Source organism: Sabethes cyaneus, chromosome 1 (genome assembly GCF_943734655.1).
Source record: "Sabethes cyaneus chromosome 1, idSabCyanKW18_F2, whole genome shotgun sequence".
Classification (NCBI taxonomy): Eukaryota; Metazoa; Arthropoda; class Insecta; order Diptera; family Culicidae; genus Sabethes; species Sabethes cyaneus.
The window spans coordinates 11544130-11616218 of NC_071353.1; positions in this window are offsets into that span (position 1 = coordinate 11544130).

Genomic DNA, 72089 nt, shown 5'->3' on the forward strand with positions numbered 1-72089 from the left:
AACAGCTTGTAAGTCATGTAACAACACGGTAGGCGAGTCAGTGAAGCAGCAAAAAAAAAAGATTCATTCATCGACCAGTACAAATTGCCTTTTCTCATGTTTTTTCGAGAATTCCCTCCAACCGTCCACCGTGGGGCCATATTTTTTGCCACGCTCCGGTAAAACCAGAAGAAAGATAAAACCATATCATGATATTTAATTTTTCATGCTCCGTACAAATTTTCACCAATGCCGAAAGCTTTTTATTCGCTGTTCTGTATGAATTTTCAAAAGGAATTCACCTCACGAAAAGCTCTGCTCATTGCGTAGCCCTCGTAAAAACCAACCCAAAGCTGATATCGGCAAAACTGCCGCAAACAAGCGCTGCTGGTCGTAAAGTCTAATAAAATATTAACAAATTACTACGGTAGGATATTGTACACATCGACTGGATGATGGTACAACACAGTCGGTTCGGTCGGTCGGTCGGTCCGTTGTCGTAGCGGAAGTTACTTTCCGATGGAATTGTGTTTATTGTGCACGCGGGACACTTTATATGCCGTCCGTCGATGCTATCGCCGCCTCCTTCTCTTCTGCCGGCTGCTTTCGTTCGTGTTTCGCAGCCCACTGCGACGGGATGGCCGGCTCGGTTTCGGGAAAATTAATACGGAAAAGATGATTTCCGTCACAGTAACCGCTCCGCTCCGGACTGGGGTTTCGCCGGCTATTGCGGAAATGTTAGTTTCCAAATCTCCCCAAAACGACAATGTTTTGATTGATTCCGAACAAAACTTGTCACACTTGGCAAGTCCACACTCTTCTATGTACAAGCGATTAAATATTAAATTTTCCACCTCTTCCCCTCTTCGAATACTCAAAACGGAGGGGTGCCCTTGGAAACTCACACCGGAAAACGATTGACAGACTCAGTTTCCGTTTCAATTGTTCACTTTCTACACGCTCAAAAAACTGCCAGGTAGCGCAGTTTGCTTTCATGTGAAACTTTTCCCTACCTCGACTTTCTGCTGTGCTGCGCTGTTAGCACTGGCGTGCCCAGGCTGGGACACACTAAGGTGGGGGGGGTAACGTGCCCCACCTTCTTTTTGAGCAAACCTTGAAATCTATATCACGTGATATTTCATAAATTTGCCATGACACAACCTGTAAAAAAGAAGAACAGGGCTTTCAAATGGAGTAAAAATGTTTTAAGCGGCCATATTGTATGTGGTCGCCATATGAAATTTTATCAAAAAATCGCCGTTTTCACCATGAGCCCTCCAACCGATTTTCATTTTAAGTCCACCATTAGATAGAATATTTTTTCAGCTTTCCGATGGTGGTCTTGAAATTAAAATCGGTTGGGGGGCTCATGGTGAAAACGGCGACTTTTTAATTGAATTCAATATGGCGACCACATCCAAGATGGCCGCCAAAAAAAATTTTTACTCCATTTGAAAGCCCTGTTCTTCTTCTTTACAGAACCGGACCATTTGTTAGTTGTTTCATGGCAAATTTATGCAATATCACATGATGTAAATCTCAAGGTTTGCTCAAAATTCAACTTTTTTGAACCTGTTAGGCCCCTTGGCGAACGAGGGGTCCACTATTTCGAGGTATCAAAAGTGTAATTCTTATTTTTTAACCATTTTCAACCAATTAAGCGCAAAAGTTCCAATATTTGGACACCTCGTGTCAGTAGTGGCCCCGTTCCAGCGAGAATTGCTCCCATAAGTAAATTAATTGCGTACTAGTATTACGTAGTATTATTATTATTCCAATTTTAGGTTCAGTTATAAATTCCAAGTTTAGTTTATTTTTTGTTTTATGCTGGCGTTTTCTTACCTCTTTTTGACTGTTTTTCTAAATCTTTTCTGACTGTTTTTTAAATTATTTTACTGATTCTTTTTTATTATTCTTTTTCTGGCTACTTTTCTGATTATTTTTCTGATAATTTTGTTTGTTATTCTTTTTCTGACTTTTTCGAATTCTTTTTCTAGCAATTTTTCTGATTCTTTTCCTAGCTCTTTTTGTAATCTTTCTCTCTGACGTTTGTTCAGACTTGTCCTGAAGTTTTCCTGGTTCTTTTTCTGACTCTTTTTCCCACTATTGTTTTGACTCATTTATGACTTTTTTTGACTTTTTTACCGACTCTTTAACGGTTTTTTATTCTGATTGATTTTTTTTGACTATATTTTTAATTCTTATTGTTTTTTTTGTCTCCCAGTTGGCTTCGAGGAATGACGCGGGTCTAATAAACCAGTCGTCGTATGTTCGAATCTTAACTGGGAGAGGCTGTTAGAGTCAATAGGATCGTACCAACTAGCCCTGCAATTGACTTGCACTCTAACAGCTGGCTGGGAAGTCTGTCGTATAAAAACAGAAGGTCAAGTTTCGATAACGGAATGTAGCACCTAGGCTTTGCTTTGCTTTGTTTTTTTTTCTGACGCTTTTACTGCTTCGTCTGAGTATTTTTCAGATTCTCTTTGTGACTATATTTCTGACTCTTTTTAGGAATATTTTTCAGACCATTCTTCTGATTCTTTTCCTGACGCTTATTTGATTCTTTTTGACTGTATTTGTGATCCTTTTTATTCTTCTCTGTGACTCTTTTTCCGACTCCGGATTTTTTTGGCTCTTTTACAGACCGTTTTTGGACTATCTTACTGTTTTTTTATGAATTTTACTCTTTTTCTGGCGCTTCTGCTGCCTCTTTTTGATTCGTTTCGACTGTGAGGATTTTTCTAACTTATTTAGATTTCGTTTACTGTTTGTTCTTACGATTCTTTTTTTTATTCTTTTTCCGACTTATTTTTAGTCTCTGATTCGTTTTATGACTATTTTCTGACTCTTTTTAGGATTCGTTTCCTGACTGTTTTTCTAACTCTTTTGCTAGTTCTTTTTCTGACTTTTTTCTGCATTTCTTCTGACTACTGCTGGCTTTTTTCAGATTTTGACATTTTTCTGACTTTTTTTTCTAAATCTTTTTCTTTTTTTGCTGGCTTCTTCTTTGACCCTTTTTTCCATCTTTATCCTGTCAACTGCTTTAACTATTGTGACTGTAACAAAAAAGAGTAGGAAAGATTCACATTTTCTGACATTTTTTCTAATTTTTTATGACAATTTCTTACTTTTTGGACTCTTTTTCAGATTCATGCTCCGACTGTTCTAACTTTTTACTGACTCTTTTTTAATGTTTTCTGATTTTTTGGATTACCTACGAATGGCCGAAACACAAATGGCCGAATCACGAATGGTCGAAATACAAATGGCCGAAAATACAAATGACATGATATATCTAATGGCCGAATCACAAAAGGCCGAACGTCATATTCGTCCGAAAATATTCACGGCCTTCAATCTGCAAAACCTTCAAACGTTGGGTTCGTACTGGAAAACGGGCTTGAAGCCTAAAACCTTAATTGAGCAAATATCGTACTGTCCTTACTCGCTGTCGCTCGTTCGGACTTAACTAAGGGATAATCCCTACATATCAGTAAACTTAGGAAAATGCAGACACATTTTTTCACTTTTCCGAAATCTTTTCATGACTCTCTTTACTATTTTTTACTGACTTTTTGCTGACTTATCTTCTGACTCTCTTTTGAATCTTTCTCAGTCTCTTTTCCGGACTCTTTTACTGACTCTATTTTCGACTCTTGTCCCGAAACTTACCTGGTTCTTTTTCTGACCCTTTTTCCGACTATTGCTTTGACTTGTTTATGACACTTTTCTGATTCTTTTTCCGATTCTTTTACGAACTCTTATTCTGATTTTTTTTTTGACTATGCATATTAATAATTTATTAATTCCTGACGCATTAACTACTTTGTTTTTGAGTCTTTTTCTGATTCCGACTGTTTTACTATTATTTTGCTTTTTTCCTAGCTGTTTTTTCAACTATTTTACTGCCTTTTTTAATTTTTTTAATTTGACTTGTTTTTGACCTTTCCTCTAATTTTTTCAACTCATTTTTAATTGTTTAGTTGACTCTTTCCATTGTTTTTCTGACACCTTTTGCCATTTTCTTCTGACTCTGTTGTTCTTTTTCATTTTTTGTTGACTTTTTGCTGACTTATTTTTTGACTTTTTTGCGTCTTTCTCAGTTTCTGTTTTCCGGACTCTTTTACTGACTCTTTTCGGACTTTTTTCTTGCTCATTTCATGACTATTTTTCGGCCAATTCCTAGTTCCTTTTCTAGCGCAATCTTAACGCTTCATTCCTTATTCTTTTTCCTACTCTTTCCGGATCTTTTTCTGATTCTTGCTCTGACCATCATCTGCTGTTCTACTGACTCTTTTTCCGACTACTTGTGACTCTTTTTCTCCAACTGTTTCTGTGCTTTTCACTGATTTTCTTTCGGAATCGTTTTCCTGATTTCTTCTTCTTCCTCTCTCTTTTTCAAATTACGGTTTTGTGATTCTTTAAAAAATTAAAAACAAGAGTCCCATTTTTCCGATTCTTTTATTGACACTTTTACCGATTTCTGACTAACTTTTTTGACATTGTGTCTGATTCATTCTCCGACTGTTTTTCTGATTATTTTTCTGATTCTTTTTTGACTTTGAGATTCTTATTCTGATATTTTTCTGATTCTTTTCTTGCCTGTTTTTCTTTGACTCTTTTTTGACTTTATTTCTAACGTTTTTTTACTCTTTTTTGACCCGTTTTTGACTCTTGCTCTGATTCTTTGTCAACACCTGTTGCAACTCTTTTTGGTTCTCTTTTTTTCGACATATTTCTGACTCATTTTTCTGCTTTTGTTTCTGACTCTCTCATTGTTTCTTTTCCGAGCTCTTGTACTGACTCTTTTCCTGACTTTAGCGGGTTTTCCATGACCCTGTTTTGGTCTTCTGCTGACTTCTTTCTGACTTTTCTTTTGATTCTTATTTGAATCTCCCTCTGTCTGGTTTTCGTCACTTTTTTGGCCTTCCCTCTGAATATTTCTTTCTTTTTAATTCTTGTTTTATTTCTTTTCTGGTCCATCAACTGACTACTGTTTTTGACTGTTTTCAAACTGTTGAAGCCTTATTTAAGCTTAATTTACAGTCAATTCAATTCTAATTCCATACCCAATTTTGACACAGATTTTAAATCCAAGTTCAAGTACATTTTCAAGTCCAATTCGAAATACAATTTCAAGTGCAATTTTATGTCCAATTTCAATTCCTACTCTATGTTTGATTTCAAGTCAGATTTTAACTTTTATTTTAGGTCCAACTTCAAGTACAATTTTAAGTCCAATTTAAAACTTTTAACTGGTTAACTTTGGGCTAGTTCTAGGTTACTGGAAATCTTGGTGAGTGAGCTACAGCTTTCATTAATATTTTTTTGAAACGATGGTTCTGCAATTGATGGAGGGACGGTAGGGGAAAGCAATAAAAAATTTTTGGGAACAGAGTGGAAAGGAGGGGGGCTAATAGGCAGCTACGCTTAACTTAACGCTCCGTTGTGACTCCTACCTTTTGTTCAATGCTGGAACACTTGGTCAACTACAGCTTTCGCCAAATGGAAGACGTAGCTCAAGTAGACATACAGCATTCGCAGATTTAAAAGCTGCCTTTGGCCGCATAGACCTCCAAATTTTGCTCCGGAAGTCTGAATTGCTTAACAAAATGGCTGCTCTCAGTTTTAATTAGGTTCAACTGACTGATAGTACTGTTTATGCAATCAATTTGGAGTTCCGCAGGAAAGCAACCTGGGACCATTACTGTTCATGATATATTTTAATGACGTTTTAATAATAAGCCTTGTCTGTAGCCAAAACGAGAGGCGCGATATGTATTTTCGCCCACATTAAGCAAAGATTCAAACCAATCATACCAAATTGCATTCAAGATGAGCAAAAGTAATGTAGTTGCACCTCATAGAGTTACATAGCGTACCTCCAATTTGCTCTCAATTAGACGGGAGAAGACGCACGCGGGGTACAGCTAGTAAATATATAACAAGCCAATTTATATCCATTTCTAATTTTAATTTCAGCTTTATCTTAAGTGATGGTGGTGGAAAACTCCGAAAAATTATGTTCAGTCTCATGGAAATATTTTAAAACATATGTGTCTTGTTGCCCATCTTTAATGGTAAAATTATTATAACATTTTTGTTGTTCCTGTGTTATGGCCAAAAACCTCGTTTTTTCTAAGTATTTACCTAGAATCTGAGACGAGACGTGTCAACTCGTAAAACACTCAGCAGTGTGGTCAAAACAACATATTCATAACGATTGCTAAAACTGCTAGGCAACGTGGAAAAAGTATCGAAAGTTTGCTGAAAGAAGACAAATAAGTCAGTTGTCAGGTCCTGTACTGGCCTAGAACCAAATAACGTAGAGCAAACAGTTCCTTATAAAAAAAGAAAGAGGTAGAGACAGTCCGCCTCCTGCTGCTCCTGGAGAAAAAAACGAAAGAAAGCACTGGTAAAACGTGACAAAAATCTGGATAAATGAGATACAGCAAGAGGAAAAACGCGAGAGAGAGAGAGAAAAGGAAGAAAACAGATACGAAAAAGAAAAACGAAATAAAAATCTAGAAAAAAATAGGAAGGAAAACGGGACGTCAAAACAGAAACTGGTGGAAAAAAAGAACACGGGAAGGGAAAACGAGGCAAAAAGAGGAAACTGGACAGAAAAAAGGGAAAACGAAAGAGAAAAGAGGTAAAATACGCGAAAACAAGGCAAACCGATAAAGAAACGAAACAAAAAAGAAGAAAATACGGGAGCAAATTGAGACACTTGAATAAAAAAAGAGGAAAATGCAGAAAAAAACAATTAAAACGGATAAAACAGGGTAGGCAAACAGAACGTGGTCCCGGAAGAGGAAAAGCAGGACACATAAATAAGAAGAACGGAACACACGAAATCGAAAAAGGAAAAACCGGACAGAAAACAAAAAACAAGGCAGGTGTTAGAGGAGTTAGAATAGACCTGAAGGTGAGGAAAACGAAAGAAAAATGCCGAAAAAGGAAACAGAAAAAAGAAAAACAAAAGGAAAATTAGCACTGAAAAGAAGAGACGGGTAAGGAAAAAAGAGAAACAGGAAACAGCGGGCAAAAATGAAGGGAAAGAAACAAATAAAGGGAAAACGGGAAAGAAAAATAGTGAAAACAGGACATGAAAAGGAAGATTGGAAGACAAAACAAGGGAAACCAAAAGGGAAAAAAAGGAATAACAAAAGAAGAAAAAGAAATAGAGGCGCTAGAAGCAACGAGGAAAATAGGAAAGAACAAACCGAATATAAAACAAGAAAGAAGAGACAAAATAAGAATGAAATAGGCAAATGCGACAAAAAAGAGAAAAAACGGACCAATGAAAAGATTAAAACGAAGTAGAAAAAGTGAAAAACAAAAAAGGAAAACCGGTGAGCAAAGGAAAAGAGAAGACCAAACACAGATTAAACGTGACAGAAAATAAGAAGAAGGGGGTATTTAAAAAAAGGAAAAATGAAACAGACGAAGACGAAAAATGAGAAGGAAGGAGGGAAAAACGGGTTATAAAAAGACGAAAAACAACAGGAAAACCAAGACTGACGATTAGAAAAAATGTTACAATAAACGAACAGCATAAAATCACTCTATTTTCCAGGCCAAAAGATTCTTTTAGAAGGTCGGGTGTCCCCCCTGTTCATTGATGCCTGGGCATGCTAGTGGTTGTTAGCTTTACAAACACAACTCTCTATACTTCCTGCTCGACAGTTTTTTTTGTCACAACATTCCACTACCAACCTGTTCGACCGACCGACATTGGGCGGGCGACTTGTATCGAAACACACCGGAAAATATTGTTTCTTTGTCCCAGCTAAACGAATCCAGGTTGGCTGGCTGGCTGGCTGAAAACGACTCAATCTATCCGAGCCACCGCTGGTTCTACCGGCGATGGCAGAGAGGCAAATCGTTTCGCACTTTGTTTTTCCAACCAACCACCCCTCCCTGCCTGCCTGCCTATTCTCACTCTAACCCGACAAGCGCGACCCATCGATCCATCTGCTTCGTCAACCTCCGGCAAAAAAGTACAATAATATTTCATCGAGTACAAGCTTTTTTTTCTTTGTTTTTTTTTGCTTATGCTTCCTTGCTTCAAATCATAAATTTTCCCGGGCCTGCTTGGCTGCGAGCGACGCGACGAACAGTTCCTCACTCAGTTCGAGTGTTTTCTTTTGCCGGCTCAATCGAAGCAATCCAGCACCCTGCCCCTCTTTTGCTTCAATTCAAGCTGGAGGTCGTCACCCGCGCCATGTTCGTGGCATTATTTCGGGATGGAAACTTTAACAAGGGATTGCTGCTGCTTCGGTTTCGCACCACACTTCCGGTTCCAGTTCCAGAGACATGACGCGCGATGAACTAGGCGATTTTTTTGCTCTCAAACAAATCGTTGCTTATATGCTTTCCTGGCGACCGACCACCATCATGCCGGCAGACGGAAGCGATTATTTAACGCTTAGTGCTGCGGAAAAAAATTGAATCAAAGAAGGTGGAGAAGGATGCGCTTCCGCTGGTCGTTGATTGCAGAGGAACAACCGGTTACCATTAAGTAAAACCATAATCATGGAGGCTTCCGGCATTGCGCCGCACCGATCGGGAGCATCGGGAGGGTAACTTGAATGGAAAGTGTTTCAATTTGATTATAAATTTCAAAGGAAAATTAATGACTTCAATCATGAAAACTGATCGATGAGTATTTATTCGTCTTTCCTGTGGAGTCAGCATCCGGCAAGGAAAAAGGATGGCCTCACGGAAGGACGGAAGACCGTCGTCGTTGATGAGTATCTCTCTCTTCGGTATGCAGTCGCACCCGGGGTGGTCATCAATCAGAAATCAACCCCGTCCACTGCCCCCCCCCCATGGATAGAGGACAATGCGCGGAGATCCGACAGGAAAGGGTTCTGTGGTTCTCTATTTCGTGAATAGCACGTATTGTTATCCCCCGGGGGAGTGAGAAAATTTATGTCGGTAAAGCAGTTGTTGCTGTTGTTGTTTTTATTTTGCTATTGTTCACACGAATGGCACCCGGAACGAGTCAAGACAGATGAGCTGCCCGTTCGATTGCATGATGGATCGGACCGGATCGGATGGTGTGGGCCGGCCGGCCGCCCGAACTGGAAAGCGTCAACTAGAGGAGGTATCTGCTGGGAATCGAAGGCTAAAGACAGGTGTAGAAAATTTAATTATTCAAATTAATTGCGCCCATTTAGGAAATATCAATTTGCTATGGATATAATGGGGAAGAGTTCTAATTTGCAGTGATTATTAAAGTCCTACCAGAACAGACCGCTTTAAGCAAGGGTCGGTTGAGTTTTTAGGCAAATTCGGGCAATCTCATTCTAATTCATTTCTCTCCTCTTCACAAAATCGTGTTTGTTGTTTGTTTCATAGCAAATTACGGAAATAACACAATAAGTATATGAAAATTGTGAACCTTGATACAGATAATTGATACATTTCATTTAGTTAATGCTAATGCACATCTAATGTGATAAATGTAATTGATGGCATTTTTTCTCAGCTTTTCAATGATAGTTTTAAAATAAACAGAGGATGGAACTTATGGCAAAACGGCGCATTTTTGACAAAATCCAATATGGTGACCAAATCCAAGATGACTGTCAAAAAACTTTTTACTCTATTGGAAAGCACACTTCTTCTTTACAGAGACATGCAATTTGCTAGCTGTTTCATAGCAAATTTAGAAAATATCACATGATATAGATTCAAGGTTAGCTAAAAATTCAATTTCTTCAGCGGTTTCGTGGTACTAAAAGTGTAATTTTCATTTTTTAACCATTTTTAATCAATCAAGTACAAAAGTTTCAATATTTCGGGACCTGTTTTAACGGTAATTACTCACGTTTATGGACGTTAGACATAATGAACGTTATGCATAATGGATGCTAGGCATAATGAATGGTAGGCATAATGGATGGTAGGCATAATGAGTACCGGGGCCGCCCATTTAACATAAATTCATTTCGCATAATTTTGTTCAGCATAACGTCGTTTGCCATAAAAACATTGGCATAAACAGAAGGAACCATCTGGAAGAAAAACATTTAACATAACGTCCTTTAGGCATAATTTGTGCAAAATATATTATGACTCTTCAATGAAGAGTACCTTAAAATTGTTTGTTTTTTTTTATTATTGGAAACACGGTATTAAGTCAGACCGAACCAAGTGACAAAGCTCTGAGTTCGAGAAAAATGCGTTCAAAGGGTTCTTCTGTAGGGTTTATACCTATCAACCGTTCGAAATCTTCTCATAACTCTGGTTTTTGGCAACATTTATGTAGTCCGATTGGAGTAAAATATAGCTAAGAAATTTCTTGATCGTTAGCTGACATTAACTATTTTTTTTATTTTAATTTTTATGGTCGTATTGGATTTTATTTAACTGAATAAAAACTGGCTGTTTGCAACATTTATGTAGTCTGATTAGAGTAAAATGTTGCTTAGAAAATTCTTGATCGTTTGCTATCATTAACTCATTTTTTAAAATTTTACGGTTTGGTCCGGTATGATTTAACACCGATTATATGAGATCGCGACAAGCAATCGAGTTGAGCAGGAGTGTCGAACAGCAAAGTCGAGCAGTCAAATCGAGCAGTTACTTCAAGCGGTTCAGTCAAGCAGTCCGGTCGAGCAGTTGAGTCGAGTGGTCGAGTCGAGCAGTTAAGTCGAGTAGTTCAGTCGAGCAGTTGAATCGAGCAGTCTAGTCGAGCACTTGAGACGAGCAGTCGAGTCGTATGGTTTAGTCAAGTAGTCGAGTCGAGCGGTTAAATCGAATAGATGATTCGAGCAGTCCGGTCGAGCAGTTGAGTCGAGTGGTCGAGTCGAGCAGTTAAGTCGAGCAATCCAGTCGAGCAGTTAAGTCGAGTAGTCCAGTCGAGCAATCCAGTCGAGCAGTTAAGTCGAGTAGTCCAGTCGAGCAATCCAGTCGAGTAATTAAGTCGAGTAGTCCAGTCGAGCAGTTGAATCGAGCAGTCAAGTCGAGCACTTGAGACGAGCAGTCGAGTCGTATGGTTTAGTCAAGTAGTCGGGTCGAGCGGTTAAATCGAATAGATGATTCGAGCAGTCCGGTCGAGCAGTTGAGTTGAGTGGTCGAGTCGAGCAGTCAAGTCGAGTGGTCGAGTCGAGCAGTCAAGTCGAGCAATCCAGTCGAGCAGTTAAGTCGAGTAGTCCAGTCGAGCAATCCAGTCGAGCAGTTAAGTCGAGTAGTCCAGTCGAGCAGTTATTCGATCAGTCGAGTCGAGCAGTTGAGTCGAGTGGTTGAGTCGAGCAGTTGAGTCAAGCAGTTAAGTCAAGTAGTCCAGTCGTGCAGTTGAATCGAGTAGTCCAGTCGAGCAGTGGAATCAAGTAGTTGAGTCGAGCGTCGAATCGAACAGTTGAGTCGAGCAGTTCAATCGTGCAGTCAAGTCGAGCAGTCGTGTCGAGTAGTAAGTCATGCAAATGTGTCAAGCAGTCGAATCGAGTACACTCAAGTCGCTTTTTACGCGAAGGATACGTCCCGCGTAAACCAAACCGCGCAAATTCCAAAAATCGCGTAAAAGACCGCGTAAATTCCGGAATTCGCGTAAAATACCGCATAAATTCCGAAAATCGCGTAAAAAACCGCGTAAATTCCGAAATTAGCGTAAAAAACCGGTAAATTCCGAAATTCGCGTGAAAAAACCGCGTAAATTTCAAAATTCGCGTAAAAAACCAAAATTTCGCGTAAAAAAACCAAAATTTCGCGTAAAAAAAAAACTTTGTGAAGTTCAACACTACGCGAAAAAATAGACGTTTTGAGCACATCCGCGTAAATTCCGAAAATCGCATAAAAACCGCGTGAATTCCGAAAATCGCGTAAAAAACCGCATAAATTCCGAAATTCGCGTAAAAAACCGCGTAAATTTCGAAATTCACGTAAAAAAAACGCGTAAAAAGCGACTTTAGTGTAGTTAAGTCGAGTAGTCCACTCGAGCAGTTAAATCGAGCTGTTCAGTCAAGAAGTCAAGTCGATCTGTCCAATCAAGCAGTTGAGTCGAGCAGTCTTATCGAACAGTTCAGTCGGGCAGTTCAGTTAAGCAGTCCAGTCGAGCAATCAAATCGAGTAGTCTAAACGACCAGTCCAGTCGAGCAGTCTAGTCAAGCAGTTGAGCAATCGAGCAGTCCAGCAGTCGACCAGTGAGGTGACTGACAATACAACCCATTGCTACGAAAGCATGACGTCCTGTCAGGGACCTGTTTTTAGTTACCGATAAGCCTCTTATGACGTCCTGTCAGAGACCTGGTTTTCGGTACAGACATAAGCCTCTTATATAAATATAAAGATAGATTAGAATGGTAGTAGTTTGGAAAAAAAAATCGGACAGTTTCAGTGGTCTTCAGTGCCCTCCTCCTTTGGCGATATTTTAGCAGTAAATCAATTCCAATTGAGCTGAAATTTTGCCCGGATCTTTTTTCGTCGCTAAGAATATTTTGCTGGTTGTTCTGTTTGAAAATTCGAAGGTCACCGAACTACAGAAGCATATTCTAGGATAGAATGTACAATAGAGCAGCACAGGGCACGTAGGCAATATGGATCTTTAAATTCCCCCTATTTCGGAGACCCTATTGATTGACATTTGCTATTCCATATGAGTAGTGGTCCCGAAAACAGAGGCTCGTATCAAGAAGAACTCCCAAGCAGGGTCATTAAATGTACCGGTTGGTGACAAAAATTTGAAGACATTTGCCATTTTTTCCTGTGACCAGTCTTGCGAACGCTATCAGTAACAAGCACCGAACCGAAACCGTTCTACGTGTCGTACATCCTTGGGTATGGGGGAGAAAATGTCACCAGTCTTAGAGATAAGCAAACATACAGCTTTCCCACAAACAACACGGTTTTAAAAAAGAACGTTCCCAATAAGGATGACATCGATTAATTTCTCTCAGACGGTTCCCATTTTCCTTTTCCATTTCTATTGGTGATACTGATAAAAATATAAATCTAGCTTGAGAAAAGTAAAATAACACCAACATGTATAGTTTAACGCTATGTACCATATTTAAAATTGAAACCAACCTGTACTACACCTATTCTTAATAGGTACTAAAAGCGGTGATCAGCCGAAAAATCGTGTAAAAATGAAATAAATACTAAGTCAGAACCCCATCAACAATAATTAGACCTTAATACACCACTACAATTGTGTGCAATTAGTGGCGAACGCAAGTCGTTTCTATACGATCTCGACGCTTACAAGAGACAGGCACTGTCGATACAGATACAGCACAGAGCGATGGCATTGGTTAAGAGTCTGACATGACATTGCATGCTGGTAAATGTATAGAAAAAATGTAATCGTTTCGGTTCCTGCTGCCAAGTCTTTAATTACGTATTACTAAAAGTACTAGCGGTCCGAGATTACTTCCTTGTGAAACGCCAGAATTGTTACAAAGTTCATTAGATGAAAAATCACCTACTGAGAGACGTGGATTGACCATAAGAGGATACTAGTTAAAACTATAAAATGCTATAAAATTAATAAAGCTGTTTTAAAGCAAATCTATTGTGGTTGCTAATTTATTGTAGTAAACTTATACTTTTCGAGTAGTAATACAATATGGCGTACCACCGAAAATTGATCTTACTACGGATGCTTGTCAAACCACAATAAATCTCTCTCTGTTTTATACAGCTTTTCGAACGGTAGCACCCTGACCAATCAGGCTTATGACTGGTATTGAGAAGAAGATTAACTTAACTGGCAGACTCTTAAAAGAAGATGTGCCAACGCTCAAGCCACGTTCCTGGCTAGATATTGCTATTGGGAGATATTGACAGCCCCGCTCTCCTGAGTCAACTGAATCTGTGTGCTCCTGACCGGCCCTTCAAGACACGGTATCCTGCACCTGCAGGGACGGAATAGGAACTACGGACTGTACGACCCTATCCTATTTATGGTAATGCGGTTGGTTCGATTTCATCATCATCGCCTAATGATGACTCTCTCGTAGACGATAAATTTGTAATTGTACTATTGTAGGTATTTACTGTCGTATGTGTTTATATCATGAAGACCACCAAGTGTCCGATGATTTTTTTTGCAAATAAACAAATTAAGGTTCAACACCGAAATCATTTTTTTATGCGACGTCATATTGTCATATTCTGGTTTTTTTATTTTAGCTCACCTACAATAACTCATCAAAGCAAAGTATTTTCTGCAAAACACTGTGAAGTTATTATCAATCAGTTATTCTGCCACAGAAACCAACAAAAATGAGATTGACTAACTGAGTAAATATATTTGCTTTATATTTATATTTTATATTTTATACATATAATCATATAATCTTGTTAAAACGACCAAATTTTGATGGCGCGTTGATTTTACCCTCCTATCATAACAATATGCACGATAAAATTTAACGCGCATATGCTGCAAACCGACGCAGACTGCTGAGAATTTATTAACTGTTCTATGGGATATTTTATTGCGGCCGCTACAAACCAAATCGATCAGGATGATCTGACAGTAAAACTATTCTGCTCACGGATGTATTTTCATGTTATCCTGAAAGCTGGCGGAATGATACAACTTTTTTTTACCAGAGCAAGCTGTACGCTTTATAGCTTTGCAGCGAAAAGCTTTATTGAATTATTGCGGTAGCTGACAAGCAGCGGAAAGCATTATCGGTTTTTTTGCTCCGTTCTGCCAGAGTGTGATAAGACTACTTAACCTGATGCTTAAAGAGGTTATATAAAGTGTGTTTCCCTTGGTCGGAAGGCAATTTTTTAGCGGCTATCAAAAAGTTTAATAGTTTTATGAAAATGGTAGAGAAGTGCTAACGTACGAAACGTACTAGAGGAACGTGATAAAACTTATACACTGAAGTTACTTTTCACGCGGTTTGGTTTTAACTTTGTGTATGTGTGTGTATGTGTGTGTGTGTGTGTGTGTGTGTGTGTGTGTGTGTGTGTGTGTGTGTGTGTGTGTGTGTGTGTGTGTGTGTGTGTGTGTGTGTGTGTGTGTGTAAGTGAGAGTGTGTATAAGTGAGAGTGTGTGTAAGTGAGAGTGTGTGTAAGTGAGAGTGTGTATAAGTGAGAGTGTGTGTAAGTGAGAGTGTGTGTAAGTGAGAGTGTGTGTAAGTGAGAGTGTGTGCGTGTGTGAGTGGCGCTGTTTAGTCGTCTGTTTCTCAGAGATGGCTGAACCGATTCGTTCGCTATTACGCTTATTGGTAAGGTGTTGTCACCTTGTGGACCACTATTGAATTGTTTTGAGGTCCGAGATTTCGTTTAAAAGTTATAAGCAAAAATGTAAAAATTACGTGACATGATTTTCTCCGGAACCACTCAACCGATTTCAACAATTTTAGTATCAAATGATAGGTCTTGCTACTGTGTTTTTTAGGAGTGTTTTAGGAGAACTTTTGCCGAAAATCATTAAGCAGTTCGAAAGTTATGCTTTAAAATAGGCTTTTTCAAGGTGTCAATCGTCGAACGTTTCTCTGAGACGATCAAACCGATTTATGCGCTATTAGTCTCATTTTGACAGGTAATATAACCTCATAGAATACTATTGATTTGTTTTTTGATTGGATGCTTATTTTGAAAGTAATGAGTAATCGTGTACAACATAATAAAATTTACAATTATTTGTAACGATTTTAACCAGATAATTCATCAAATTTCAATTATTTTAGTAACAAACGAGAGGCCTTAACGCTCTGAACATATCTAATAAATGTGATTAGAATTGGCATTACCGGTCAAAAGTTATTTAATAAAATATTGATGAAATCATTTAAGAAGACTTTATTGATATAGATCAAATAGCATGCAGAGTGGGTCCAAAGCTCGAAAACGCGATCATTTGCTATAGCGTAAAATGCGTAATTTTCCAGAAGGTGTGTCTTTGGAGCAGTTTATTAAGAAAATATAGCGCAACTTTTTACACTATTACACAGTGGTCCAACCAGCAAAATACGTGATCGTGTGATGTTGCGCCGAAACGTGAAGTTTTTCGCATGTAGTGTCCTTAGGAACATTTCTTGATATAATAAGCCCCTTCTTGTGATAGAAATCTTTGGGTGATTAATTCCCTTAAAAGTGAGATACGGAATTTATTTTCTCGTATATTCGAAATACAGGTTTGGTACTTTCGGCAAAGTTATAGTAAATATCAATACAAACAACTTTGTCAAAGACACCATACTTGTATCTCTTCGTAGAAATTATCTATGAAGTGTTATTCGTAGACAAATCCTTTAAAACAGTTTTTAAACCCTGACTTATTCTGGTCAACTTTTACGTGTTCTTCTAAAAAGTTGTTTATCTTGCTAAAATCTACGTTTCTGTAGAACATTATTATATGTTATTTTCTAAAGTTTCGGAAATTTTGAGCCTTTTTTGTGGAAAATAGTACTTTTTTGAGCTTAAATATTTCCCAAGGTGGCAAATGGTGGCAGATCAAACAACTCCTACTTTAAAATAGTACAACAACAAAAAACCTGTAAAAGCAAGTGTCAATTAACTGTATCTGTTTGTATCCTCAAAAGTTGTAGCTGTTGTAAAAATCCATCTGTCATGTTTACAGAACAATTAAACTGTACTTCGGATGCAATAAACGCCATTTTGTTTACGTTGACAATCTTTTTCTAACAAGTTAAGTTACCAGAAATTTTTTCGCCTATTTTCGAGTCGAAAATGAATGTAGACTTAAAATTATTAGACGCAATTAATTAGAGAAAAGCTTCCAAATAACTAACTTATGCCTATGTTGCTGAATTATGTTCCGAAGGCGTGTCGAATTCTGTTACAAAGAACAAATGAGATGGTATAACAAAGGTTTCTTTCACCAGCAGGTGGATTAAATCGGTTTTTTTTACAAAACTCTCAAAACATTTACTATAGCAAGACCCTTCATTTGATAAACTTGTTGAAATCAGTTGATCGGCTTCGGAGTAAATCGTGTCACTTAATTTTCACATTATAGGGTGAGTAGTAATAACCGTCCTTGTGACGGGAGCCCAGTTTGACTTAAAAGCAGAAGGTTACTAGAGTCGAAAGGTGAAAGGTAGATTATCTGCTACAGCACATCGCAACCAACAAAATGATCGGATAGATGCAGCATATCTTTCGGATATTCCTCGGAGCAAACTGGCTGTTCAAAAGTTTTAGAGTGTTTCCAGGACTATGGTATGGGGATGTTTTGTTTTTCCCATCGTCAAAGAACACTACAAGAATGCACCATTCTGCTTCCAACAAGATTCTGTACCGTCTCACCAGGCGAAAGTTACACAGGGGCTTGGTTTGAGGACAATTTTCCGGATTTTATTTCCTCGAAAGAGTGGCCTACCCCTTGGCCTGATATGAGTCTTCCCGACTTCTATGCATGGGGTTCATACTAGACAAACCAGGAAGCACAATAGGATTGAATGTGGATACTTTCAAGCAACGTTCGAGGAAAAGATTTGGGATGAAATGCCTCAGGATATTGTGCGTAACGCTTTTCAACTTCGGTTACGACTGGTAATTAAGTAATAAAAGCAAAAACAGAAATATTTGAATTGGACTAATTAAAAATTAATGTTCTGGATAAACATTACACGACATACATCGAAAATTAAAATGTATGCAAGCGTCTTGTTTTGGTGACCATTTACTTTACTGACAGTTATTACTACTCACCCTGTACATCACGAGAAGTAGCTTCACAAACTACACTTTCTAGGAAAATATGGATCTTGAACACTATTTGTTCCTGCTGTCTCTTTGTTGACTACTTTCTCCTACTTTCTCAAATCAAATAACTTTTAAAGTTGGAATAAATGTTTAACTTGCGCAGCGATTTAACATTTTAGTATTGCAGAAAAATCTGTAAGATATTATTTAATCATGGTATTTACAAATTAAGTTTTATACTTTTCATTGCACATTATGTAAATAATGAAACGAAAACTTATGCGGAACAGTTAGGAATGTCAAGCAGGAACAAAAAAAAATCCGCTCCTCCGGATAAAACAAATATCAATCTTCAGCATACCAGAACTGACCCGACTTTCATTGTAGTCAAACACACTCGCCGACGAATGGTCCGATTTCCGGATTGACCTCCCGGGGGAGAGCCAGGTCCCAACAAAACTTTCCGGTGCCTTTTAAGAAAGCAGCCTCTTCTCTCTCTGTCTGTCTCTCTCTGCCTTTTCTCCATGCCATCCGCTTGGCATTTTTCAGCGGCAAACCGAGATCCGAAAACAGAACGAGGGTGCCTTGTTTAAAAGAAAATAAAGTAAACATTTTATGAATATTTTATAATCCTGCCTGCTGGGTTGCCTTTACCGCAGCGCAATCGACAACAAGAAAGTTGCTGCTGCTGCTTTGCAATCTCACCCCGAGAAAAAAAAGAAAGAAGCTAGCTAGCCAGCCGACGACGACGACGATCAGCAGCCAAAATAGAAGCCGAAACCGAAATAGTCGAAACTCCTTTAAAGGCAATCCCGGTAAAATTGTGTGCGACGGTGAAGCCACCTTCGGTGGTGGGGGAAGAAGTTAGGGAAGGACGTGAGACAGCATAAGCACCCATACGGTACCGCAGCCTGTGTAAGTCTATTACATGCGATGCAGATGTAATTTTTTATATACTTAACACACCCTTTCTGTCAGATTTCATTCCTCGGGTGTGTGCCTTCTAGCAGCCAGCCAGCCGCCCCAGCCACTCACCCATCTTTCGCGTTCGCTTGTTTCATCATCGGCCTTCACATTCAGTTTGGTTGTTATTCACACGATTTTCGGTTCGCCGAACCAACCGACACTGAGCCAAAAGAAGGCTCACAGTCACAGCAAAAAAAAGGATAAATAGCACCCGCAACCCTACCAAACCAAACCAAACCAATGTTGATGATGATGACGATTCGCATGTGTATGGGAGTGAGTGAGTGAGTGAGTGAGTGAGTGCGCTAGCTCGCGGGTAGAAGAGAAAAGCACAGCGGCGGAAAGCAATGAACTTTTTGACTGGCGATTAAATTGCGGAATTGATAGCAGGTATTTTTATGAAGCCGGCAGTCGCTTCAAGATAGGTACGTACGTAACGTACGGTAGCGAAGCCCCGAATGCGAGGAATCGAATCGTTAAAAATTTATACTATTTCGAAATTGGAAATATTGTGCGCAATAAAACAAGTGCTTCTCTCTCTCTCTCGTTAGGTTGTCGTGTCTAAGTGAACAAGGCGCGGGGGGTTGGTACAAAGACAGGAGGGGGAAAAATCTGTGCCGACTCGACTCGCGGGGACGGGGGCAGTTCAATTATTTAATGACTCCGAAAGTGTAACGAAAATATGCAGTGCTTTTTGTGGTATTCGATTCGGCTGCGATTACTGCTGAAGCACAGCTTTGTGTGAGACCATGCGTCTCCACCTTTTCGATAAGTCAATCACCGCATGGGGGCGCGTCAAAATTACGGTGTTTAACTTTCGCGCACTTGACAGTTCACCTAGCCAAACGTCGAAATTGAAGTTAACACTACTTGCTTGACCGAGAGCCTCCGGGAACTCTCTGCATCAGGACGTAGAACAACAACAAACCCGAGGGAATGATGACATGTTTAATGACTTAGGGTCATAAATTATTAATATTTATCAATTTATATTTATGTAAGCACGCGTTATTTATTGTGCCAGCGCCGGTGCCAGTGTGCCAAAGGGCCCAAGTCGAACCAGGTGCTCAAGTGGAGCTTTTGCCGGTTCAGAACCGGACACGGACACGGACACGATACGCAATGCAGTATTTACAATCCCCCCTCCTTTCTCATCGGGCTGCCAACCCAGCCGTCACGGTACAGACTCATGCACCGGGAGGCTTTTATATATCATCATGACTTTTCTCTCCTAAAATACCATTAATATGTCATATTTTTATGGGTTTATAATATGAGCTGGAATGAATGTGTGCTGCTCAGCCAGCCAGCCAGCCAGCCAGCACTTACTCGCACACTGGAATGGCCGTTGTGCATGATTTGGTGTGAGAGACTGTGCATGTCATTGCATGTTTGTTTGGCTGCAGTTCCGATCAGTGCTGGAAAATCAAGAGCAAACTCCGATCGTTGCTGCTGCTGCTGCAAGACTCACATAATATTAATATTTCCTTTATTTTCATTTTCCATCGAGGTGCACAGCAATAGACGGGTTATTGTGTGGATTGGTTGTGTGGACGTGTTTTGCTTTTTTTTCCTCCTCTTGACTGAGTGCTGGAGTTGGGACTGTAGTTCAGGTGGTGGTGGTCAGCGTTAGGGGGGTGAAGTATATGCCGAGCGTGTCCAGTCATCAGCTACTGCTTTTTAAATACCAAACAGCCCGGAGTCTACTGGCCGAGAACCGATATGTTTGTTGTCACACATAGGGTATGTGTGCTTGTATGTGCGATGTTGCATCGGTGCCACAATGCGTGCCTCGTCGTTGGATGTTTATTTATAGACGTTTACACCAGCCAACAACGAGAGGATGCATAATTTTTCCGGTAAAATTCAAAGGAACAACCCGTGGCGGACGGCACTCGGTGGAAGCCCGAGGATGGGTGGCGATGAAAGTGACCACGATACGATTTATTGGTCCCTTATGCGTAATAAATGGATATGCCGTACACACACGCACACACCCGGTCCGACCACCGCGCCGTCGCCGGGTACCCTCGAAGCACGGTTTTAAATCCGAGATGGCACCGGATAGCGTGTCCCTTTAGTGGCGCGGGATCACTTCGGTGACGTCCGGCTATGCACCCGTTCGTTCCCAACCGTCGCTGTGCCGGTAAACTCTTTTGATGGATTCTGCTGGAAATTCATCAATTTAAGGATTAAACTATCGATTGATCTATCGAACACTTTGCCAAAATTCCAGCACTGCCTGCAGGCAGGCGTCAGTGCGTTCGAATCGAGTGGCCGCTTCGGAAAAGCTGTTGTTGTACACAGTGATTTCGACTACCGAGCGCCACTAACGATGCCGCTGCTGCAGCAGGTTTTAGGCTCGCAACGGTTCAATCGGGAGGAAATTAATTAAATTACTCGAAACTGTGCTTCGTTCGGTTGAGCTGATTCTATTGCACGTGTTTGTTTGTTTCGAGCTTTTATCAATGAGCTACGCTTTTTATGATGCACGTTTAGTCGGTTTTTGACGGTCTGTAAAACTGTGTTTGATGAAACGGGGTTTGTCGCACTCGTTCGAATCTGCATCATTCCTATCAGAAGGCTGGTCAGGCCAGACATGGTATAATCTGATTCGAGTAATGCAAAATTCAGCTCGGAGCGAAACTTATCGCAAAGTTGAACTGAAATTAAACTGTAATGAAACTAAACTGAAACTGAATTGAACTTCCCTTCATCACTATACACGGACGCTGAAAAAAGGTTCATTTTTCCAAATGTTTCCATTTTCCAATGAAACTAAACACAATTAAAAAACCTTATTTACCAGTTATTCGCTGCCTATAAAACAAACATACGTGGCAACCAGAATATATTACGACAATAAAATAAAGGGACAAACAAATGGTGCTGCACTGGTACGAGCACGATAACTTTCGGTTAGAATATATTTTGATACACACCCGCTCTCACAAGCGCTCGGTTTGTTGTTGCAGATTTACAATAAAATATGCATCTGTCTTAAGAAAATGACTAGCTTGCTTTGACCCAACATCTGGCGTACAATGCTTATCACTGGTAAGCTACCAATGTACCCTTGGTAACTACCAGCCACTGCGGCTGCCGGCTGCTGACGCAGTGGGACATGATTAGATTTGCTTTTGTTGCGTACAATACCTACGTATTGCATACAACAGTGTATCTCTTTCGTAAAAGACAGCATGGTTGCCATGAAACATCAGACGGATTTCACGCCAACTCGACCAAAGGTTGGTACGACCCTCTCAGAATTCAATGAAGCTTTGTGTGTGTAAAGAGTTCCTGTGAATAAGCAACTTTGCATACTTAGTTTTTTTCCAAAATTGCTCTAGACTAACTTTTGGAAAGGGCGCAATTTTTTTTAATAAATTATTTTACTCGAAAACTACAAAGAACCTACAAAACAATTATCTATGGGTGACTTTTAGAAAATGTTCCGAATTTTCAAAAAAAAATACTGAAAAATTAATTTCTACACTGAAAAAAAAGCATTTTAAAAATCAAAAATCGATTTCTCAAAAAACGCTTTCTCAGAAATTGATGACATTTTTTTTGAAGACAGATAATTACATGCCCTACAAATCTTTCATATATCGCAAGATAGTCAAACTGAAGGGAAAAAAGTTTTCCTAACAAAAACTTTTTTAAGTGCTTACCGAGACAAAAAGACATTTCAGTATTTCCAAAATTATATAGCATCTACAAAAGAATGATGTAAAAATAACTTGCAGAAAATTTTCTGAATTTTCATAAAAAATACTGAAAAAATCAAAATTATTTCCTACATTGAAAAAAAAAAAGCATTTCAAAAAATAAAAATCGATTTCACAAAAAAAAAGCCATCTCAGAAATTAATGACAATTTTATTGAAGACTAGCTGACCCGACAAACTTCGTATTGCCACAAATTTACCGATGTTGTACATAAATCATGAATCTCGGATGATCTTTGTCACAATCTCGAGTTTTGCAAGCCCTTCAGTGGGCGGCGCTTCCGACGGCGGGTCACCGGCAACACTCACGACCGTCTCGTCCTGAACGATCTAGTGTTACTATAGATAGTTTTTGTGGTCTTGTATTGACTAATGTTTTATGGAAGAGTCTCGAATTTCTCGAGCTCGATTAGTTTTTGAGTTTCGCAAAAATTTCTGTTTTATTTGTATGAGAGTCCATATCCCCAAACCACAGGGGTGAGAGGTCTCTAACTATCGTAACATAAATTCAAGACTCCAAAATCTCCCACATGCCAAATTTGGTTCCATTTGCTTGATTAGTTCTCAAGTTATAAGGAAATTTGAATTTCATTTGTATGGGAGCCCCCCTCTTAAAAGGGGGTGGGGTCGTAATTCACCATAGAAAAAATTTCTGCCATCTAAAACTCCCACATGCCAAATTTGGTTCCATTTGATTGATTAGTTCTCGAGATAAGAAGAAATTTGCATTTCATTTGTATGGAAGCCCATCCTCTTAAAGGGGAGATGGGCCATAACTCGCTTTCTAAAGAAGAGAGGGGTCTCAATTCACCATAGAAAAAAATCTTGCCTCCAAAACCACTTACATGTCAAATTTGGTTCCATTTGCTTGATTAGTTCTCGAGTTATGAGGAAATTTGTTTTTCATTAGTATAGGAGCCCCCCCCCTCTTAAAGTGGCGAGGGGTCCTAATTCACCATAGAAAATGTTCTTGCCTACAAAAACACTCACTTGCTAAATTTGGTTGCATTTGCTAGATTAGTTCTAGAGTTGAGGAAATTTGTATTTCGTTTGTATGAGAGCCCCCCCCCCCTCTTAAAAAGGTAAGGGGTACTAATTCATCATAGAAAAAAAGGTTGCCTCCAAAAACACCCACATGCCAAATATGGTTCCATTTGCTTGATTAGTTCTCGAATTATGAGGAAATTTGTATTTCATTTGTGTAGAAGCACCCCCTCTTAAAGTTGGGAGGGGTCCTGATTCACCATAGAAAATATTCTTGCCCTCGAAAACTTTTACATGCAAAATTTTGTTCCATTTGCTAGATTAGTTCTCGAGTTATGAGGAAATTTTTATTTCATTTGTATAGGAGTCCCCCCTCCTAAAGTGGGGAGGGGATCCAATTCATCATAGAAAAAATGTTTGTCTCCAGAAACACCCACATGCCAAATTTGGTTCCATTTGCTTGATTTGTTCTCGAGTTATGAGGAAATTTGTGTTTCGTTTGTATAGGAGCCCCCCCCCCCTCTTAAAGTGGGGAGGGGTCCTAATTCACCATAAAAAATATTCTTGCACTCGAAAACTTTCACATGCCAAATTTGGTTCCATTTGCTTGATTAGTTCTCGAGTTGAGGAAATTTGTTTTTGATTTGTATGGAAGCCCCCCCTCTTAAAGGGGAGAGGAGTCATAATTCTTGTTTTTGCATGAAAATCAAATCCTGAGCTTCTTTTGAATGCACTTTCATGAAAAAATAGTCATTAGCTTGGTCGTATCGTTTTTACAATGTAGCCCGTTAGAGGGTTTAGAAAATTGTATGAGATAAAAAAATAGTGCGAAAGAAGCGCAATAAACATGCTTGAGAATGGAAAATATGATCGATATGATTACTAGTGCTTGTCATTTTCGATTTATTCATTAAAACATGATACATGACATAAGACCTCTGTCTTTTAAAGTGTCACTAACGAAAATATATCGTACAAAATTACTAGCAACCTTTTTTTTTCTATTTTTCATATAAAATTTCTAAGCTCTAGCATCTATTGATTCAGTGTCTATTTTCGAAGCCTGCAAGTCGTAGGCGAAATACGGAAAAAGTTTTTTTTAGTTTAATTTCATGTTTTGTATTCTACTAAGACGCTCCAAAAACTTTAGACAACTGACTTGTTTCTCACTATACTTATATTTCAATGCAAATTTTAAAATTGTAAATCGTAAACACATACACATACATAGATTGATATATACACACAACACACACACATACATACATACATACATACACGCATACATGCATACATACGCTCATACATCATACATACATACATTTGATATTGATCGATATTTCGATTTTACACCTTTCAACGGTTTAATATACGGTGCTTAAGTTTGAATAACTTTTGAATGGATCGTCCGATTTTCAATAACTTGGTTTCGTTTGATAGATCTCAACAGTAATTTTCAAATAATAATAAATTGTAGGACAAACCTTATTGAATTAATACTTATATGTTACAAAAATATATTTTAAATACTTTTTTTTCCACATTTTTTTATGTAACTTTCAAATCACATGCCCAATTATCACGAAATTTGGAAGTTAAGGGTTTGAAAGGCTCCTCTTTTATGCAATTAACTTTTTTTAAATCGGTTAAGGGGCCTATGAGAAAATGAAGTCTCATATTTTTCGTATTTTTATATATAACTTTTGCACTAAAAGTCCGATCAATATGAAATTCAATAGCGACCTATGGGACAACTAGACCTTTCATTTGACACTAAGACCATCAAAATTGGTCCAGCCGTCTCTGAGAAAAGTGAGTGAGATTAAAAGCGTTCCACACACACACACACACACACACACACACACACACACACACACACACACACACACACACACACACACACGCACACACACACACACACACACACACACACACACACACACACATACACACACACATACACACACACATACACACACAGAAAATGCTCAGTTTTCGAAACTGAGTCGAATGGTATATGACATTTCGGCCCACAGGACCTTCTTTCGATTTTCGGTTTTCCGAGTGATTTCTATACCTTTATACTACATTTTCATATAGTAGAAAGGCAAAAAGATATAAACAGCTATAACGGTTGGTTGGCATAATTTTTTAACTAAAAAAAAAGTGTGACATGCAATCCATGTCATTTTAAGTAGGTGTCCTCCGTGGTTCTCACTTGGGACCCATTTCTTTTTTCTTTTAAAGATAAGCGACGTACTCCATTGTCTATACCTATGAAAATGGATTTCTGTCTGTCTGTCTGTCTGTCTGTTCCATATAAAATCGAAAACTACTGAACCGATCGGCGTGAAAATTTGTTTGTGGGGGTTTTTGGTGCCTTGAAAGGTTCTTATGATGGTTAGAGATTCCTCCCCCCCACTAAGAGGGGGGGCTTCCTTACAAATGAAACACATATTTCTGCTTAAATAGAGAACTAATCAAGCAAATGGAACAAAATTTTACATGTGGGTGTTTTTGGAGACAAGTATTTTTCTATGGTAATGATGGTTTGAGACCCCTCACCCCTGTGGTAAGGACTCTCATACAAATAAATGCGTAACTCAAAAACTAATCGATCTCGAGAAATTTTAGACTCTTTCATAAAACATTAGTCAATAACAAAGACCACCAAAAATCAATAGTAACATTAGATGATTCAGGACGAGACGGACACAGGCCGCGAGTGTTGCCGGCGACCTGCCGGAAGCGCCGGCCACTGCGGGGGGCAGCCTCCCGTAGAGATCACCTCTATCTAGATTTATTTATTTTCCTAGATCTACTGACCTCTATTATTTCCTTCAATTGGGTCATGCCTGCGAAATGGTACGCTCAAGTCGCTTTTTACGCGAAGGATACGTCCCGCGTAAATTCCAAAATTCGCGTGAAAAACCCAAAATTTCGCGTAAAAAAAACTTTGTGGATTTCAACACTACGCGAAAAAATAGACGTTTTGAGCACATCCGCGTAAATTCCGAAAATTGCGTAAAACAACCGCGTAAATTCTGAAAATCAGGTAAAAACCGCGTAAATTCCGAAATTCGCGTAAAAACAGTCGCGTAAAAAACCGCGTAAAAAGTGACGTCAGTGTACTTTCTACAAAAAGATTTTCTATGAAATGGTACATTCCGCGTAAGGTTTTTCGCGAAATGGTATTCTGCGAAACTCTATATTCCGCGTTATCCGTTAACCGAGAAATGGTGTACCGCAAAACGGTATTCGGCGAAATGGATTGTAATGATTGCGAATATTTAAATGCCATCCGCTTTATTTTATCAGACTAAGCAATGGGGAGATTCGTTTCCTACTTTCCTGTGAGGAAAATTTGTATATTAAAATACCCCTGAACTCCCCAGAAACTTGCAAAACTCGAGATTGTGACAACGGTCATCCGAGATTCACGATTTATGTACAACACAGTTTAATTTGTGGCAATACGAAGTTTATCGGGTAAGCTAGTTTTAAAATAAAACAGACGTCACGAAAGCCTCATTCAGGTCCTAGTGCTTCATTTCGGCAGTAATTTGGTTAGAATTTAAGTTTAAAACAACAAAAAATAAATATGTTAATTCATCCTACAACGATAAAGTACAGAATGAGCATTTGTAACCAAACTGTCGAAGATTTGGTTTGAACAACTAAAAGATGGCTTTTGTCCAAGCAAGCGATCGAAGCCTAAATTGATTCAAATCCTCTCCTCTTCGAATTTATAATTGCGTGCGACAAGGGTAGAATGACAAATGAATACACAGTAGCAACTTTATCTCCCTCTTCGATCCATGTCGGAATTGTCCCCTTTCTTCCCTCCGGCAACCAATCGTGTTTTTTTTTCTTTTCCTCTGTGCATCGTTATCGTCGGCCCAGAATCCATCACACCGAACCGATGCCATGCCAGCAGGATAGCACCGGAGGAGGACAGGTAAAGGCTGTAATCTTGTTAATGTGTATTAATTAAAAGTTTCCTGCTTTCGCATCCTCCGGGAAGTAATTCCGGATAACTGCTCGAACCAGCTCGGACGGAAGATGGTCGGTTTCAGACCAACCGATCACCGGGCACCATCAATTAGTCATGAATTGGAGGAACGTGGCATTGTTCCATTTAATAATGGTTCAAAATTCGTCTTGTTTAATGTGGTGAGCAATTGATTGAGTGAATACAAATCCGTCCTTCCCCGATTGTGTTATCTCTGAAATGTGGTTTGTGATTGTCCGGTTCTTTGAAATGTCCGATTTTAAAAGCTTCTGTTTGTGTGAATCCTGCTGAATACGCGCTGCCTGTAATCTCCACAATCCACATCAATATTGCAGCGATTATCCAAATATAGCGAGCCAATTGAAAGTGTGAACAGCTCCGATTTTCCACTCCATTGAAAATCCCTTTAATCCGACCTCAAATTGAATAGCAAACGCACCCGTAACGCCTCTTTGCAGAACCACTCATGCAATTTGGACCTGCCGGGACCGGGAGTTTAATCCAAGTAGCCTCCGAAAACAGCAGACACCAAGCGGCTGGGCTCGGGCTGCCGTGCCGTGGCAAGAGTGGTTTCCAATCGGTTGCAATCGTAGTCACGAAATGTAAGCGAAAATTGCCCCCCGAACAGTTGGCGCCCAAAGCGGATCGGACGAAAGTTTTCCCGCCGCACTTTGCCGCAACCGTGGAGGTCGCTCGAGAGCCAAAAATTCTCGATCCAAATACCCGAAAAAGGGGCCAGCGAGCCCAACTTCCCAACGTGTATGCATAATGTAGCGTGTAATAATGAATAAATTGAATCTTGAACTATCCCGGTGAATAAATCCAGGCACAATCTCACACACGACGACTCTTTGGCCAAGAACTCCCAACCCAACCAACCAAGCAACCAACGACGACGGAACGCAAATATGCTCAACTTGGCTCTTGGCTGTACGTTTGAGGTTTCACCCAAGCCCGAACAGACAAAACACAGTAAGCGGGAAATTTAACAACCTAGAACTAAATATGTAACGCAAATAACAGCAGCGAAAGCAACATACGTGCACGATGGTGGCATCCAGCAGGCAAGCAAGCACAGGCCGTTGCAGAAAATCCTGGATCTACCGTTTTTCAGTCCAGCTCCAGCTTCTGGAACGTGTTGGATTCACTCGTTACTCAACTCGACTCGACTCGACTCGACTCGACTCAACTCGCTGTTGCTTACTTGCAAGCTGATGATGATGCTGATGCTGCTGCTGCTGATGGTTTTTCCATGGCTCACTTTGTTTCCCGGCTTGGCACCAAACTACAGAAGCAGACGGTGCTGGATATATTTAATATCTCCAGTACACTTTACGGCATGATCCGAGCGAGCGACCGACCGACCGACCGACAGACAGACAGACCTGGGCCGTAGTAGTAGCAGTCGTGAAGAAGAGCTGCTCACTCGGTATATTTTTCGCAACTTTTTACCCACTATATAGCGGAGAGGCTTTATTTGCCCTACCAAAACCAACCAGCCAACCGACTGGGAAGAAGAATGTGGGGAAACAAGCCACGAGGTCCTACAAACAACGGAGAAAAAAACAGCGGCAGCAACAATGTAACGAAAACGACGGCACAAGCGGTGGGTGGATGGGAGCTGGATTGGATACAAAAAAAAATGAACCGGCGACTCGTATCAAGAGGCGCAGCTGCTGGCTGGCTGGGTGTTGTAAAGGGAGAAGAATTGGAAAACAACAGAAGAAGGTTAATGCACACCAGTTTGCGTTCCACTTTGGAAAATGCGCCGCAGTAAGTGTCTTCCCTGTGAAGAAAGTTTATCCTTCTTCATTTGAAATTGTTGGCTGCTGCCGCTGCTGTTGAATGGTTATTCTTTTTCCGTTTCGGTAGGATGCGGTAACCGCCGCGGCGTGGACTGAATATGACCGCGCGGTTGGGATGGGTCAAAACGAACGGTAGGAGGATAGAAGGAGACGTTATGAAAAGTGTACACGGCCTGCCACCCCCCCCCCCCCCCCCCAGTCTGAAGATGGTGGCGGAGCAGCCCTATAGGACGCATGGATATTTTGGTTTGTGTCGGCCGATGTTGGCACAGTTAACAGAAAACAGGTAAAGGTGAATAAGGATGCCTGCCTGCATTGCTTGTTGCTATTGTTGTTCTACATGATGATTATGTTTAGTAACATAAACTTTATTTCGTTCTAATTTAGTCTTGATGATCTTAACATAAGTGAACTTAACTCTATCTGCGAAATAATGATACGCAACCAAATTATTAAAGCATAGTGTCCCTCAAGGAGGTCAGTTGAGTTAATTAATTTTTCTCCCCTCTGAAAAACCAAACCACTGCTGAACGAGTACTGTGGAAAATTGCGAAATTTCATTTCGAATTTCATAGAATTCATAGAATTTCATAGAAGGGCATAGTCTGTAGGGTTATGATCGAAGCAATGTTTAACGAATGCGGCGAACGCTATTTTTTTCGGCAAATCCCAGGGAGAATTTTACACTTTACACATCTCTCGGACTAGCATCTGGAAAAGTTTTTCACAAAAAGTAAAAACTAACTTTTACTTGGCGAAAAAAATTTCCATTATTTTTTTTTCGTTTTATTGTCCATTCAGTGCATATCTCAGCAACCAAGCATATCCCAAGTAACAATTCCAAGTTTTATTACGTTTGTATAGTGGTTTTCATGACCAATTTCATAAAACCGTCAATAAAGCTATGAGCTCCACCAGAACCTGATGACCGCTATAAACTGCTTTCTGACCAAGTGGCCCACTCTTTAGAATGTTTTCATAACCGTTATAAGAATCAGACTATAAGCTCAAGTAGACGTATCACACTCTGCTGAAAGCAGCAATAAAACTGGTTAAGCTTTCGCTGCTTGACAGCCACCGTCATAATTTAAAAAAGCTTTTCGCTTTTCTGGCAAAAGCTAAGTAATTAAGTTCGCTAGCTTTGTCAACTTGAAAATATATCCGTCGACCAGTATAAAATATCCCATAGAATATTCATCAAATTTTAAGCAATTTCGTTGGTTTGCAGCATGTGCGCATTTAATTTCATCGTGCATATTGATATGATAGGTCGATAAAATCAGCGCGCCACTGAAATTTTGTAATTTTCGAAAACTGTTTGTTTTAACAAATTGAAAACATTCAGTTAGTCAATCTCAATTACTAGCAAAATTATTTTAGTTGCTTCCTGTAACAGAAAAGCCGATTGATAATAACATTCTTTCTGAAAAACACTTTGCTTTGATGAATTTTTGGTTGCAAAACTAAAACAAAATACTAGAATATGGCAATATTGCCTCGCACAAAAAAATGATTTTGATGTTGAACTGCGGTATTCTTCATAACAGCAGCAAAAAAAAAATTGTTTGGTCAGGGTGTTTAAAACATTTTAAACTTACATATAAAAATGGATTTCTGTCTGTCTGTCTGTCCCCATGCTCCTTATAGAATCGAAAACTACTGAACCAATCGGCGTAAAAATCCACATGTAGAGGTTTTTCGGGCCAGGAAAGGTTTTAGTGACGGTTAGAGACCCTTCCCACCACTAAGACGGGGGGCTCCCATACAAATGAAACACAAATTTCTGCATAACTCGAGAACTAATCAAGCAAATAGAACCAAATTTGGCACGTGGAGGTTTTTGAAGGCAAAAATATTTTCTTTGGTGAATTAGGACCCCTCCCCACTTTAAGAGGGAGGGCTCCTATACAAATGAAATACAAATTTCCTCAAAACTCGAGAATTAATCAATCAAATGGAACCGAATTTGACATGTGGGAGTTTTAGATGTCAGAAATTTTTTCTATGAATTACGACCCCTTTTAAGAGGGGGGGGGGGCTCCCATATAAATGAAATACAAATTTCCTTATAACTTGAGAACTAATCAAGCAAATGGAACCAAATTTGGCATGTGAGGCTTTTAGGGGGCAGAAATTTTTTCTATGATGAATTAAGACCCCTCCCCTGTTTAGGAGGGGGGGGGCTCCCATACAAATGAAATTCAAACACTTCCTTATAACTTGAGAACTGATCAAGCAAATGGAACCAAATTTGGCATGTGGGGGATTGTGGAGTTTTGAATTTATTTTATGATAGAGACCTCCCACCCCTGTGGTAGGGGGATATGGACTCTCATATAAATAAAACAAATTTTTGTGCGAAACTCAAAAACTAATCGAACTCGAGAAATTCGAGACTCTTCCATAAAACATTAGTCAATAACAAGACCACAAAAACTATCTATAGTAACACTAGATCATTCAGGACAAGACGGCCGCGAGTGTTGCCGGCGACCCGCTGTCGGAAGCGCCGCCCACTAGGGGCAGGCAACTCCCCGCAGAAATCACTACTGTCTAGGTTCATTTGTTTTCCTAGGTCTACCTGGGTTTCCTGGAACGACTTAAACGCTTATTGGCCTACATTTGAATAGCATTGGAGATGCTTATTGGTTACCTGGGATGCTTTCATAGTTACGCAACTGCCAAAATGAATCATCTAAGGTTGAACTGCTCAGAAACTTGCAAAACTCAAGATTGTAACAAAGGTCATCCGAGATTCACGATTTATGTACAACACAGGTTAATTTGTGGCAATGCGAAGTTTGTCGGGTCAGCTAGTAGCTCTATAAAACGACCAGATTTATTCCGGTGTAACAAGTAACCGCGATAAGATCAATTTTGATTGGTGCGCCATTTTGTATTGCTACGCCACACTTATGGTAACTTTATAAGAGACGTGGTGCAGCCAACAAGTTTTAACGAGGTAATATAAGCAACCACAATAAATTTGCTTTATTAACAGTTTTATTATGGTTTCCTCGTGTGTTTGGACTCGTTTCCTCTAGGTATTGCGCAATACCACCATAAACCAAGAGATAATGATTAATATCGCAAAAAACCTATATAAAATTCAAGTAAAACCAAGTGGCTTTAGAATTGTTACTTGAGATTACAGAAAATATCTTCCTCTATATATAAAATTGAACGTGAGTTTGTATGTATATGTGTTCGGTCATAACTCCAGAACGCCTTAACCGTTCTCCACCAAACTAGACAACACATGTTATTTGACACAAGGGAAGCAGCACTGTAGAGTCGATAAAAGGAGGGGAGCAGTTTATAACATAACGTTTCTCTTTCATCTAGACCTATTGCAGTTGCACAAGTGGCTGGAGTAATTTTCAGAGAGCAACAAACTACGTGGCAGAAGGGGGATTGGGATGGAGCTATAAGAGAGGACAAGGAACGCGAGTATGAATGTATGTTCCGCCATAACTCCGCAACGCCTGGATGGTTCTTCATCAAACCTGGCACCCATGCTTTTTGGCATAAAAGAATCAGTGCAGCGTTGGAAAAAGGTGGAGCGATCGTTCGTAAAGCGGTGCGTGTCGCTTGCATTTGGACCGATAGCAGTCGTACAAGTGGTTGGATGACAAGAGGCTGTTTCTGAAAGGGGGTTAGCATTGTCAATGACAAAAGGGAGGATCAAAAATGTAAAAATATTTCACCGCGCTTCATAGGGATTTGCAAGTACCTGGTGGAGAATATGGAGGAGGGAGAGCTGATAAATAGAATAGAGACATTCGAATGTAAAAAAGCATTTTGTTTCTTGCACTCAGAGAATTTTCGTTACAAAACAAATGTACAATCTGTTTGACGGTCATGTGCTCCAAGCTCAACAACTAAATAACACAATAGCAATATCGAAGAAAGCGATTTAGAAACGAAAATGGGAATAAACGCTGTGCCGAAATCATTTCTCCCCAATGCATTGATCATTTTTCTAAACAAATATTTCGACTACTGATGGCTTCCCCTGCAGTTTTCGTCGTTGAAAACGAACGTATCGAAGGGACAACTTTGGACAAATTATTCATATTCCCTGCGTAGGCGACTGGCAAGTCAGCTGATGCTGAACTTGTGTCATTTTTTCTGGCACACTTCCCTAACACAGACATCAAATTGGACTAGGTTTAATCGCGTTCGTAAGAAATCTGTTGGCACGAAGGAGCTTTGTCACTCTTTCTGGCATACTTCCCAAGCAAGGACATCAAAATGGTCTATGTTTAACCGCGATGTTAAGGAATCTTGTTGAAATGAGGAAACTTTGACCTATCATTTTTCGTGACACCCTGTCTCAAAACTTGCCGTGAGACGTAGTCCTACGTCAAAAAATGATTGTTTCAAAAATTTTAGTCGTTCATGCCCCCTTAAGACTCCAGCTTAAGCAATAACTCTCTCCAGCTTTTGTTACTTAATGGTTTTCGCGCTTCACAGCGTAATCTAAAATCGACCCGATTACTGCAAACACCATTTCATCGCACTGCTTTCGGTTGTAACGAGCTTGTAACTGCATGCATTAGAACATTTTCGACAGTGGAAGAGCTATGCGACTTCGGAAAACTTTTAATTAGCAATTAGTATTCAGGTAGACATTGTCAGATGAATTGACAAAATACATAAATAAATAAATAAATAAATCTATGCCTATAAAGAAGGATTTCTGTCTGTCTGTATGTTCCTTATAGAATCGAAAACTACTGAACCAATCGGCATGAAAATATGCATGTAGAGGTTTTTTGGGGCCAGGAAAGGTTTTAATGATGGTTAGAAACCCCTCCCCCCACTAAGAGGGGGGGCTCCCATACAAATGAAACACAAATTTTTGCATAACTCGACAACTAATCAAGCAAATAGAACATGGGTATAGAACAATAGAATAGAATATGGGTGTTTTCGGTGACAAGAATTTATTCTATGGTAAATTGAGACCCCTCCCCTTTTTATAAGGGGAATTATAACTCTCCTCTTTAAAAGGGGGGCTTCCATACAAATTTCCTCATAACTCGAGAACTAATCAAGCAAATGGAACCAAATTTGGCATGTGAAGGTTTTCGAGGGCAAGAGTATTTTCTATAGTAAATTAGGACCCCTCCCCACTTTAAGAGGGGGGGCTCCTATACAAACGAAATACAAATTTCCTCATAACTTGAGAACTAATCAAGCAAATGGAACCAAATTTGGCACGTGGGTGTTTTTGGAGACAAAATTTTTTTCTATGATGAATTGGGACCCCCCCCCACTTTAGGAAGGGGGGATCCTATACACATGAAATACAAATTTCCTCATAACTGAAGAACTAATCAAGCAAATGGAACAAAATTTGGCATGTGAAAGTTTTCGAGGGCAAGAATATTTTCTATGGTGAATAAGGACCCCTCCCCACTTTAAGAGGGGGGGCTCCTATACAAACGAAATACAAATTTCCTTATAACTTGAGAACTAATCAAGCAAATGGAACCAAATTTGGCACGTGGGTGTTTTCGGAGACAAAAATTTTTTCTATGATGAATTGGGACCCCTACCCACTTTAGGAGGGGGGGCTCCTATATAAATGAAATTCAAATTTTCTCATAACTCGAAAACTAATCAAGCAAATAGAACCAAATTTGGCATGTGGAGGTTTCTGGAAGCAAAAATATTTTCTATGATGAATTAGGACCCCTACCAACTTTAAGAGGGGGTGCTTCTACACAAATGAAATACAAATTTCCTCATAATTCGAGAACTAATCAAGCAAATGGAACCAAATTTGGCATGTGGGAGATTTTGGAGTCTTGAATTTATTTTACGATAGTTAGAGACCTCTCACCCCTGTGGTAGGGGGATATGGACTCTCATAAAAATAAAACAGAAATTTTTGCGAAACTCAAAAACTAATCGAACTCGAGAAATTCGAGACTCTTCCATAAAACATTAGTCAATACAAGACCACAAAAACTATCTATAGTAACACTAGATCATTCAGGACGAGTCGGTCGCGAGTGTTGCCGGTGACCCGCCGTCGGAAGCGCCGCCCACTGGGGGGCTTGCAAAACTCGAGATTGTGACAAAGATCATCCGAGATTCATGATTTATGTACAACACAGGTTAATTTGTGGCAATACGAAGTTTGTCGGGTCAGCTAGTAAATAAATAAATAAATAAACTATGGGGATAGTGCAACGATCCTACTGACTCTGGCCCCGCCCAGGCGCGATTAGAACATACGACGACTGGCTTATTAGACCAGCATCGTACATCGAAGCTAACGGGGCGGGTTTGAGATCGACGTCTAAAGATTTGGTTGTGGTCGTGGATTTGAATGAGTAGCACGCACTTTCCGGCTCTGGGAGCGAAATTCACAGTGCAAAGAAGTAATAGCATACCGGAGAAATGGTAGAATGATCGACAGTCAAGCATGGATAACTAGCAGTTTTCCCGCGCAATATCGATACTGGAAAGAACGAAGTGCGGAATATAGAAAAACACCGTGGCATTGATAATGTACAAAAATAGCAAATTAGTTCTTTTAGTTAGTTTTTCGATAGTTTTGGACATAACGGAAGTTTTCCAGCATTTAAAATTTTGAAATGAAGATGTGTTCTGTGTTCAAATAATTGAGGTTTTAAATATTTCTTTGGAATTTGGAAACTTTCCAAAAATATAAGAATATAAGTGGAGAGGAATATTCTTGATACGGCGAAAGCCACCCCGGCTCTCGGCTGGTAGAACTAAGTAAGTTAACGATAAAGGTTTGTGATGAAAGGTGTTTTTAATCGTGTTGACTCCTTGAAAATCCTTGAAATTTTGAAAGTGGCCTCATCGTGAAGTATTAAAAAAAAAGCAAAGCCTAGGTGACTTGGCAGTCAGCTGTAAGAATACAGGGTAATTGTGGAATGTGCTACGATCATATTGACTCTGAGCGTCCCAAGTAACCAATAAGCATTAGTATAAGCAGTAAATCGATCGTTTATTAGCATCCTTGGCGTTTTATACTGCAGGTTGCTGTTTATCAGCCTTTTGACTGCATAACTGTTGTAAATTGGCATCCACAATTCTATTTAAATTCGTTTTATATCTTGTCGGTAACTAGCTGCAAATAAACATTGTCAGCACATTTAAATTGCATTGGAAATGCTTTTTGGTTACCTGGAGTGCCACGTCTGTTAAATCAGAGAAATATGCTATTAGGAGGTAGAAAGTGGTTTTCCAGAGCGTTACTTCATGATAGACCAAATATTTAGCCTGCGACAGATCCTGGACAAACTCCCGAAGAACAACTCATATGTCTCAAAATCTATTCATAGATTTAAAACGGAGTGTGTTTCAGTCGAAGCGAAGTGGGCTGATTTAAACGACGCGAGATGGATTTAAATCCGAAAGTTAGAATTGCATACGAAACAAGCTCCAATGATTGGGCATTTATAAGACAAAATTACATGTTTTTCATGTTTGTATTCATCGAGAATAAAATTACAGTAGTAACAGTCTATAAAGTTCATCTACTTCATATAACAAAAACCATATCCATGTTCAAATAAGCAACTTATAAAAATTATTTTTCCACACATTACTTGCTGCAAAGCAAATTATCACGGCAGTGCTCGAAAAATTGACAGACCTGCATGAAGACGAATATAAAACGCATTCAGCGTACACAGTTTTACCCCTGGTAGTATTGTTGTATCTGTCAGCCCATGGACATGACTACTGAACTGCTGACAGTGTATGTCTTTCTCAGTTCTCTGCCCTTCGAAACAATTCATTCAAGAATTGCAATTCTGATTGATTACCCGAGCAACCTGGCAGTCAATTTACTTACTTTACCGTAGATCTCACTTTATTTACTTTATTTACTTTAGATCTTAAAGTTTAGTGCATGTTTTGAAGGCAGGAATTTATTTGACGTAGCACTACGTCTTTGTTTACTATACTGGGACTGGGTAGCACTTTGTGAAAACGAAAATAGAAGTGTAACGTTTGAATGAAAGATTTCAAATGGTAATAACTACTAAACTACTGAACGACACTGAACAATTTATATTTCGTTGGATAAATAAAATGACCATGTAAAATGTCCTATACAAATGAAACACAAATTTGCTCATAACTCGAGAACTAATCAAGTAAATGGAACCAAATTTGACATGTGTGCTATGTAACATGCGGTAAGCTGTGAAAGTAAACTTGTAAAACCTTCTCAGAGCAGGAGACAGTGAATCGACGCCGCTAACTTACGTGCCTGTTGTCATTCATCTCAAAAGAGAAGGTCATTCGAATGGTACGTCATATTTGCGATGAACGTGCTTTGGCTTTAATGTTATTTGTAACCAATGGCCCTTTTGAAGGCCACAAGTGAGTTGAACTAAGATTATTGGCATGTCAAGCTACGCATAATCATATTTAATTCAATAATCTATGGGCTGGTCATTCATTACTGTTTCGTCCTTTATGATGTGCACAAGTGATCTGAATCTGAATTGAATCTGAATATTTTGGTCTTCTCTTTTCAACATTCACTTAAACAATGGCACTCACAGATTCCTATAAACATACATATGCCAGAAATGTAACTTACATTAGTCTTTGATCTAATGATCTGATATAGTCCTACGTCACTCTTTCGTGCAATCCTTTTGGGCTGTATACCTTGTAGTTTTTAACAAAGCAGGCTTTTACTGCTTTACTGCTTTTTAAAATCGACCGAATACTGGCTGAAGGAAATCAATTAAAACTTCGTAGCAATGTTTACGTTTATTGTAATTTCGTTAGCCGTTGTCGGCAATTCAAAATGAAGGAAAGATTCACATACGATTTCATTCACTATTGTCGAGAATGAATGAATGTAGAGAACAACACAAACCTGAACGCAGGTTATTCGCTCGAATCACTGGTTTCAGGTTGGCAATGCTGTGCTGTGCTGTTTAGGTTCATTTTAACTGTACTAGAAAAAGCACTGAATGAGCAGTATATTGCATCAACTCAGGCGTATTGCATAAATTGAATATGAGATTTCTAAGCACTGGTACACGGTCCACAAACAAATATCGTAGGAATAAGTAATTGCACTGAGATTGGTACGTTATCGGCCATCTCGCATTCCTCTTATCTACGCTCAAAATTTTAGAGGTCTTCCTACAAAAAGTTATGACTTTTGCATCTTGGTTAGCACAACATAGTCTGAGGTTGTTGCTTTAACTTAAATTTGACTAAATGTTCAATACTGCAGTAATGATAAACAGTTGCTCACCTTTTTATTATTGCTGCAGAATAGAGTCTGGGTCTGCGGCATCTAAAGCTTAAATCAGATAAGAACTTCATTTTCCTTTTTGCCCGTTTCTGTCCAAAGCATCTATTTATATAATCTATTTATATAAGAAGCTTATGTCTGTACCAAAAACCAGGTCTCTGACAGGACGTCATAAGAGGCTTATCGGTAACTAAAAACAGGTCCCTGACCGGACGTCATGCTTTCGTAGCATGAGGGTTGTAATCTCAGTCACCTCACTGATCGACTGCTGGACCGCTCGATAGCTCAACTGGTTGATTAGACTGCTCGACTGGACTGCTTGACTGAACAGCTTGATTTAACTGCTCGACTAGACTGCTCGACTTGACTGTTCGACTCGACTGCTCGACTTGCCTACTTGACTCGATTGCTTGATTCGACTGCTCGACTCGTCTGCTCAACTCGATTGCTTGTCGCGATATCATATGGGCGGTGTTAAATCAGACCGGACCAACTCGTAAAATTTTAAAAAATGAGGTAACGATAGCAAATGATCAAGAATTTTCTAAGCAACATTTTACTCTAATCAAACTACATGAATGTTGCAAACATCCAGAAGTTTTTATTCAGTTAATTAAAATCCAATACGACCATAAAAACTATTTGTTTCAGTTTCCGGCTATGACTCTTTTATGTACAACATCTTAAAGCTATATTATGCAATATAAGAACTCAAAAAACTAATACAAAGATTAAACATCTTCGCAAATACTAGCCAATAGAACGTATCCGCAGTTCTCGGAATTCTGAATAGACATTTATATTTTCCGGATCGTAAAGATATTCAGGCTCAACTAGTAATTAAATAACGCTCTGTCACAAATTGTTCCATGTCAGTAATCAAAATACGCCTTAGATCTACAGCTTAGCTGTATAAAACCAGAAATTTTCACAAAATACACACAATCCGAGCCGATTTTCTATCTGTGCAGGGTAGAAAACCGACTCAACCCGCAAAACCTCATCCGCACTCTGCCAGCTGCCAACTGCGGATGCAGCAGGAGCAGCCAGCATCAGCAGCAGCAGCAGCGCCTGCTGCGATGCGGTAGCGGACTCTGTTTATAATTTTAAAGTAGACGGCTTTATCCATCAGGCGAAACCTACCCTCTTCGCGTTCACCAACCACCACCGCCCTCCTGCGCACGCGAGGACATGGGACATTCTTACGGTTCACATCCCCCCCGTCGCCGTTGTTGTCGTGGGAGGTGTTTGTTTTGCGATTTCGCTCTGCCGCTGCCGACCCTGCTGCTGCGGTGTTTCAAGACGACAGGATGATGAAACAATTGCGTCTCATCCCTTGTTCTTTCTCGTCGTTTGTTCGTTCGTTCGCTTCTTGGCCGGAAGAAAAAAGAAGATGGGCTTAATAGAGATGGCTGTTCTCAAAAGGCCAGGCTTGCTTGGTTGGTTTACAACAACAACAACAACAATGTCGGTACGGTACGGGGCAACAGCGAGAACGGAGATGATGAGAAAATCTGCGGGTTTTTATGCGCTTATTATTACGAGTGTGCTTCTGACACCCAAGTCGGATGGTTTAGCACAGGAGGGTTCTGCCGCTGCTGGCTGTAATGAATTGATAATGATTGCATTCGCTTTAACGCGATGAACAGCGGCGGTGTGACACTTTGGTAAACATTGTCCTTGTGTCGAAGCTGTTGAGCGTCGGGTATCACCGTAAACATCCGATAGAATATTCATAAGCGGAAAGAGTTCAATGGGTGACCAACCAACCAGACCAGACCAACCGGGAGGTCGGCTCTTTGAAATGGCTCTCCATTGCAAAAGTGTTTACCGGACTAACATTCGAACCAGTAAAGGCGAAAAGTATCCGCCAACACTCGCACGGCAAAAAAACTTTTTTTACCTCTGTCAATATTCGATAAAATGTCGGTAACGGGCCACAATTTCTCGCAGTAATTAATTTTCTAGCGATTCAATCTCCCTTTCCGTCTCCTTTCTATCCGGCCGACAATGACATTATTGAGTGTCAGCTGCAAACAACTTCATCCATTAGTACACTACACACACACGCCGCTAGTATTCCATCACACACCCTCCCTGTGCCGGCTCAGGGCTCACATATTAACACCTTCCACATGCCCTTGTACGGCAACAAGCCAGCAAAATCATCATCAAACTCAGCAACGGCAGTTTCATTAACAAGAAACCATTCCACTCCACTCGGACCGGGCTTACTGATTCCCAGCTGTCAAGCACTTGTCCGCACTGTTTTACGCCACCATAGGAGCTATAATTGATGACAGTGCATTTGACAGATAGTTACTGGTCCCGTGGCTCATTTCACCTGTTTACTTCGTCAACATTTTTCCTGCATTTGTCTTTCCATCTTTTTTCCGTGTGTGTTTGTGTTCTGTAAACTTACGTGATTATAACCGTCAATTAAAAGTTTTTGTTTCTTGCCGATCTCTGTGGCGTTTATATTGGACGTTCAGCTCAGCTCGGCCATCAGTTAAACGAGCAATTAAAGGTCGCAAATTCAGTGCCTTGATCCCACAGTGCAGAGCACACTGTGTTGTAGTAAAAGCCAAAGTTCAGCTGGCTCCCATCGCACCGAGCGGGCGCGGCAAGCAGTTCTAGCGAGTGAAAATTTAAAAACTTTGTTCGGATGAAAATTTATGTGGACAATTTATCTGTTTCAATTACATCATCATGTTCGGTATAATAATAACAATAAATATCCAATTTCAAAGCGAATCCATAATGGATATTTTTATTTCATTTTCCAGTGCTTTTGTTTTTCTTTTCGTTTCATCTGAACCACCCCCCACCACCCAACCCCACCTTCAACTTGCCAAGCTTCTGGTTTTAGATTCGTTCACCTGGCATCATGGCACACTTGATGGCTGCCAGAATCGTTCAAACTTTTGAGACTCCGCCGCCGTCGCTCGTCGAGCAGCGCAGCGATCAAACGTCAAAGTTTATAAATTATTCATAGACACCCTCGCATCGCATCCGCAGTAGGCCAGTGCGGTGAGCGCCTTTCTCCTACCCAAAACCTCCCACCCCCCTCCCGTATCACCTTTTTTCACCATCTTCATAGAAAAGCAACCAAGTGGAGAGGAAAAATTGGCTGTTGAGGCATAATTTGGCAACATTTAATACATGAACTCGACTCGTAATCCACCGCCGGCCGCCTCCCTTTCGTTGTTTCTTTTCGGCTGTACGCCGCCTGCTACACTCCAGCTCCAGCAGCAGTAGCAGAGCTCCTCTGCTCCGACTGACTTTTTCGGTTGAGCCTGCCGCCGGCGGCGAGGACCAGCAAAGAGAAAACAGCCAAAGCGAGCTAACATAAGCTCGCCATTATTGCCGCTAACAATGTTTGATAATAAATTGCTGCTGCTGGTGTTACTTTTCCTTAAAAAAAAAGAGGAGAAACAAAAAAAAGACGACGAAAAGCAAGGGCAGACTAGAACAAAACCCACGCTGAGCACTGCCTAAAGGATAGACACCAAACCAACCAGGTTGTTGTTGCTGCTGCTTTGGTTTGGCTGACGGCGCTAAACTGTGTTGTGCCCTCTAAAACTCTCCGAAACAGCGAAGCAAAATTGCCAAAAGTCATGAACAAATCCAATTTCAAAACGATTCAAGCTCGCCCGGTTTTTCACTTCGTTATGGGCGTTGTGTGCGGGTGTGTAGGTGTGTGGGTGTGTGATGGGTCTTGGCGTTTCCTACGTACGTTTGATTGCTTCTAGACTGTGATCTTTATATGTTACATTTGTCAGTGCAACTGAACAACTTTGTAAAAGGTAAAATTATCAAAACTTTAGCGTTTTGCAGTTTATGGGCAGTTGATGTTGGTGAACTCGGGACTTTCGAGGGGTTGGAGAAAGGCAAAGTGAACTGCGATCAAATTAAAAAAAATCAGAGGGGTTGTGCACAAGACATGACCGCATAGATGACATAGGACTACGCAAGTCTCTTTGTAGCGATAGTAGGTTGTATCCATGCCTGTAATAATACAATTCTTCAAGTATACATGCTATATGCGTTGTACGTAACGTTTGTCAAAGTAGTAACATTGTATACGTTCAATCCTCAACAGATTTAGAAGTTATTGTATTGTCTGGACAAGAAAATATAATAAACTCTTCAATTGTTGCGTGGTCCTTAAAAGAACCGATTGTTTGATTATCATAACTCCTGCTTGCAATAAACTTGCACTAACGCACTTGACGTAACTTTCTTTTCGGTAAATTGGAGTACCGATAACCGCAAACCAGGCACGGCTTGTTTGCAACGAACCAACCGGAAGGCCACAGCAGCTACGCGATCGACGAAGCTGTTCGTGTGTAGTCATGAGTCACGATGAAATACCAGTCCAGGTGGCCAGCTGCAAGCGACGACGTGGGATAATTCTAGTCTCTTTGTTGTCGTGAGCAGCACTTCCGCAGTTAATTATTCCATCACGGCAACCAGCTCCAGCTTCAATAGTTTCCTTTCTTCAGCAGCCGACGAATACGACTGACCGGGAATTGCAGACATGCACGTCTCAAGCGTGACTTTCGCTTGCCCTTGATGCTTTCTCTTTTGTCGCGTCCAGACATGCCAGTAAGATGTTGGCAGTAGCTCAGCTAGCGTTTGAATAATGCTGTTCGTCGGCTTACTTCGTGTTATGTACCAGAGCAAGCGACAAGAATCGGTTCCGCCTATTTTTCATGGTCCGTCATTCCATCATCTACGTTGAAGAAAATGGAGCATTTCAATTTCAGTCTGAGCAAAAGAGCAAAGTTACCAGTAAGCCGTTCGCCTTTTGCTGCCAAAGAAAAATTACGCTACGTATTATTAATGTAGCATTGGCGATAGATAGATTTGTGTTGCTAAAGAAAACCAAGTGAAAAGCCCTAAGTTCCAAGTTTCCTAGGTTTCATCAATTACCGAAAACCGTTCTTTTAAGAACGAACAAATTCTTATATGAAAGATGCAACAGAGGCTACTAAAACTATAACATTTTATTAAACCCATGGTTTAATGCATTTTAACGCTTGATCGAACCCATTTACTTGGAGCTGGTATATTTGTTGGCTGCTTTGGTACCTTCCGAGACGGCCAACTCAACCAGCAGCAACAAGCGAACAAAAGCGCGAGAGGTGATCGGATTATTTGATAAGAAGCGGACAATTAGAATCAATCGTATTAAATAGAATTAAAATCAGTGAGCGGAAATTCCTCAAATCTTCATGAACATGTTTCGTCCTTAAAAGAACTTTTTTTCGACGTGATGTGTTGGAAATTTAGACTTTGTTTTCCGTCTTCTTGGGCAGCAAAAAAAAAACGGTTTGGACGTTCGGAAAAACACTTCTCTGTGGTGACTCCGGACAGCAATTTGTTCAACTCTTCGTCGTTGCGGATGGGCAGCTGCAAGTGACGATAATTCTGGTCGGTTAGTTGTCACGAGCAGCATATTTCCTGCCAATTCCAGAACTTTAGTAGCCAGATATTGCATCACGACAGCGAAACGAGTGCTCCAGCTCCAACACACACTCAACAGACTTTCCTTTGCTCAGCAGCCGATGAATACGACCGACCGAGAACTGTAGACGTGCACGACTGCGGCACCGTTCGTGTTGCCATTGGTGGTACATCACAACAAGGAATTTCAAGCCAATTAGCAATCAACGAAAATGGGTAGGATTCCAATTAATTCTCTTGAAACTTTGTAATAGCAAAATTAAATGGAATCTTCCGACAAGTTTCTCGTTGGTTCCTGAATTGTATCAAAACTTATTCGAAAACAATTGGAAATTATTCGAACCAATCACGAAGCGAGAATTTTTATCTCGACGAAGAGATGAACAAACTGCTGTCTAACTACCGAGTTAGAGTTACATTGAAAATCAATAGTTTTCTATATTTTCCAATTCGATTTTCCGATCTATTGGTGTAAATAGCTTGGAAATCTATTAGGAATCGACTGAATTATAAGCCGAAGCGTGAAAACGCATTACCACTTTGATGACGTCATTTCCAACAACCAATCACGAAGCTAGGACTTCTAGATGGACAAGGTTCCATTATTTCCAATTTTTCAATAGTGCGCACTTAAAAATCAGTAGCCTTCTTTATTCGTGTAGACGCGTAGAAGATTTTCCGATCGATTGGTGTAAAAATATTTAAAATCGATCGGGAAACCGCTAAGCTTATACCAGCTACCTTCCTGAAAGACGTAGTAGTACGTCAAAATGTCCCAAAATGGAACGGTTTCGAAGATCTGGCTACTGCGATTTTATAAAGTCGATTTCGTAAAGCATTATTATTTGTATACTTTTCATCTCAATGGTGCAGAGAGCACCATTGAGATGAAAAGAGACCATGAACCACATGGTCAAGTTGAACCTGTAGAGTCGAGACAAAATGGTAGACTCAAATCGAATCTCTAGATGAGTAATTCTCGCTGAAACGGGGCCACTGCTGACACGAGGTCTTCAAACATTGAAACTTTTGCGTTTAATTGGTTGAACATGGTTGAAAAACAAAAATTACACTATTAATACCTCGAAATAGTGGACCCCTCGTTTGCCAAGGGCCATAACAGTTTCAAAAAAAGTTGAATTTTGAGCAAACCTTGAGATCTATATCATGTGATATTTCATAAATTTGCCATGAAGCATCTATCGAATGGCTCGGTTCTATAGAGAAGAAGAATAGGGCTTTCAAATGGAGCAAAAAAATTGTTTGCGGTCATCTTAGATTTGGTCGCCATATTGGATTTTATAAAAAAATCACCGCTTTTACCATGATCCCCCCAACCGAATTAAATTTTAAGGGCCACCATCGGAAAGCTGAGAAAAAATGCTATAAGAAACATTTATCAAGTTAAATGTGCAATAGCATTAACTAAATAAAACAATCAATTTTCTATAGCAAGATATTCCATTATATGAGAGTTGTAAACCTTGATACAGATAATTAATTGTTTCATTTATTCAATGCCACTACACATGTAATATGATGAATGTTCCTTATAGCATTTTTTCTCAGCTTTCCGAATTTAATTCGGTTGGGGGGTTCTTGATGAAAACGGCGATTTCTTGACAAAATCCAATATGGCGGCCAAATCCAAGATGGCCGCCGATTTTTTTTCACTTCGTTTATAAACCCCTCTCTCCTCTTTACAAAACCGTGTCGTTTATAGTTTGTACCAATGTACCAAGGTAAACACATTCGTCAACTACCTGAAAAGTATCTAAATCTATCACCACTGCGATTCCGCTCTCCCAGCCACCAAAGAGTTTGTTTTGGTAGAATTTATGATAAACTCTATCCTCGCAGCTTCTTCTCGAAGATACGTGTACGCTTCTTCCACGGATCTACGGTTAACACAGATGAAGATATCAATGTCGTTCGTAAACTCCAGAAGCATTTGAGGTTTCGTGACGCACTTCTCTGCTCTTTGAATAGCACCTTCCAATGCAATGTTGAACAGTAAATTGGATAGCCCGTCACTTGGCTTCAAACCATCTAACGTCACAAATCAGTCGAATGTTTTGCCCGCCATTCCGACACTTGGTTTGCAAAACCATGTTCAAGCATAAGCGCCACAACTCATTTCGTTTAACTGGATCGTACGCCACCTTAAAGTCTATAAACAAATGGTGAGACTGGAAGTTGAATTTCCGGAATTTATCCGTCGTGGGGTATCCCCGATAAAACAATATCTTTTTAAATTTGAGCGAAACTGGTGTGTTAACCACCATAACATACCTAAGATCTACTGTCTTTTCAGATATACTGTTCTCGAATTGAGCGTTGTAAATGTTTTCTATACTAGACCTTTCGATTAACGATCAACAATGGCTTGAATTATATTTCTATTATAGTCATTTGATCTGGCAATTTGAAAAATAAAATGTGATTCAAATTGTTTCGCTTCACTACTAAGGAGCGATGAGTCCATCCCGGTAAGGATTGTCTGGTGGCTGGGATACGATGGAAAGTACTCTCTCTTTTGTTGAAAAGAACTGTTTGAAGTGCCAGGTATCATCTCGGTTTTAGTTTTCGTAGGTTTCCTACAAACTTCAAATTTATCAAATTATTTTATCACACCAAAAAACAGAGGCCTGCCGTCCTGCGCGAAGTAGAGTATGAGATTTGGTAAGAGATTTGTTTCATTCAATTTATCTATACCTATAAAGAAGGATTTCTGTCTGTCTGTCTGTCTGTCCTGTGTTCCTTATAGAATCAAAAACTACTGAACCAATCGGCGTGAAAATTTGCATGTAGTTTTTGGGGCCAGGAAAGGTTTTAGTGATGGTTAGAGACCCCTCCCCCCACTAAGAGGGGGGGCTCCCATACAAATGAAACACAAATTTCTGCATAACTCGAGAACTAATCAAGCAAATAGAACCAAATTTGGCATGTGGGTGTTTTCGGTGACAAGAATTTATTCTAGGGTAATTTGAGACCCCTCCCCTCTTTATAAGGGGAATTATAACTCCTCTCCCCTTTGTGAGGGGGGGTTTCCATACAAATTTCCTCATAACTCGAGAACTAATCAAGCAAATGGAACCAAATTTGGCATGTGAAAGTTTTCGAGGGCAAGAAAATTTTCTATGTTGAATTAGGACCCCTCCTCACTTTAAGAGGGGGGGCTCCTGTACAAATGAAATACCAATTTCCTCATAACTCGAGAACTAATCAAGCAAATGGAACCAAATTTGGCATGTAGGTGTTTTTGGAGGCAAGAATTTTTTCTATGATGAATAAGAACCTCTCCCCACTTTAGGACGGGGGGCTCCTATACAAATGAAATACAAATTTCCTCATAACTCGAGAACTAATCAAGCAAATAGAACCAAATTTGGCATGTGGGTGTTTTCGGTGACAAGAATTTATTCTATGGTAAATTGAGACCCCTCCCTCTTTATAAGGGGAATTGTAACTCCTCTCCCCTTTAAGAGGGGGGGCTTCCATACAAATTTCCTCATAACTCGAGAACTAATCAAGCAAATGGAACCAAATTTGGCATGTGAAGGTTTTCGAGGGCAGGAAAATTTTCTACGGTGAATTAGGACCACTCCCCACTCTAAGAGGGGGGGCTCCTGTACAAATGAAATACAAATTTCCTCCTATCTCGAGAACTAATCAAGCAAATAGAACATTTGGCATGTGGGTGTTTTTTTTGGTGACAAGAATTTATTCTATGGTGAATTGAGACCCCTCCCCTCTTTATAAGAGGAATTATAACTCCTCTCCCCTTTAAGAGGGGGGGGGGCTTCCATACAAATTTCCTCATAACTCGAGAACTAATCAAGCAAATGCAACCAAATTTGGCATGTGAAGGTTTTCGAGAGCAAGAAAATTTTCTATGGTGAATTAGGACCCCTCCCCACTTTAAGAGGAGGGGCTCCTGTACAAATGAAATACAAATTTCCTCATAACTCGAGAACTAATCAAGCGAATTGAACCAAATTTGGCATACGTGTTTTTGGAGACAATTTTTTTTCAATGATGAATTGGGACCCCTCCCCATTTTAGGAGGGGGGGTCCTATACAAACGAAATACAAATTTCCTCATAACTCGAGAACTAATCAAGCAAATGGAACCAAATTTGGCGTGTAGGTGTTTTTGGAGGCAAGAATTTTTTCTGTGATGAATTAGGACCTCTTCCCACATTAGGAGGGGGGGCTCCAATACAAATGAAATACAAATTTCCCCATAACTCGAGAACTAATCAAGCAAATAGAACCAAATTCGGCATGTGGAGGTTTTTGGAGGCAAAAATATTTTCTACGGTGAATTAGGATCCTTCCACACTTCAAGAGGGGGGGCTTCTAAACAAATGAAATACAAATTTCCTCATAATTCGAGAACTAATCAAGCAAATGGAACCATATTTGGCATGTGGGTGTTTTTGGAGGCAACCATTTTTCCCATTATGAATTAGGACTTCTTACCTTTTTAGGAGGGGGGGGGGGCTCCCATTCAAACGAAATACAAATTTGCTCATAACTTTAGAACTAATCAAGCAAATGGAACCAAATTTGGCATGTGAGAGTTTTAGATGGCAGAATTTTTTTTCTGTGGTGTATTACGACCCCTTTCCGTTTTAAGAGGGTGGGCTCCCATACAAATGAAATACAAATTTCCTTATAATTTGAGTACTAATCAAGCAAATGGAAACAAATTTAGCATGTAGGAGATTTTTGAGTCTTGAATTTATTTAATGATAGTTAGAGACCTTTCACCCCTGTGGTAAGGGGATATGGACTCTCATACAAATAAAACAGAAATTTTTGCGAAACTCAAAAACTAATCCAACTCGAGAAATTCGAGACTCTTCCATAAAACATTAATCAATAACAAGACCACAAAAACTATCTATAGTAACACTAGATCATTCAGGACGAGCCGGTCGCGAGTGTTGCCGGTGACCCGCCGTCGGAAGCGCCGCCCACTGGGGGGCTTGCAAAACTCGAGATAGTGACAAAGATCATCCGAGATTCATGATTTATGTACAACACAGGTTAATTTGTGGCAATACGAAGTTTGTCGGGTCAGCTAGTCTACTATATAAAAATGGATTTCTGTCTGTCTGTCGGGATGTTCTTTATAGAATCAAAAACTACTGAACCAATCGGCGTGAAAATTTGCATGTAGAGGTTTTTGAGGCCAGGAAAGGTTTTAGTGATGGTTAGAGACCCCTCCCCCCACTAAGAGGGGGGGCTCCCATACAAATGAAACACAAATTTCTGCATAACTCGAGAACTAATCGAGCAAATGGAACCAAATTTGGCATGTGGGTGTTTTTGGAGATAACATTTTTTTCTATGATGAATTGAGACCCCTCCCCACTTCAGGAGGGGGGGCTCCTATACAAATGAAATACAAATTTCCTCATAACTCGAGAACTAATCAAGCAAATGGAACAAAATTTGGCATGTGGGTGTTTTCGAGGGCAAAAATATTTTCTATGGTGAATTAGGACTCCTCCCCACTTTAAGAGGGGGGGGCTCCTATACAAACGAAATACAAATTTCCTCATAACTCGAGAGCTAATCAAGCAAATGGAACCAAATTTGGCATGTGGGTGTTTTGGAGACTAAATTTTTTTCTATGATGAATTGGGACCCCTCTTTACTTTAGGAGGAGGGGCTCCTATACAAATGAAATACAAATTTCCCCATAACTCGAGAACTAATCAAGAAAATGGAACAAAATTTGGCATGTGAAAGTTTTCGTGGGCAAGAATATTTTCTATGGTGAATTAGGACCCCTCCCCACTTTAAGAGGGGGGGCTCATATACAAACGAAATACAAATTTCCTCATAACTCGAGAACTAATCAAGCAAATGGAACCAAATTTGGCGTGTGGGTGTTTTTGGAGACAAAATTTTTTTCTATGATAAATTGGGACCCCTCCCCACTTTGGAAAGAGGGCTCCTATACAAATGAAACACAAATTTCCTCATAACTCGAGAACTAATCAAGCATATGGAACAAAATTTGGCATGTGAAAGTTTTCGAGGGCTACAATATTTTCTATGGTGAATTAGGACCCCTCCTCACTTTAAAAGGGGGGGCTCCCATACAAATGAAATACAAATTTCCTCAAAACTCGAGAACTAATCAAGCAAATAGAACCAAATTTGGCATGTGGACGTTTTTGGAGGCAAAAATAATTTCTATGATGAATTAGGACCCCTTCCCACTTTAAGAGGGGGGGCTTCTACACAAATGAAATACAAATTTCCTCATAGTTCGAGAACTAATCAAGCAAATGGAACCAAATTTGGCATGTGGGTGGTTTTGAAGTCTTGAATTTATTTTATGATAGTTAGAGATCTCTCACCGCTGTGGTAGGGGGATATGGACTCTCATACAAATAAAACAGAATTTTTTGCGAAACTCAAAAACTAATCGAACTCGAGAAATTCGAGACTCTTCCATGAAACATTAGTCAAGAACAGGACCACAAAAGCTATCTATAGTAACACTGGATCATTCAGGACGAGACGGCCGCGAGTGTTGCCGGTTACCCGCCGTCGGAAGCGTCGCCCACTTGGGGGAGGCAACTCCCCGCAGAAATCACTACTGTCTAGGTTTATTTGTTTTCCTAGGTCTACCTGAGTTTCCTGGATCGAGCGACAGCGAGTAAGGAGAGGATCGCAAAATGGTACTTTCCACAAAAATGTTTTCCGTGAAATGGTACATTCCGCTTAAGGCTTTTCGCCAAATGATATTCGGCGAAAAGTTGTACAATCATGGCGAATATTACTATCCGCTTTCTGGCTATGCAATGAGGGGACAGGGGAGTTGTTTTCTACTTTACTGTGAGGAATAATTGCAAATTTGTATATTAAACTACCCATTCCTGATAACTAATAAGCATTAACATAACCAGCAAATCAGCGTATCTGGCATTTTATACTGCACGTTGTTGTATATTAGCTTTTTGACTGCTTAGGTGTTGTAAATTGGCATCCAAAATTGTATTCAAATTCTTCGTATCGGTAATTAGCTGTAAATTAGCATTGTCAGCACTATAAGAAGGTTATCAGTAAAGTAGCTGTATATTTTGCCAAAATAGCATTTAAGTAGCATTTAAGGCGACTTAAATGCTTATTAGCCTACATTTGAATAGCATTGGCGATGCTTATTGGTTACCTGGGATGCTTTCAAAGTTACGTAACTGCCAAAATGAATCATCTAAGGTTGAACTCCTCAGAAACTTGCAAAACTCGAGATTGTGACAAAGATCACCCGAGATTCATGATTTATGTACAACACAGGTTATTTTGTGGCAATACGAAGTTTGTCGGGTCAGCTAGTCTTATATATAAAAATGGATTTCTGTCTGTCTATTTGTCGGGATGTTCCTTATAGAATCGAAAACTACCGAACCAATCGGCGTAAAAATTTGCATGTAGAGGTTTTTGGGGCCAGGGAAGGTTTTAATGATGGTTAGGGACCCCTCCTCCAACTAAGACGGGTGGCTCCAATACAAATGAAATACTAATTTTTGCATAACTCGTGAACTAATCAAGCAAATAGAACCAAATTTGGCATGTGACGGTTTTCTAGGGCAAGAATATTTTCTATGGTGAATTAGGAACCCTCCCCACTTTAAGAGGGGGGGCTCCTGTACAAATGAAATACGAATTTCCTCATAACTCGAAAACTAATTACTCAAATGGAACCATATTTGGCAAGTGGGTGTTTTTGGAGGCATGAATTTTTTTATGATGAATTAGAATCCCTTACCTTTTTAGAAGGTGAGGCTCCCATACAAATGAAATACAAATTTCCTCATAACTCGAGAACTAATCAAGCAAATGGAACAAAATTTGACATGTGGGTGTTTTTGGAGACAAGAATGTTTTCTATGGTGAATTGAAACCTCTCCCCGCTTTAGGAGGGGGATAAGGAGTCTCATACAAATAAAACAAAAATTTTTGCGTAACTCAAAAACTATTCGAAGTCGAGAAATTTTAGACTCTTTCATAAAGCATTAATCAATAACAAGACCACCAAAAACTATCAATAGTAACGTTAGACCTGCCGTCGGAAGCGCCGGCCACTGCGGGGGGCAGCCCCCCGTAGAGATAACCTCTATCTAGGTTTATTTATTTATCCTAGATCTGCTGATCTCTATTACATTCCTTCCGTTGGGTCACCCCTGCGAAATGGTACTTTCTACGAAAAGATTTTCCGTGAAATGGTACATCCCGCGTAAGGTTTTTCGCGAAATGGTATTCTGCGAAACTCTACATTCCGCGTTATGGTCAGCCGAGAATTGGTGTACCGCAAAATGGTATTCGGCGAAATGGTTTGTAATGATGGCGACTATTTAAATGCTATCCGCTTTATTTTATCAGGCTAAGCAATGGGAGGGGAGGAGTGGTTTTCTACTTTACTGTGAGGAAAATTTGTATATTAAAACACCCATAAACTCCCCAGAAACTTGCAAAACTCGAGATTGTGACAAAGGTCATCCGAGATTCACGATTTATGTACAACACAGTTTAACTTGTGGCATTACGAAGTTTGTTGGGTCAGCTAGTTTTCTATATTTGTCATGAAGAGTAAACATAGCAAACGTGAAAGGAAGTTCCCCATGGATGTCCCTTTCGTCTGTTTAAAAAAACTCCTTTTATTGCCAATATTTTTGTCGTTATCCGTTTTTGCGTAGGTTGAAGGCCTGCGTTTTTCATATTTTCATTGTTTTTTAAATTGTTAACAAGATAGAAAAGTTTATTTTTTCCTAAAACTATTTTATTTTTGCTTAGGTTTTATTGCAGACGCCGAGCTTCCCCCGGATGTGCGGAGCCGTTTGAAGTATCCAGCGTCCACCGGAAATGCAACATTATTTGAACGTGAACTAATGTTCAATATTAAGAAGCGAGTTTACAGTCTCAATTAGAGCGCCATTTTCACGACTTCTGTTCAAAGGAAAAAGACGCGAAGCAGCGTTTTCCAGAAGACACTGCCGCCGTTCGACAATCGGCAACGAGTCCGGGTGCATTTTGCAGCGAAATCCAAGCTTAAATTGTGTCTCCACTCGGAATCAGATTGTTGAGCATTGTAAAACACACAACGAACAAACCGACCGACCGAGCGACCGACCAACCGGTCGGTTAGTTGGTTGAATCGGATCAGACGGAAAGACAGGCAGTTCCATTGCTCCTCGTTGTCCTTCATCCCTCACCCATCCCGACAACTCTGCTACTTGCATACGGTCTGCATTGTTCTACTAACAACTAAACCATCAGGACTGGTTCCTTCTGTAGGTAGGTGTGAGTTTATGTGTATGTGTGTGTGTGTGTGATTGCACGTTCCTACTGGTAGAACTAAAGTTTGCCAACCAGCAAGCAAACGCAAGCCGCAACGAGAACGAGATAAGCCAGCTTCCCTGGTCCACACAATGATACTAGTTATAAAGGGGAAAATGTTCACTAAATAACACAAAGTCATCCCGGTGGCATCTTCATGCCATCCCGAACCCCAGAGCCCCATCCCGCACATCCAGTGTGTTGCTAGTGTTGGTATTTTCGGTACCGGTCCTGCCGGAATGAATGCTTCTGCAGTGGCCTTAACGACGATGACGACGTGCCGGTGGTTCCGGTGGTCTTTTCACAATTCCCTGATCCTCTCTCTCTCACTCTGTCTCTCACCCCGCTGCTTGCTGGTCCTCGGAACCGGTCTCATCCGGTGGTGTACGCGCTACATGCTGCTGCATCACACCTTGCTTCCACCATGGCAGTCTATTTAGTGCACAGCTGCACACACTCAGACATACATACAGTCATACCGATGCATTAAGCGTGTGCAGTCTGACTCAAAGAAAGAAAATTATATCTTGCTCTGCTAGCTAATGCCGCCGCGTTGCTGGAAAGCTGATGATGTGAGCTCAAGGAAAAACAATACGGTTCGGGTTGTAAGGGGGAGGGGATGCTGAGAACCTAGGAGGGAAAGGCTAGGTAGTGAGAAAGTTTGCCCAGAACCCGAAAGCTTTTTGATATCGGAATTCCTCTGGGAAGAAATTGGTTTAGTATAATTCATATGATGTGTCGTTTCGTACAAAATTGTCGGTGACGCAGAAGGGGGCTACGAAGCCGATTCGGGATCCGAGACCGACGACTGTTTCAAAATTCTCAAGATGAATATACATATAGGTGGTGGGAAGACAATCGGGTGCGAAGCAAGGAGGACACCGGCAAAGGAGCACTCATACGTACGTACGATGCTGCTCCTGCTGCTATTGCTATCGTCGCACATGCAGTATTTGGTTTAACGCAGCAAGCCGTGTCTCGTAGCAGGAACGAGCGTGAGTAAAATAACATCATAACACAGCACAGGGTGGGCCGTGAGGTCCCCGAAGAGACGACATAGAGAACCATTATGACTTATTCCTCTGCAGCGTAAAAATATAGCGACGAGGGAAAAATTTCCTCTCGAGCGGTTTCATTTTCGTGATAAGAAGTTAAATTTTATGGTTGCACTAGCAGAAATTGAAAACGCTGTGCAATGATGTTTTCCGACCTAGTTTATATTCATGCCATTAGTCGCTGACTGCCAGACCAAACCAGCCAGCCAGCCAGTTTTCGGTTTATCGGTTGAGCGAAGATTCACGTTCTTTGTTCTGTGACTCTTGCCGTTTTGTATGTATATTATTCCCGCGCGGAGTCACTCCTTTATCATCCCATTGTTTCTCGCTACAACAAAGCAGCGTGTTCTAATCTGTTCAGCGAATCAAAACTTCGATCCGTAAATAATCATCAGCACAAAGCGTTTTACGAAACCAATGTCGAAGGAAAGGGCGGAACGCCCGAGAAAAAAAAGCAAAACAAACAGAATTGCTCTTGTTGGAGTCGGAAAAAAAATCCAAGAATCCCTTTCGGAGGAAGAGGGAAGAAAGACTATAAAACTTTCCCTTCTGAACAATAAGTCGAAAGTTTATAGCTGTTAAAAGCTCCCCCCCCCCCCCCCCCAACATTTTCCCTTTCCACAGACACCACGGCCGCTGGAGCGGAGGTGCACAAGTCCAGCGCTCGGTTGCTTCGATGTGCGCCCGCCGAGAAGAAAGCAAAGCAAGCGCATTCGTAAAAGTCGATAAGACACTTTTCAATCGGTTCTGTCACTTTTTTCTCGCTTCCTACTGATTCCGTCCTGCGTTCGGGACTAAACTTTCCGCTCCGCCTCCAGCCTCCTGGCCACTTCCACCCAACAGTTCTCGATTTTTTTGTTGTTGTTGTCGTTCTTTCAAAGTAAGCACAATCGGAGCTGCTTGCACACATAGAAAATAATCTTTACCAGTTTCCGCCGCCTCGATCCTTTCTTCGGTAACTGCTCTGCTCTGCCTGCACAGCAGGTTAAAGTTTTCGCTCAATGGAGACGAAGGTGTAGTACCCGGCGGAGCCAATCGTTGACTGACTCCTGTGAAAAATGGCATTCGATAGCGATTTTTTTTTAGTTCGCTATTTCTCTTTTTTTTCCCCGATGTGTTGTAAGTTCAATTGGTAAACCGTATTGTGTATGCTCCGCCGCCATTCGTACGCCCCCCGCCGGTTGATCCGATCCACAATCGATCGAGGCACCAGCACCAGTCAAGTCAGTCGATGGGTTGAAATTATAAACGGGAAAATGCAACAGTGTATGTGCCATAAAGAGGAAAATTTTCTTCAAAACCGAATGACTGAAATGGATGGCAGTTAAGTGTGTACGAACTTTCCTCACACAAGTAGATACGCGGCAGGACCACCGCACCGGGTTGAGTTTGAAATCGAAACAGCACCTTTCGCATTCCTCTTGCCAGGATCCATGAGGCAGATTGGCGGGTTCAGCGCGCCTGTTGTTGGCAAGTGTTTCGACGATGGCATATTTTCAAATCAGGAACGGGAATGCTTGAATGCTCAGTCGGTGTATTGTAAAGAGGAAAACTTTTCGGCTGACCAGGAGCAAAGGTGCACGGCACCGTGCGTACCAGCCAGCGTAAAACTCTCACTCTCCTGGCGATTTATTTTATGAGTGGGTATAAATTTCCATCAGGCAACTCTCGGAATTGTGAGTTATTGTTTCGAGACCTTCTAGTGTAAAAGGGAGCTGTGGCAGTTAGCTGATGGCAGCGAAATTTGTCCTGTTCCCGACGGGGAAAAGGTGGCAAATGGTAGGTATACTTGAAATCGTCCCTTCCCCGATGCTACTGTTTCATCTTAACGAAAACGATGAGATTTTCTACTAAATTAATCACCCTCTGGAGTGATGATCCGGTGTAATGAACCAGGTACTGTGATTTTTCTTAAACGCGCTTTAATAGAAATCTACTAGAAAGTCGTTAAACCAACAAATTTATATGAGAATGTTGTTTACAACGCAGAAAACAAATTTTAATAAAGTGCTTTCAGGGAGAAACAAAAATCTACATTGATCGAAAGGCTTTTTTTGGGTTTAGGGAAACAGTTCCCGAGGAAGTGAGGTAGGACCATTTCCCTTTATGTTCGTTAAACCTCACAGAGAGATTGATTTTGCATTTGAACAACTTCAACTTAAATGTTCAATCCATCAGTACACTGGAAGTAAAACTCCGACCAAAAATTAGTGCAACTGCCGATAGCATGCTGCTTGTAGTCAGGTTCATTCTAAAAGAAACTAGTCGATCAAGGTGAATCTACGAAGTGGTCTATTCCTGAGTTAGATAGCAATAAGTCTAGGCAAGACAAGAGCATCTTCGGTGCGCTAGGTAAGTTCAGCCGAATGAGGATCTTAGGAATATCTCAACTTACAGTGGAATCATCCCAACTGACGGTCGAAATGGACAGTAAGTAATTCTCGCTGAAATCACTACTGACACGTGGTGTTCAAATTTTGGAACTTTTGCGTTTAATTGGTTGAAAATGATTTAAAAATAAAAATAACACTTTTGATACTTCGAAATTGTGGACACCTCGTTCGCCAAAGGACCTAACAGGCTCAAAAAAGTTGAATTTTCTGCAAAGAAGAAGAAAACCAATCAAACCAATGCGTATTCTTTAATAAACTTTTTATGAACAAAATGACATAATTCTTAAATACATCAATGCTTTAAACTGTTCAGAAAAATAGATCAGCATAAACCGAAATCGCAGAAATGATGCAAGCGCGGTACGGAGGGTACCGCAATTGGTTCCTACTGGAATTTTCTCTCGTTTCTTCATAAGGGAAATTGGTTTCTGTATCCAGCAAAGTTATTCAGCAGTTGATGATCATTCCGCAGGTGTGAAAAAGTTTACAATTTCTTGGCACCAGGCCGCTAGCATATGGGTCAGTTTTCTGAATGTGTTATATCTACAGAATCTTTTTTTTTGTAAGGACTCGTTGAGAAAATATTATAGTAGATCCAAAACGCTAGGCTGATGAACAGAAGTTGCAAATTTTCTCACTATTTGTCATTACTGCGCGAATAACTTCCTAAACATTCTTGCCCAAGCGAATCAAAACACCACATCAGCCCTACTTTCTAAGCTGCCAACAGCAGAAATGATATCATACTATTTTTTATGTGAAAAACATCTAAGAAAACATGATAACTGCTAGAAAAAAATCTAGTTAAAGAATGTTATCTCATTTAGGAACGATAAAATGATCTTTTCGAATGCAACAACCTGTATACGGCCGCAATCGTAAGGTGTACAATGTACAGCACATTTTAGCGCCGCCTGGTGACAAACTTATGAAATTCTATGCCCCAGCAGAAAGGTCTTGACCTACTGATTAACTTTGCTGAAGACAGTAACTTTCTATCTAACCAAGATTTCTAGATATTCCGAGATAAAGAGTGTTGTACAAAATATAACGCGCGAGTATTCGGGTTACAAAAGTTGGCGCGAGTAACGGAAGGTTAATAGCACTAAATATGCAATTTGATGAATGTTCCTTATAGCATTTTTTCTCAGCTTTCCGATGGTTCCGATCTTAAAATTAAAATCGGTTGGGGTGATCATGGCGAAAACGGCGATTTTTTGATAAAATCCAACATGGCGATCAAATCCAAGATGGCCGTCGATTTTTTTCACTTCGCCTTTTTACAAAACCATATCGTTTGTAGTTTTTTTCATAGCAAATTTTGAAAATATCACAATGATTATATGAAAATTGTGAACCTTGCTACAAATAACTGGTTGTTTTATTCGGTTAATGCAATTGCACACCTAATTTTATGAATGTTTCTTGTAGCATTTTTTCTCAGCTTTCCAATGGTGGTCTTAAAATGAAAATCGGTTGGGGTTTCATGGTGAAAACGGCGATTTTTTGACCAAATCCAAGATGGCCGCCAAAATTTGTTTTATTCCATTTGAAAGCCCTGTTCTTCTTCTTCTTTACAGAACCGGGGCATTTGTTAGTTGTTTCATGGCAAATTTGTGATAAATCACATGATATACATAACTTATCACATAACTTTTTTTGAAACTGTTAGGCCTTTTGGCGAACGAGGGGTCGACTATTTCGAGGTATCAAAAGTGTAATTCTTATTTTTTATCCATTTTCAGCCAATTAAGCGCAAAAGTTCCAATATTTGAAGACCTCGTGCCAGTAGTGGCCCCGTTTCAGCGAGAATTACTCCAATATTAAGCTGTCACACCTTTATAAATTAAATAATGTTGTCAATTCAGTGACCGAATATTTCAAACAAATGGCTTTAGTCTTTCATCTCCAGCAGCTTTAGATTCGGGGTGGATTGCGCTGTGTCAAAGAACTTATCTCCATTTCACCTGACAAGTTTTTAATAAAACTTGATAAAACTTCGAGAACATCCAGAAGAATCCTGCGTCGGCGAGTACCAAGCTGGTTTTCGTGACGCCACGCGTCTGCTACTAGACTAGAATTCCGGGAGTACAACTTGCATGCTCACCATCTGTTTATGGATTTTAAGGCGACGTAATATTCAGTCAAAGCTGAGGCAAATTACGCCAGAACATAATCAAAATAGCGGATAAGACCTCAGCTGCTCTCATGGTGTTGATTTGACTGGAACAAAGGGTTGCACTCTCTATTGCCTTAGAAAGTGCAATATAATGAGCAAACGTGGAATGGAACCAGAGTCTTTCGCAGAGCAGCGGAAGAAGTTTTCAGGCCTTTAAAATTTAAAATTAGAAGCAGGGTATTGCCGCTATCGTCGGGTCACTGTTATGGTCGGGCCATCACGATTTCACAGTTTTAGTAACTCATGATATCTATGATACAACCATTGTAAAACATCTTACTGTGATAGCTAACTTTTCACAATATTGTGAGTTTCAATCGTGTATTCAAAACACCCGTACTGAATTCAGTAACTAAATCTTACAAAAAAAGTTTTCTAGGCGCAATGAACTTTTCTTCAAGAAATGATTCATGAAATGCAATTATCGAGATAGATTTTGAAAATGTATGAAGTGTGTTGTGCTGCACACGAGGACTATAGAAAAATCCCCTCCAGTAAGGTGTTTGGGAAGGCAAAGATGAAATACTAGAAAAGTGCAATTTGTAAAGGTCGGGCCACTTGAATAGTCATGGCTGGGCCACCATAATTTTAAGCGCAGAAGCGCAATAATCGCTAGAGAATGTCAGTCACGTAAAATGTGATGAAATAAAGCAAAATTAATACGATAAAACCCTAGATTTTTGTTGTTTTTTTCATTGTAGTTGTACACTGCGGAAAAGGCAATTGTAGCAATATTGATTTTACAAGATCGCCAAAATTTCGCAAAAATGCAATTAAAAATAGGGTATTTGTACCTATATGAGCCGTTGTTCACGGAATTAATTCTTTCTATGTCTCTATATAGAATTGCAATACGTATGTCTTAGATTTTCTGCGGTGGCCCAACCTGTACAACATGGCCCGACTATGACAACATTTTTTGTCTTTACGTAAATGCCTATAACTTTTTTATTTTTCAAGCAATCAGTTCGAAACTTTCCGGAAATATACCTTATTCTTAGACCTTTGCATGCATCGTTGCAAATTTCCAAAATTCCTTTTAAAACAAAAGTTATGGGCGAATTCCAAAACGAGGCCCAACCGCGACGACACTCCCCTACCGCGATCAAGTTTTACAATCAACACCGTGTTGGTGCCCATTTAATGACATTTAATAAAGTAGTAAGCCGCGAAGTAAAACGACGCATTGTATATGCGAGTCGGGATTCCTACGGATTACGTAACCAGCCGTAGACGAAAGCCTGCAGTACAGTAGTTTGCAAATTCGCACAAAACTGAATCACGAGCTGTATCAAGTATACAAATATGCTGATATGATATAGTGAGTGTAGTCCAAGGTGGCGCGCTGTGATGCGGTGGACACACGGCCAGAATGCCTGACGAGTTTCGAAAAACTATTTTCAGCAAAGGACCAGGAAGAGGTCGTAGACTTCGGGGCAGAGCCCCGCACCCACTGCATGTGCACTGTCGAAGATGATGCCCGTTCAGCTCGTGTTCGAGGGGATTGCAGAACGGCAGCCCAGGACCGACAGTACTGGAGGAACGGCAAATTCACGTATTTGTACTGCTGTCTGCTCACCTCTCACGCTGTCATGGAGACAAAATTTACGAGCTGGACAAGCACATGGACTTTGACTTGAACTGCGATTTGCCCCTCGAATTGACCTTTGATCTGCTTTTCGACTTGACCACGGATTTGCATTTAATTTGCCCTTTGTTCTGATTGACTTTAAGGCAGCGAACGATTCAATCAAATGAAATAAGCTAAGACAGACAACGCTAGAACATTTCCGACGAAACTATATCAGCTGATTCATGTGACGCTGAATGGGTCAAAATCATGCATCAGAATAGCGCGTAAGAGCTCCGCTTTCGTGACATTGAATGGACTGAAGTAAGGGGATGGACTTTCTAATTTGTTACTCTTGCTTCGATTTATACTTCGAGTAAGTCTTCGATAGGACCGGGACGCGATGTGCAAAGTATTTCGGAAGCCCCTGATGGGTTGAAACCAAATTGTCTGATCGTTCCCTCTTTCTGTGTGCAATATACCTGCCATCTGGTCGCATCCGCGATACAGCCTTGTTATCGGCTCATACTGACTCGATTACCACTGTGTGCTCTAAACTAAAGCCTTTAGACGAAGTTCTAGTTGTAGGTGATTTTAATCTCCCAGGAATCAAATTTCTGTACCCCGATGCCGACAACTCGACGCTGTCATCAAGTACTGCTCCCTTGCTGGATTTGTACAGTACCAACCCGCTGCAGCAAATAAACTACGTCGAGAATACTACCGGACGGATTCTTGACCTCTGCTTCGTAAGCAACACTGAATGTGCTCCAGCAATCTTCGAAACTGCCGATCCACTTGTTAAACGCGTACCTCATCATCTTCCACTGCATCTTGTCCTTGAACATCCGCCGGTAGCAAAACAATTCCGCCAGACTGCACCTGCAATATATCAATTACTGACGCCACTTGCTGATGAGGCTGTGGCTTCTCTCGAAGCCTCGTTGAAAACCACGTTTCTTCTCGGAAGCGACGGTGCGTTGTCATAGACGTCTCTGAAGTAAAATCATTTTGCATCAACAACGAACACACAACGACAGGGTATTGTCCGAGTAAATATCATCTTCGGAAGCTCGGTTTCGTACAAGATGATATTTAACCTCGAAACACTTGCTCTGCAATTGTGGAGCACTAATAGGACACAGACTGTAGTTTCTCAAAAATGGCCTACTAAAGCCTAGAGAGATCTGGTTTGTGTCGCCGATCAGGGTAACAAGGTTCATAAACCAAGTCATCCTTGATTGGCATCTACGTTTTGAGCATACGGCACCTACGATTGGGGTAAGGTAAAAGAAATAAACGGGACATACCACAATAGTTTGAAATAATGGACGCAATGGTAAGAGTACCCAACAGAAGAGGGCCAGAATGCCCGACCAAAGAGTAGCCAAAACTATTTTCAGCAGAAAAGCTGGAAGAGGCCCTAGACTTCGGGGTAAACCCCGCGCCGATGGCTGTGCGTTGTGAAGATGATGCACTTTTAGCTGGTGTTCGAGAGGATTGGAGAACGGCAGCTCAAGATCGACAGTACCGGAGGACCATATTCATAATTTTGTATTGCCACATGATCACCTCTCACACTATCATAGAAATAAGATCTACAAGGGCTTTGACTTAAACTACGATTTGGACTTTAATTTGCTCTTAATTCGCCCTTTGATTTGATTGACTTTAAGGAAGCATACGATTCAATCAAACGAAATAAGCTGAGGCAGAAAAACGCTAGAACATAGTTTTCCGACAAAGCTGGTTAAGCTGATTCGTGCGACGCTGGATGGGTCAAAATCATGCATCAAAATAGCGGGTAAGATCTCAGCCGCTTTCGTGACGTTGAATGGACTGGAAGTAAGGGGATGCACTCTCTAATCTGCTATACAGCATTGCCTTGGAAGGTGCAATTCCAAGAGCGAACGTGGAATGGAACGACTTGATTTGCTCTTAATTCGCCCTTTAATTTGATCTCCCAGTTATCCTTGCTTTCGACTTCGATTTGTACTCCGATTAGGTCTTCGATAGGACTTCTGACTTGGCCTTGACTTAGACTTAGACGACCTCTGATTTGGCCTACGATTTTTTTCGATTAAGACTTCGATTAGGGCTTTGATTTGTTCTCGATTTGGGTCTCAATTTGTCCTTCGATTTGACTTCCGATTTCTCCTCCAGTTGGCGTCCGATTATATCTCTCATCAAGTCTTCAATTTCCCCTCGATTAGACTTTAATTTGTCCTCTAAATAGATTTTGGATTTGACTTCCGTTTTGATCTACGATTTCACCGTTGACTGGCCCTTTGACTGGGGATTTGACCTCCGATGTGGTTTTAGATTACCCCCCAATTGGGTCTACGATTGGTCCTCGATTTGCTCTTCAATTCTACGTGCAATTTGGGCACGTTCTAATTTCTCTTCGACTAAGACTGATTTGGCGTCCGATTAGGATTCGGTTTGTCCTTTGATTTCAACTCCGATTTGGCCCTCGATTTCTACTCAGATCAAGCTTGCGATTTGGCTTGAAATGCCCCCGATTGGACCTATGTTTAAAGCTTCGATTTCTCCACAATTAGATTTTAATGTGATTGAATTTGATCGGCCGAAAGTGGAGACAATCAGGAAGATTAAAATCTTTTTCGACTCAACTCAACCCACACAGTACCACGCAAGTGTCTTCTTGGCTGTAGTGTAAGCTAGCTGAATCCAGCCCTTCACTTCACAGAGTACGTGAGGCTTTGATATAGAAGAATACGCTGTCCAGGCAATCTTTCCTTATAGCTCTTCGAGCTTATCGTGTGATTTAAAAACGAAAACTTTGGTTTTCAGACATTAGCTTCAAATCTCGTGGTTCAAATCAGGTGTTTTCTAGCAAATTTAGCAGGAATGACAAACTCAAATTTGCAAGGGCATCTTCTCGAGTCGTGTTCACATACAACTTTTGACGTAGGACTACGTCTTACGGCAAGTTTTGAGATAGGGTGTCATTCCAAAAAATCGAAAAATGCGAGCGTCACGAAAAATGAAAGGTTTTGAGCGCTAATAGCTCAGCGGTTTTCCGATCGATTTTCAATATTCTTACACCAATCGATCGGAAAATCTTCTAAGAATTCACCCAAATGAAGAAAAGTATGGATTCTTGATGTTGAACTATTGAAAAATTGAAAATAATGAACCTATGTTTTACCAGAATTCTCGCTTTGTGATTGGTTGTAAGATTCTTTGCTATGATCTAAACCTATACCAATTTGATATCTGTAAGTAAGCCAAAACAAGTGAAAAAGTTTCATCATTTCAACAAGATTTCTTAACACCGCGGTTAAACCTAGACCATTTTGATGTCCTTGCTTGGGAAGTACGCCAGAAAGAGTGACAAAGCCCCCTCGTGCCAACAGATTTCTTACGAACGCGATTAAAAACCTAGTCCAATTTGATGTCTGTGTTAGGGAAGTGTGCCAGAAAAAATGACACAAGTTCGTTGTCCCAACAGATCGCAAATTCTTTACTGCGAGACGATTAAACCTCGGCGAATTTGATATCTGTGTTGGAAAAATGCGCTACAGCTGTAGTGTTCGGTTATAATACGACTGTATGAATACGCATGCTTGCCGTTTCATTATAAGTGTAGTGAAAAGATGTGCTGTTGATAAAATAGGATTGAATTGGTAAAATCCCTTCAACGTGGGGAACAATCTTTAATTTCAGTAAGGTAGCAGGAAAGCAATAGTTTGTGTTCTTGATTTTGTTAAATTGTTTTCAAATGCACAATCTTTTGTGAATTAAACGTATGCAATGTTACTACTTTGATAAATGTTACATACAACGCATGTAGCATGTATATATGGTGCATATAGCATGATGAACCGAACGATTACAAGCATGAATACATGCTACTATCACTACTTAGAGACTTACGTAGTCCTGCGTCACCTATGTATGCGGTCGTGTCTTGTATACAACCCCTCTAATTTTTTCCTGACCAAAATCCATTTTGACTTACGTCCACAAGGAAGCATATCTGGTACTTGGTCAGAACCTTATTGTACAGCTTCCGAGTGCGTGTTTTGGGCGCTATGTTCTGCTTCAGTTTTCCGTTTGGATAACTTCCACGAAGACAAATTGTCCGAATTCTATTTTAAGGCGACGCATTGCACAATGGGCAAAATCGATCGAAAAAACGGAACATTTTGTGGCTGCTGTTTTTAAGGGGTAAAAAGCGACTTTTCTTATGTAAAAAATTATGAGAAATCGATTGGTGATGGTCTCTACGCGCGGAAACTACTGGAAGTGGCCCCTTTTGCCCCATTCACCCCTATTTTCTAATAGTTTTGAAAGAACCATGTACAAACTCTCTCTAATTTGAGATTCTATGGTAAGAAAAGAAGAACAATGTTTGGAAAAAGGTATATGAACAATTTTATTTTAGTACAACATAATCTAGAAGTCTGTTTTGCCCCATTTTACTCAAGGTTTTTGTATCACAGGCAAAATGCCAATTCGATTCTTTTACCAGAGATTTTCAAGAAGGCATGCTTGTTGGGCAGGTTGAAAAAGTCAGAAGATCGAACGCCGATCAAACTTTTCACAAAAAAGTCGTGTAATGGAATGTTTTGTCTTGTTTTACCCTACAACTTATACTGAAGTCTGAGAAAGTATTGATAGGAAAACGAGCAGCTGTAAGTAAAAGTGCTCAGTTTTCGTTCAAATTTGGTGTTTGTTCCTAGTTGAAAAATTTTAGACCCATATTTTTTTATTGGACGCTTGGGGTGCCTCTTGCTGAGTTAGGGTGGCCTTGAGTAAAATGGGGCAAAACAGATTTCTAGATTAAGTTGTACTAAAAAAATTTGTCAGATGCCTTTTTCCAAACATTTTTCTTCTTTTCTTACCATAAAATCACAAATTAGAGAGTTTGCACATGATTCTTTCAAAACTATTTAAAAAATAGGGATGAATGGGGCAAAATGGACTACTTCCCGTAGTTTCCGCGTGTTGAGACCATCACCAATCGATTTCTCGTAATTTTTTACATAAAAAATCACTTTTTACTCCGTAAAAACAGCGGCAACAAAAAATTCCGTTTTTTCGGTCGATTTTATCCACCGTGCATTGATTTGTAACTCAATCCTCCTAGACTCAGTTTTTAGTCTGGCGTAGATTGCCTCCGCCGTTCCAAGGTTTCTAGTAATGATGTCGGGGTCGTCTGCGAAGGCTAGGAGTGGGTTACTTTGGCAAAAAATTGTTTCTTCCGTTTTTATGTCCGCTCGCCGGACCACACTTTCCATTTGAAGTGACTCGAGAGTGCCCCCAAAACACACACGTAGCACATCACTCGCTGCAGGGCAGCTGTGACCAGTCGCGACAGTTTATCCGGAAAACCGTTTTCGGGCGTTATCTGCCATAACGGTTTGTGCTCGACTGTATCCTATGCTGCCCTGAGATTCACGAAAATGATACGTAAATACGTAGTACCTAGTAGCCGACATTTCTGAAGGATTTGCTGGAGAGTGAAAAATTGTTCCGTAGTATTCGACCCCCTATAACGCCTGGTACTGCCCTACGATTCCTCTTGTTTTTGAGGTTAGACGACGTAACAAAATCTGGAAGAGAATCTTGGCAGCGTAATGGTGCGGTAACTACAGCAATCGAGCCGATCACCCTTTTTGTAGATGGGACAAACCGCAACCTTCCATTCACTCATCCGGTAGTTTCTTCTGCTCCTCCCAAATCCTTGAAATTATCCAGTGAAGTGCCGTTGCTAGTGGTTCTTTGCCATTTTTGTAAAGTTCTGCCGGAAGTCGATACTTTCCGACGGCTTTATTATTCCACGACTGACCGATTTCTCGCCGGATCTCTTCGAGATCGGGAGCCGAAACGCTGTTGTCGTTTGTCACACTTCAAGCTAACTTCCGTTCTATCTACCATTGTTATACCAAGTTGTAAGACCAAGTTTCCTTCCTCGTCCGGCTTCGGTGCATATCCTTTGCGCGTCTCATTAGCCCGAAATAATTGTTCTAGCTCTTCACGATCCTCGTCCTCCTTCTGGGGATTTTTTCTCCTCAGGACTGTGGTCAACTCATTCCGCACGTATCGATACCTGATCAAATTCTCCCTCATGGAAATGTAGAGGTAGTTTTCGCGGTTCCCTCATTTAACACCGCGGTAGCAAGCGCCTGTACAGTTTTGACGTCCCGTTAGTAAAACGAGTTAGATTGAACTTCTCATTCGCGGTAATTTGACTATCAATAGACGAAGGAAGCGGTACAATCTGCGATCCACGGGGCCTGAGAAAAGAAAAGAAAAGGGTTCGAATCCGGGTCTACCTGGCTCCGATTATACCCAAGCAGCAATGTGAGTTTTATTGTACTCTTATGCTGGTCTTCAAGACCAATTTTGGTCTGAAATGCCATCATAAAAGTGCAATAAAACCCAAATTGTTACTTGGGTAGCTTGTTACGAGCCGCGGATTCCCCAGCTTGGGTAAAGAGAAACGACACACAATTTCTTAAGCGTTGCTTCAATGACCTAATTTTCCGCTCTTTCCTCTTCACGCCTCTACCCGCTCTGGTTAGATACTGTTAACATTTTTGTTTTGTAATTTTCTTCTTGTTAAAAACTATTGTTATAAAAATTAATATAATAAGAAGGTATGAGTATTTGTTAGCAAATAAATAGTATTAAGGATTTCCTAAAGATATTAGGGGCCAAATGGTGGTGTTGGGCACTAGAAGGTTAAACAACTATATTTCTGATAACGATACGAAGAGCAACTTCGGGCTGCCAATCGTTCTGAACTTTGCACCAGCAATCGATTACCTTCCCTAATCTCTTCGACTTTTCATTTTGTTCTTCCACACCATCCGGTTTTGCCAACTAATGCCCCGATGACAGCTTGAATCTTCCTGGCCAGCTCTCAGACACCTCAGCCGGGCTAGCTGCTAGTCCACGGTTGTATCTTCTTCCATTCCCGTCCTAACCGAAACCGAAACCGGGGCGAGGGCGACTGTAGGTACTTGAAACTGGTGGCGTTTGCCGAAAAAAAAACGACGACATCACTTTTATTATGCTCCGGAGTGCATCTAAATACAACCCGCTTCGAAACGCTTCGGTACCCGGTAACTAGGCATCCTCTGGTATTGCCCGGGAAGTACGCCACATGTGCCGTCGTTACTGTTTGTGCTGGCTGGCTGGCTGTGCTGGCTGGCTGGCTAGCAGCCGCTTCTGCCGGGATTATTACGACAGGGATCGACCGGTAATAGCGCGCCCTGCCCCGGTATTATCTTTACGGCCGGTCGCGCGGAAGATGTGTGCAGTAAAAGACACCCTCCCCGTCCCGTCCCGTCCGGCCGGACCGTTTATTTGCACTAATAATATAAGTCCGGAATATAGCCGCTCCGTGCCCATATTCGGCCAAGGACGTTCTCGCTCGGGCACACTACAGGATTACAGGATGCGACCGACCGGCCGGGAGAGGCACCGAAAGGAATAAAAATGGCTCTTAAAGGATCTATTATAAGGAACGTAATTTATGAACAACTTCCTGGAGTATGAATTTTATATTCGTTATTTGTTTTGCCTTTGTTAATGATTATACCGCAGATGCTGCTGCTGCTGCCTTAGCTGGTGCTGCTACTAACTGCCTCCTCTTTACTCTTCTGGGGTTTTCTCCTTAGTAGAACCGGAAGGATCAGCATCCGTTCGTTCGTTCGTTCGCTCGTTCACTCTCCGTCGGCAGTGACGATGATGACGATGTTTGTTACACAACACAAAGAACCGCTTCAGGGGTGGAAAAAGGTTGCCAAAGGGATGGGCCGTTACCGAGTTTTAGAGGGATAGACACGTTTTACAAACTCCCTGGGATCGAAGAAGAAAGACGCTGCCTGCCTGAAGTCGGCAGACAAAAACAGGAAGCGTGTCAATTTGCCTGCCCCGATGAATTGGCCGTACCACAGAACAAAATAGAACCACGGCACTCATGCTCACGTCGTTCGTCCTCCCGTATGTTCAGGTTGGTATTGGAACGGAACGGGGTTCGGTTTTAACGATGCTGAAGAGAAGAGTCTATGTTTTTGATAACACTTGTTCCGAAACCCTTTTCGCAGGGGGTAATGAGCGAGAAAGGATGACTGTTGTTTACGGCAATGAATGAAGAGGTTGACACGGATACATTAATTGGTGCTGATAACAAGGCCTACTTGGTCGGACGGACTTTTGATGACCCGGCACTTTCTTAGCGAGGCGATGGCTCGAGTAGGGTTTTATTACTGTTTATCAATAAAGTGTGGCTTCTAGCTTGATGCTCGAGGGATGGCTGCTGCTGCCAAAGAGTTTTAATGAAATTAATTCGGAAATTGCGGCTGGTATAAAGTTCATATTTTCTTGTTAGCTAAAACAATATTAAACTCGGATATCTTCAAGTGGTCTGCATTTATTGCATTCAGACACAGAGGAAGATTGGAATTTATTCAAACAACCCGTTTTTCGCTGATGCAAGCACGGATGCTCTACTTGGTGCACCGATAAAGTGAATTTTAATTTAGCTTAGCTCTAGCAGACTGTCAACCAACTAGGACCGTATTTTACAACAGCAAATACCATTTGAAATAAACATATAAACTAGCACTTTCATTCCGCAGTAGCGGCGACACACGAACGGAGCACACAGTTTATAGTAGTACCGTCGTCGTCGGGCAGGTTTAGGAAGAAAACCGAAATTGCCGGAGAGCATGTTGTAAAGATTTTAATATTTATCATTACCACATATCTCTGCGCTCGGCTTTGGTCCTTGCTTCCCCAGCCCCCAGACTGGCACTGCTGGCAAGTAGGAGTAGTTTATAATAGTCGTATCTTTCTGCACCGAACACCGGTTCGGCACCGCACGGTACAGGAGCAGGCAGGCACAGGCCATGCTAGCTTTTTTATTTCACTTTACTGAAGTACTGCACTGCTCGCAGTCATGGCATACTGCTATTTACAAGGGATGGCCTGTTTGCCAATGTTCAACACCTGTTTCCATATGAAGAAGACGATAGTTTTAGTTCCAGCTTTTTTTTCTTTATTTCTTCCATCCGAACAAAGAGCCTTCGGCTTTGCGAAAACAAGAACTACCATATACCGAACAGGGAAGAAAATCCTGAAACACTATCTCGTAGTTAATGGCTGTCTTGTTTTTATTTCAGCAATAACGAAAATGTACAGTGCCTTTAAAAATGAAAAGCATAGAGCTCTATTATTGTTCTCACCCCTTCTGCTGCACACTGTTCTCCCACCACTAGTGCCCTCCAGGGTTCGCAAGGGATCATGGGGCGTACAGGCCAAATGGCCACAGGATCTTTAGAGCATTCTTTTCATGTTTCCACCCGTCCCGTGCCCCACTTCCGTGCCCTAGTTTTGTAGTCGACCAAGCAACCATTCTTTTCATTCACCGGACCGGATGCCAGCTCACAAAAGTCAGCAGCACTTTTCTTCGAGCAATTTAATTTTCGCCCGAAACTTTTTAAATTATTTATACGAAAATTTATGATTTTCCTTTCCTAATTATGTGGAGAGAGTTCTCTACGCATACTGCCCGACCCCGACCCCGGACTCCGGAACACCACCCTTGGAAACTGCCAACCATCGCGCAGCAAACTATCGCTACTGCCTCCCAGGAATTTACTACTGTGTAAAAAAGTTGGAAAGTTTCTTCGCCAACCGTGGCGCGCCTGGAGAGAAACTACTATTCCCGCTTGCTTGCTGTGCTCGATACCGCGGTACCTAACCTAGCGCGGTGCGCGATACTACGGGATGAATAACAGCATCCTCACTGGCGAACTGGCGGGCGACGGGGGGGGAGTGGGGGCTAACGAGGCCGAATGCCAGGCAGGTGGACCGACGACGAACCAAGGGTGGCGAAAAGTTTCCATTGTTTGTCCCATGTTCCGGGGTTCACGTCCTTTTGTGCACAGGGCAGCCGGCAGGGTGCATGCAGTAATTTTGTTCCCGAAAAGACCAAACCGAAACAAAAATCAAATAGAAAAAAAAGAAGACTGACCAAAGTGCCAGTTTCCACATTTGTCCACGGTACCGCAGTGAATAGCAAATGCGAAAAAAGCATTGCACCACAGCAGCTCAATTGCATATACAAGCTGAATGATTGATTGCAATTGAGGGCTTCGCAGGTTGGTTCAAAAAACGCTCCGAAACGACCCACTTCGATTTGGTTGAATGTTTACAGGCGTATCTGTTTCATGATTTTATTTACTCGTATATAATCATACGCGTTCATGAAATGAACTATTTCGGATGTGAAAAATGAATAATTGGTTTAATTAGAAAATTTCGATTCGCTCTTTCGGTTGGTACCCGAATGTTTTACTCACTAAACTACTGCCGTTCGTTGTATTATTATTTTTTCTATTTATTTGTCTTATTTATTCTGCAACTTAAGGCAATGCCTTTTCAAATGTTACAATGAATATATATTAGGAAGATATTAGGTAGGCTAATACCTAATTTTGTTTTATTTTTTGTATTGAAATGATAGAATTGGGACCAATCCCCCCAATAAGGACGCTAATAGGGACCGCGTAAATGGAAACCGTGTTAAAGGAGTCTACGTAGCATACGGGAATTGACTTAATTGGTTCCAACATGGAATAACTCGTAATCTTGACCGTATAGAGCATTGGTGTCTTCGACAAAGTTTATTTATTTATTGTTCTACAGTCTTCGGCACAAGGCAGTACAGACTAATTGTATCTTACAGGGTGGCACCTAGATTCGAAAAACCAAATTCCCTGATTTTTCCAGGTTTTTCCCGGTGTTTAATAAAATTTTAGGTTTCATATTGCGATATAATTTTGGCTGAAAATGTGTTAAGATCATTGATATTTGAATTGTTTATCAATCTACGAGCTATTGAGAAAAATTTCCCCACCTACTCTATTTCCCTAGGCAAATTCTTCAATCACTTTCTCTTATTCTGCCGACCAGCAAATTACACTCCTCCAGTGAGTTCCTCATTTGTTCTTTTTCCCGCGCAAGTTTATTCACAAACTCAGGCGCAAGCGGAGTTTTAGTGCCCATTGCGACTAGCTCTCGAACCCGCCGTGGTGCTTTTCCTGCCAGCCACGCGGAAATGTTCGTATGTTTAATTTTCGTTCTTCGAGCCATAAGCCATGCAAAAAAGCAGTTTAATTGAGCTAATTTTTAATTTCGCTTTACCACTGGTGGCTATTCTACTTTCTAACCAACGCGGCTTATTTCACTTTGCATGGATTGATCGGGATTTACACTTCCGGGTCAAAGATAGAGCCAAAAATTCGTAACGTGGAAGGTAGGGTCGCTACACCCGCATTTCGGTTACAACTTGTGACAACAGAATGGCAAGTTTATGTGCTGCCGTGAGTCAGTGGAATTTCTCCAACATTTTTCTCGAAAACCGAATTTCGCTGCGGTGCCACTGGCATTTACTTCGATGTTCTGCGAATTGTGTCACATGCCGCAAAATCTCCGTCCTGAAACTTCAATGTCATTCGATTCGACTTGACTAACGCCAAACGAAACGCGCAAAGTGAGTGCAAACTAAATTTGTTATATCACTTCACTTGCCTCGCAGAATAAGGCCCTTTGCAAAACACTGAGCTAATTATCGATAACCCAATCTATAGTTTGTGTGCCGTACTTCTATAGATAACTATTTCTAAGTGTTCT